The sequence below is a fragment of the Pocillopora verrucosa genome, chromosome 10 (assembly GCF_036669915.1).
Source record: "Pocillopora verrucosa isolate sample1 chromosome 10, ASM3666991v2, whole genome shotgun sequence".
NCBI lineage: Eukaryota > Metazoa > Cnidaria > Anthozoa > Scleractinia > Pocilloporidae > Pocillopora > Pocillopora verrucosa.
The window spans coordinates 19,859,069-19,931,157 of NC_089321.1; the positions used below are offsets into that span (position 1 = coordinate 19,859,069).

Consider the following 72,089-nt stretch of genomic DNA (forward strand, 5'->3'; position numbering starts at 1 on the left):
AGCGGTAATGCATGATATAAATCAGTACGGCTGACCAGGGGGTTTCGCCTCTCAGGTATTGAGGCGATGTTTAAATATACTTCTCAGGAATATAAAGAAAATTACTTGACTTCCCTGGTGACTTTCAGCTATAACTTCAATTTAAGACTTCAGAACTGAGTTTGGAAATCAACTCTCAGCCTACAGAGGTGTCGTGTCATAAGTGACTAATATGATTATAATATAGAGCAATAACTAAGGAGTTTGTTTATTGAGTGAGTTTAAAATGCGACAGAAAAGTTTACATTAAAAAGTTTTTTTCTGGTTTTCTGCCATAATACCCTACTTCACTATTTTAAATACGAGCTTCCTCATTTCGTTTTGTCTCCAGCAGTAGATCAGTGGATTAACAAACGAGTTTAGTATGCTGCAAATTTGCCAGATTGATTCATCGATTGGGCAAGTATCAAAAAGGCCTGTAGCTAAACCGATGAAACAGAAACCAGCTGGAAGAAGGCTCACAATAACAGCACTAACTACAAACACTGTTGTCTTAAGCGCCTTGTTCTCTTTGGTAGATCTTTCCACTTCTTCTTGAGGAAGTTGCTGTGTTTTAATCTTCCTTCGATGGCGGCGGGTTTCATGATACAAAATCACATATGCGAAGGCAACGAGCACGATACATGAAATTGAGATGAGGCTTTTGATATAATTCAAAGCTAGGTACATTTTTAACACACATAAAGTACCACATACGAAACTAGTGATCCAAATTGCTAACACCGCTATCTTCAGGTTGTTATGAGTTACAACGTTTGAATAGCGCATCACATATTTGATCGCTATGAGCCTCTCGAAAGTAACCAGCATTAGATGAAGGTATGAAGCAGACGAAAGTGTAGTCATAACACAGACACAAAAATTTTCAAGTATTTCACCGTTACTGAGGCCAAATAATAGGAATATCCTCCACAAGACATATAACGGTTGGCCAAAGAGACCAGTTAATGCGTCAGTCACCGCTAAACAGGCCAGTAAGATGTTGTTGTTAGTTCGGAGTCGTGGTCTTTTTTTGACGACTATAATTACCAGCACGTTAAGCAGAACTGTGAAAGGACAGGCGATGCTGTTAATGCTAATACTGATAATGTAATTAACATTCGGTGGGAATATTACTGTGTCGCCATCTATGCTGGTCATCGTTATAGCGTTCGCAAATGAAGCTTGAATAAGTTTGATGTGTTGAGTTGGATACGTTATTGATATCGGCCGCACAGTTTGTATCGTTTCGCTGGATTTTAAATGTTTTTCGGAGGCTTTGATCCACTAGCTCCATTTTAGTGTGCATGTGGTTTAACTTGATATTTTCTCACGTATTTCAATTTCTAATTGTATGATTAATTCAGTTTTAAGTTTCTTGTTTCAGACATGTATGCCCACAGCCGCTCGTTTATCGTGTTTTAAAGATTTATGACTTATTTTTATTTAAGTTTATAGACCAATTTCAGTTTCCCCATGGTTGAAATACAAAATGCATTCTGAAGGTCAGTTCCGAAGTCCGAATTCCAGTCTTCTAATTTCAAATTATTGAAAATTTAGCCGTTGTCGCACGAAGTATTTTGCTTTGCATCCCCATGCAATGTGTTACATTCCTAGCTGTTGGAACTCCAACATCTGTTGGGAATGGCTATAAAACTAACATTAATGAGAAAGTTTCATGACATATCAACCCAACCAAAATCGAATGTAGTTCAATTCGTCACAAAACCCGACGCACGGATCTCCCATGTCTGCATATCTGATAAACAATCATACACTTTCGAAAATGCTATCAGCAATATTTTAATTACTTTATCGTGGTAATATTGAAGGGGGAAATTATCTCGAGAGATTTTTTCAAATATTGATTCTGTTTAAGAAAATTATCAGAATGTTAGCGGATACATTTGTAAATATAAAATGGGGCATCAGAATTTTTTTTATCAGTCTGAAAGCGTTTCTAAAACTAGCCAAAGAAAAATTCACCATGTCGAGTTGGTAGATTATTGTAAGTCAACTAAGTCTTTGGGATGAACCCTTGACTTCTATTGTTGTTTTGTATCTGATCTATCGCTAAAATAAATATGCAAATGTTTCCAACAGATTATTATTCTTGCACTAAAAGGGAAAAGGCAGCGAAAAGCTAAGCTTTGAAAAATTCACCATGTCGAGTTGGTAGATTATTGTAAGTCTACTAAGTCTGTGAGATGAACTCTTGACTTCTATTACTGTTTTGTATCTGATCTATCGCTAAAATTAATGTTTTCAACAGATTATTATTATTATTATTATTCTTGTACGAGAAGGGAGAAGGCAGCGAAAAGCTAAGCTTTGAATAGTAAGTAGTTTAAGCACCTCCTAAGAATAACTTCTCAGTCCACATTTACAGGACAACACCACAAAAGAAGCTTACGTGGCAACTTTCTTCGCCGCCCTATCAAATGAATCTCCTTCAGGCTCGGCCCAGGCATTCTTATACCAAAATAATTAAAATCAGTGCCGACTTTTTATTAATCACTAGGTCGAAAATGGTTTCAGCCCATTGAAGTGGTCTCTGTAACTTATAGTAGCCCACTCGTTTCTTCATATACCTTGTTATTTAGGAAATTGATTCGCCCTACACAACCATATAGATATTTATAGTTACATGGCTTCTTATCCTAATTAAAAAACTATATTAGAAGAAAAGTATTAGCTATTGGTTTATTTGACATCTTACTTTGGTTTTATAGGCTTAATTTAAAGTCAGTTATTTGCATTTAGGTTTTTCGTTGTCAAGAATATTATTCCTTTTTAGGTTCGTCCACGAAGATTTTCATCAAAAAATACCAATTTATTCGACACCCGTCTCTTCTTCGGTGTCATAGTTTTATACTTTGTATAAAGTTCATGAGCCAAACGCTTGTTTCTTCCACAAAACAGGATAGGAGGTTAAAAAAAAAACCGAAAATTAGAAGATATGTAGAGCGCGGTTGAGGACGGTTAATATTGCATTAAAAAAATTGATACACTACCTTTTGCTGAGCCTGTTAGAGGTTTTTGTTTTTGTTTTTTATTATTATTATTTCAAAGATTGAAAACACATCAGGAAGTTCTCATCTGTCTCTTTAAACACATTATTATATATAGAGAAGAAATATAGTGTTAATCATGATCGCATAATTATCAGATCTGGTAACTCTTCATGTCGAGATAACTTTGTTATCACCTGCCCCTTGGCACAAGGTGCCATTTCAAGCATGCATGGCCAGAATTACTATGGCATTTTACATCACAGCGTTACTTTTTCTCAGCGATTGACTAAACTCAAAGCGTGCGCAAGATTTGAACGGAGCCGAAAAGTTCCCAGTGAATTTGGTTGATGACACTTTTAGCATCTACAACCAGTTATTCTTGTTCAGTCACGACTTCGCATAACAGCAACAAAGGAAGATAAAAGCACAGGAACCGATAAAAAAGAAGTGGAAAGATGAACCAAAGAAAACAGGGCGCTTAGGAAGTTTGTATCGAGAATGAGAACCAGGTCGTGCATCGACTAAAGGAGGGTAACTCCCAAGTCAATTTGAAATCGGATAAGTTTAGTTACAGCCCCGAATAACGTAATTGAACAACGTTAAATATTGACGGGAGTATGATGATGTCAATACAAGTCCTCCAGCATTGTCAATGCTTTATATGTTTGATGAAATCATAGGGAGATTTCAATTCAAATACCTAATTCCTATGTCGACCATGAGACAAAAACGAAACATTTCTACGTATCTAAAACAAATATAAGAAAAACTCAACTGCAATCATTACTACGTAGCTCTTTTTGCTAATGGAAAAATAGGCTGAGGCAAATTACCAAAGATGTACCCTTCTTGCAAAGATTTTTTTCCGTGGGTTCAAATAGTCCTTTTAAGAATCAGATTTTGCGCGCAATGTACGAATCAACACTCCTAACAAAAAATATGTTGTCACATAAACCAACGACAAGGACCTTTTTTTTCAGTCTTTCTGCCATATTCTCCTTCTTTGCTGGATGGCTGGATGCACGAGCTGGGTTCTTCCTGTACAAGGTGTAAGAACGTGCTTTCTCATTTCTTTTTGCCTCCAGCGGTAGATCAATGGATTTACATACGAGTTTAGCATGCTAATTTAGTAACTGAGTTGGCCACCGAAAATAGTTCAAAAGCTGACTTTTTGGGCGTTAGCCCTTTGTCAGAGCGATTGGAGGAATTCTGGGTTGTGTGTGGGTGGCATGGCACAGACTTGCCACATTGGTCCGTTGATGGGGCAAAAGCTACAATGGCCTGTAGCTAAGACACAAACAAACTTGAAGAAGGCAGACAATAACAGCACCAACTGCAAACACAGTTGTCATAATCGCCTCGTCTTCTTTGGTAAATCTTTCCACCTCCTCTTGGGGCAGTTGTTATACTTTTATCCTCCTTTGATGTCGACACGTTTAATGATATCAAATCACATATGCGATGGCAACGAAAACGATTCACAAAATAGCGACAAGGCTTGCTTTAGAATAAAATATTAGATACATCTCTAAGGCCTCAAACATTCTACACACGAAGGCAATGATCCAAACTGCAATCAGTGCTATCGTTATTTTCTTATCAGTGACACTGTTTGGGTAGTGCGACGTAATTTTGATGGCAATAAACCCCCAAAAGTAACCAACATTGGATGAAGGCATGAAGCGGCCAAAGTAGAGAAATGAAATTCATGAAATTGAAATGCAAATTTTCAGCTGTTTCACTGGTACTGAGACCTAACAGTTGCAATATCCCCAAAAGGATGTATGATGGCTGGCCACGAAGACCAGTTAATGTGTCAGTCACCACTAAACAGGCCAGCAAGATGTATTTGTTGGTCTTGTTTTCACGGCCATTATCACCAGCACCTTAAGAAGAACTGTGAATGGGAAAGTGTTGCTGTCAATGATAATAGTGATAATGTAACTAACCTCTTGTGGGACATTTACTCTGTCACCTCTCACCTTACTCTGTCGTTGCTTACCATCTTTAGAATTTTTAAAAGAAAAGCACAGAAACGTGATTTGCTGAGTTAGATTCCTTATAGAGATCAATTGAACCTTATGGATCAATATGTTTGGATTTAAGATTTTTTTTGAGTACTTTGATCAACTTGAGAATTTCTCCTGCATGAATTGTAGTAATTACCATTTCTTCAATTGATACGGTTGTTAATTTAATTGGTTAGGGTGAATTTAAAGCATAATGAGGATAACTCAATCTCATATATCGATTCTTCAAATTTTTGTCTTTTTTGAGCAACTCGATGACGGACTCTTCCATATGAACTCAGAGGTTCTCTATTGTGAGTTCGATGAAGGACTTAAACCACCCTCTTCATCCTCTTCTACCAACACGCCTAGACGATATCTGTCCCTACACCCTAAGGCGCAAATCAGGCCAGCTGTACTTTTACAAAAACGTTACTACTTGTAGAACGAAGCGCACCGAAGACCTTTTCACTTTCAATTATTTTTAGCAAATGTGATGCATGTCCTGGTGTGGTGCACATAATTGGTACTTAATATACACAGAAATGTACATAGTTGATTTTATTAACTTTTCATTGCATTATAACTCGTTAATTCATTAAGTTACTGCAAGAGAGTTTAATAAACTGTTATTATTACATAAAATATGGGCCAAGAGGTCATTCTAAGTTGATGCTGAAACTGCTTACTGTTTAATAACTAGATTTCCTCTGCCTTTTTCTCCCTTCGCTTTTAAATATAAGGACTTTTATTTTAGCGGTTGATCAAAGTCAAAATCAGTAGTAAGTATTGGATAAAAATCAATGGGATCTCATTGACTTGTAATAAGCTTCCCACTCGACACGGAAAACTTCTCTTAGGTGAGGTTAACAAACGCTTCAAACATAACCAGTACAGAGGGCAACATAGCAAATAATCCTGTTCTGGTGAATTATGTCATTGGTACCATAATCTACACTGTCAGTTGTCCCTTTACAGCTCCACTCAACGTGCTGATGATAATAGCCGTAAAGAGAAGACCACGACCCTCAACCAACAGCAACCTCTTGCTGGCCTGTTTCCTTGGCCAGTCATCGTACATACTGCAGAGACTGTTCGATTTGATCTCAGAAGCAGTGTCATAGTTCAAAATGTCCATTGTACTTTTATTGCAGTATTAATTATGGCTTCATCCCTTTATTTGATTTTGGTTGCTTTCGAGAGTCTCATGGCGATCAAATTGACTTTATGCCACTAGGACGTGTAACTAATAATAACATGAAGATAGCACTTTTGTAGTTGTAGCCCTCTTGTGCCGGGTTTACAGCGTGTTTTAGTGAATTTAGAACTGCTTCCATAGATGGCAGGCCTTGCCACTGTTTCATGTGTCGTTTTCGTTGTTTTCACTATTCTGATTTTGTATCATGAAACGCGTCGACACCAAAGGAAGATAACAGTGGAGCAACTTCCCTAAGAGGAAGTGGAAATATTAACCGAAGAGAACAAGTCGCTTAAGGCAACTGTGTTTGTAGTTGGTGTTTTTTTTTGTCTGCCTACTCCCACTTGGCTTCTTTATGGTCGTTTTAACTACAGGCCTTTCTAATATTTGTCGTATCAACGAAGTACTGACGCAAACATTTGCTATGTTCAACTGCTTTTTGATCCACTGTTTTAATGCTGGAGACAAAAAGAAACGAGGAAGCTTGTATTTAGAATAAGAACCCAAGTCGTGCATCCAGCCATCATGTGAAAGAGAGAAATAAGGAGGAGAGGTGGAAAGCCTCGATGATTATTCATGTACACTCTGCTGACCCATGTGTCCTTGCACTCAGTCAACGAAATTCTCTTTAACTACAATTGTATATATTTCGTGCTATGTTCAGGAAAGTTTGATTTGAAAGTTTGCATACACAATCTGATTTTTAAAGCGTAGTTGAAGAGAAGCTAATATTCACTCCAGGAGTGGAATTTATTTAGTTTACTCTCTGCAGTTCTGGGTTTGCATTGCATGAGGATTCTCCCTTTTTTATTCCGCTGTTTCGTTTGTTTGAATCACATCAAAGGGAATTTACTAGTTACCATTGATTAGCATTTTATGGCTTGAGGAAATTGCCTAATCCTCACTTTATGTGTGCAGAAGTTGGCAATTCTCGAAGCATAAGAGATGTCTATATCTTGGAGAGACTGAAAAACTGATTTTCAAAGTCTTATTTAACATATGTTTTCTCTCATTTCAATTTCTGATTTCATTTGCCCTTTTTTTCGGAAAAATTGTCAGAATAACTTAATATCTTTTTTAAGGGCTACTATCTTGTTCAAGGGCTGCTTTCGGGTTCATAAAAAGTATCATTAATAAATTGAAAAGAGAATCATTAACCCTTTGAACAATTGAACTCATCTCTTGAGATAACTTTTCCCTTAACTGATATATTGCCCTACTTCATTATTCTAAGTACGAACTTTCTCATTTCGTTTTGTCTCCAGCAGTAGATCAATGGATTAACAAACGAGTTTAACATGCTGCAAGTTTTCCAAATTGGTTCATCGATGGGGCAGGTATCAAAGAGGTCTGTAGCCGTACCGATGAGACAGAAACCAAGCGGAAGAAGGCTCACAATGATAGCACCAACTACAAACACTGTTGTCTGAAGTGCTTTGTTCTCTTTGATAGATCTTTCCACTTCTTCTTGGGGCAGTTGCTGTGCTTTTATCTTCCTTCGATGACGGCAGGTTTCATGATACAAAATCACATATGCGAAGGCAACGAGCACGATACATGAAATCGTGATGAGGCTTCCGATATAAAGCATAGCCAGGTACATTTTTAACGCAACTAAAGTACCACACACGAAACCAATGATCCAAATTGCTAACACCGCTATCTTCAGTTTGTTATTAGTTACAATGTTTGAATAGTGCATCGCATATTTGATCGCTATGAGCCTCTCGAAAGTAACCAACATCAGATGAAGGTTTGAAGCAGACGAAAGTGTAGACATAACACTGACGTTAAATTGTTTAAGTATTTCACTGCCACCGAGGCCAAATATTAGGAATATCCTCCAAAGGACATATGACGGTTGACCAAAGAGACCAGTTAATGCGTCAGTCACCGCTAAACAGGCCAGCAAGATGTTGCTGTTAGTTCGGAGTCGTCGTCTTTTTTTGACGGCTATAATTACGAGCAGGTTAAGCAGAACTGTGAAAGGACAGGTGATGCTGTTAATGATAACACTGATCATGAAGTTAACCTCCAGAGGCACAATTACTGTGTCGCCTTCTATGCTGGTCATAGTTATAGCGTTCGCAAATGAGGCTCGAAGAAGTTTGATGTGTTTAGTTTGATACGTTATTGATATCGACCGCTCAGTTTGTATCAGTTAGAATTTTAAATGTTTTTCGGAGGCTTTGATCCACTAGCCCCATTTTAGTGTGCATGTGGCTTAAATTGATATTTTCTCACGTATTTCAATTTCTAATTGTATGATTAATTCAGCTCTAAGTTTCTTGTTTCAGATGTGTATGCCTACACATCTACACAATAAGATTTAACAACTTATTTTTATTTAAGTTTACAGACGAATTTCAGTTTTTCCGTTGTTGAAATATAAAATACATTCTGAAAGTCAGTTTCGAAGTCTGAATTTCCATTCTGCTAATTTTAAGTTATTGAAAGTATTTTGCTTTGCATTTCATGCAATGAGTCATAATCATTTCGTTTGAAAATTCAAAATCTATTGGGAATGGCTATAAATCCAACAGTAATGAGTCAGTTTCATGGCATTAACCCAGCCAAAATCGAATGTAGTTGAATTCGCCGTCATAAAACCCGACGCACGGATCTCCCATGTCTGCTGTATTACAATTAATGGCATGCATACCTGATAAACAATCATACATTTTCGAAAATTTTATCAGCAATATTTCAATAATGAACTCTTGAATTCTATTGCTGTTTTGTATCTGATCTATCGCTAAAATTAATGTTTTCAACAGATTATTATTATTGCACGAAAAGGGAAAAGGCAGCGAAAAGCTAAGCTTTGAATAGTTAGTAGTTTAAGCACCTCCTAAGAATAACTTCTCAGTCCACATTTACAGGACAACACCACAAAAGAAGCTTACGTGGCAACTTTCTTCGCCGCCTTATCAAATGAGTCTCCCTAAAGCTCGGCGCAGTTATCATTCTTAATCCAAAATAATTTAAATCACTTTAGACTTTTCATTAATCACCGAGTCAAAAATGGTTTCAGCCCATTTAAGTGGTCTCTGTAACTTTCTCTTTAGGAAATACCTCTCACATACCTTGCTCTTTAGGAAATTGATTCGCCTTACACGACCATATCGATAGTTATGGTTACATGGCTTCTTGTTCTAATTAAAAACTATATTAGAAGAAAAATATTAGCTATTGGTTTATTTGACATCTTACTTTGGTTTTCTGGGCTTAATTTAAAGTCAGTTATTTGCATATCTGTCTTTCATTGTCAAAAATATCATTTGTGAGTTTAAGCTCTTTTCTTTTGGTTCGTTCACGAAGATTTTCATCAAAAATATCAATTTACTTGACACTCGTCCCATCTTCGATGCCATGGTTTTATTATTTGTATGACGTTCATGAGCCAAACTTCTGTTTCTTCCACGATACATTTCGTAAAACAGGACAAGAGATTGAAAAAACAAAAATAAGAATACATATTGAGCGCGCTTGAGGACGGTTGTTATTGCATCAAAAAACTGATATACTACCTTTTACAGAGCCTGTCAGAGGTTTTTGTTGTTGGTTTTTGTTTATCATTATTTCAAAGATTGAAAACACATCAGGAACTTCCAATCTGTCTCTTGAAACACATTATGAAGTATAGAAAAGAAATATAGTATCAATCATGATCGCATAATTATCAGATCTAATAACTCTTCATGTCGAGATAACTTCGTTATCACCTGCCCTTTCGCACAAGATGCCATTTCAAGCATGCATGGCCAGAATCATTGTGGCATTTTACATTACAGTTTTACTTTTTCTCAGCGATTGACTGAACACAAAGCGCGCGCAAGATTTGAACGGAGCTGAAAGGTTCCAAATGAATTTGGTTGATGACACTTTTAGCATCTACAACCAGTTATTCTTGTTCAATGGACGACTTCGCATAACAGTAACAAAGGAAGATAAAAGCACAGGAACCGACCAAAAAGAAGTGGAATTTAAACTCGCTTGTTAACCCATTGATTCACCTCTGGAGTAAACAACTGATGAGGAAGCTTGTATCGAGAATGAGAAACAGGCAGTGCATCGACTAAAAGAGGGGTAATTCTATAGAGCCAAAATCCCGAATACGACCACAGATCATATGCGTACTTCCCAAGTCAATCTGAACTCGGATAAGTTTAGTTACAAACCCCGAAGAGCGTAATTGAACAACGTTTAATATTAAAGGGGGTAAGTTTCTAAGGAAACTGTGGTGCTGCGTCGGTGGAAGAGTATAGCAGGTAATTTAGTGTTAACAACTGAGTTGAAAACGTAAATTGGCCACCGTAAAGGGTAAAAAAGCTGGCGTTTCGAGCGTTAGCCCTTCGTCAGAGCGATTGGAGGAATTGTGAGTTGTGGGTGAGTTTATATGCCGAAAGTGGAGCTACACTATTGGTAGGAATATGGTGAAGAGAAAACAGGAATAAATTAGTTGAATGAAAAGCGCTCGCTGATTCCGTGGGGATTTAGGGTGCCGATTTGGAAGATAAATTTTTGTTCTAGTGTTTTGCGGCTTTCCGAACTGCCTAGATGTAAGGAAAGGCCGCAAACTGCCATATGCTGTTTTGAATAGTTGGGGAGATTAAAGCGTCTAGCGACTGGTTTGGATGCGTCTTTGTCATTTCTTTTTACGTCGCGAAAGTGTTCTCGGAATCGGTCACCTAGTCGTCTTCCTGTTTCGCCAATGTATAACTTATAACAATAAGTGCATGTTATGCATTAAATAACATTGGCGGAGGTACACGTAAAGTGATCAGTGATCCTAATAGATCTCTTGGGTACCGATAATTTCTCTACGTTGTAAATGAAAGGACAAGTTTTGCAACGTGAGCGAGCGCATTTGAAAGTTCCAGATTGGTCATTGGTTTGGAATGAACTTCTGACCAAAAAGTTGCCTATGTTTTTGTCACGTTTGAATGAAATAAGTGGGAGTTGCGAAAAGATAGTGTCAATCTCTGAATAGTTTTGGAGTAATTTAAAGTTTTTAAAAATAATAGATTCAACCGCGTGGTTGTGGGGGTGAAATGTAAGAGTGAATGGAATGCGGTCAGTGTTTTCCTTAACAGCCGTTTCTAGTGCTGACTGTCGATTAATTTGTTGGGCACGGTGGTGGCCCGCTTGGACGACAGAAACATGATAGCCACGTTTATCGAAAAACTGGCACATTGCCTCTGATTTTTCGGAAAAATCAGAGTCGTCACTGCATAAACGACGAAGTCTGAGAAATTGCGAAATTTATATGTTTGATGAAATCATAGGGAGATTTCAATTCAATGTTGCAAATGCTTTTCGAATAGTTTTCTCGTGCCTGCTCTAAAACTACAGCTCGCAGGCATTAAAAATACCTAAAGTTCACCTCTTAAAACATAATACTGACTTTGTAATTTGCTCAAAATAAAATTATACGTGCGCATGCTGAATATGCTACGTAGCATGAACGATTACGTGCGATCTTTTAATAAAAGAAAGTGAACATTTTTTATTAAATTTTAAATTTTAAGCTTTAAGCTCCCCCTAACTACGGCTGGGACACAATGAAAGCATTATTTAACATAATCCGGCGATGCGAAATCAAACCAAAATTGCCACACCGAAGCACATTGAAGATTTCCAACTTTCAAGAAGCCTACTTACGGCCGCTTCAATAGGATTTGATTAAAATGACTTGAGGAAAGAAAAGAGTTTCGGCTCCACTACGCAGTACACATGAATTAGAGAAACCATCCTACGAAGGCTACACGGCTGGAAGGTCTTTGCCCTTATTTACTAAACATGTAATCCGACAAAGCACGGAAAACTGTAAATAATTTTAGGAAACGCAAACAAGCCAAGAAACCCTTGTGAAACTCGAACTTTCACTAGTAAATCAAATATATGCTAAAAAATAATGTGAGCAAGACGAGGTGTCGGCCTAAAATGCTCTCCCAAGTAATAAACATCCCTTTTGTAGCACTCCATTCTACCCATGCTGCACTTCAACTGCCCCAGTCCCTACTGCTCCTGTGCAGCAGAAATATTTCATTTCCGGCTAATTCGTATCCACTCAAACGCTGGAAATTCTATATAATTTTAATACGCGAAAGGTTTTAACGGTCACCCTGTCCAAAGTGTTTTCACATTATTCATCGCACTAAACAAAAATTGAATTTTCAGAAAAACATTTTGCTCTTTAAAAGAAGCGCTATAACTTTTGTGGAGGCTATGGTTTCATGAATATTTTTGTCCTTCTTTTATTCATTATGTGCCTAGAAAAACAAATAACGACAAAGAGAACTTCCATAACAATCCGATCTTTCTTATTAAGACTTGAATTTAATGTTTGGATTATAACAGTCAGGTCTTTGGTTCTATGGTAGCCACGCACATGATCCTACACTTTTGGCGATAATACTATTGGATGCAACCCCTAAGCATTAAAGAGGCCTAACCATTTTGGACCTGAAGAACACATTTATTGATATGTGTAAAATCTAAAATGATTTGAATCACTTTTGGATTAATTTTGAGTTATGGATTGTGCACGAGGGATACCCGTTTGATAAGGGCGCAATAGGCGTTTTCATGAAAGCTTCTTTTGTATTGTTGCTGTGTAAAAGTTGTTTGCGAAGTTATTCTCTCCAGATTGCGATTCGCTGCTAATACTACACGCTGCCTGAGCTATAAACATATATGTTCTATGTGCGTTTCATTTGAAAATGTCATTCTTCGGCAGTGAAGCGTGGTTTAGCATAGATTGCGACACCACCACCATGTGGAGCTTTAGATACAACGGTCGTTTCTCTGTCTTGGCGAACCAGGTTTCGCTTACAGCAAAAACATCTAGATTGTTTAGGAGAATCAAAGTACCTTCTTCATCCAGGTGTACAGGTAATGACCTCATATTCAAACGACAGCAACGCAATACTTTTGCTTTGAAAGGAAAACGAGGACACAACGGAATTCGAGCGGCAAGAAACCTCCGACCACGTGAGTGCATAGAGACATAAGAACCACGGATTCCACTATGCCACTTCTCTTGAGATAAGGCAGAGGTATCTTCTTGCTCGGAGAGAACTATTCCGGAAGTTAGATGACCAAAGAATACATTTTTGCGCCAAAAAATAAGAAGAAAACTGAGTAAAATGGCGGAGCTCAGGAAAAAACGTCCGACCTTTATGATCCGCTGACCGTAGAACGACAGGTATCGCAATGGAAAAGTTCCCACTGATTGGATGTCTTAAAGGATTCCTACTTGAGGTCAGTGATTAGATGTTTTGGCAAGACTCAGAGCCCAAATAGGAACAAGAATTTTTGATTAGCTGAAATTTATTTTCTATATTCGCTAAATTACGATTTACATCGTGGGACAAAAGATCAAACGTTCAGTACTGTATAAAACCACGATAAACAAATAATTTTCCATAATATCCTTACACGAGACCCAAAAAGAAATTTTCTCTTAAACAATTTCTGACAACACTATTAGCAATGAGTGAGGTTGTGAGTCACCAAAATTGTAAATTTTGTATAAAAAATGATCTTGAGAGGTCACTTTAATAGTGAAAATGCTCTGCGATATACCTCAATTCATAAAGTTCGCCTGTAAAATATTAATTCTTATTAGGTATTTTTGGTTCCTCAAAATATTGACTTATTTAAGATAATTTCCAGCGAAACCGCGTAATTGAAATTAGAGCATAGGTTTGTAAATTAAAATAGGACATTAAATATCGATTAATGAGTCTCTGACCAAAGAATATTCTTGCCGGTCTGTTTAGCGGTGACTGATACATTAACTTGTCTTCTTTGCCAGCACTTGTATATCCTGGATATTCCAATCCTTGGGTCGTATTATCTTGAGCCAAGTCAGAGCCAAATGTTTCCCTCGACATTAATTCTGAGGTCCAAAACAAAGCAAAAAAATGAGTATTTAACAAAAAAGACGCTGCTGATTGATCAGGAAGTTGATATTTTCTTTGAAGAGAAAACAAAACAAAGAAAAAACGCCAGGCCAAAATTCCTCCCCTTAAACTGGATAACTACCTTTGTCGTTTCATTAAAGAGATTCGTGTCATTCGAGGAAATAGAGGTGACTCGTAGGATATTCCATGACATATCACTCGAAAGAGTTGCATTACAATTGTGTTGGCCTGTCACGTTCCCAAGAAGAAATCAATCAGTTCCCCAAAACTTTTAATACTTTTCTGATGGCTCGCACTAGCCAGCTAGAAATTATGGCATGAATTGGTTTCTCTTTTAAGATTTGGGACCTTTTTCGGACTATAAGGAGAGAGAGGGGAAGAAATCTGACCAAAGATTTTAGAGAGCTCTTTCTGCTTCAAATCTGAATAAATCAAGTAAATAATCAGGCAGATTAGATTTCCATGTGGTTCTCCTGTTTGTAAAAGGAACAAAGCAAAAAGTAATGCTAATTTTTATATCATCGCCTCTGTTCCGGCCTGATTTGCTCATTGACACTCTAATGAAACGAAAGCGAATATGATTTAACCTGCTTCCTCAGATATATCTGTATATCTATCTATATATATCTGTATGAATCCTCTTTAGGAGCGAGGGAAGCATAGAAAAAGACAGAAAAAGACGCAAATACTTGTTTTTACAGGCTAAATTATCTTGCATGTAAACGCGGTATGAAATTCATTTCGTTCCGGAACGAAACTCATTTTGGAATTATGTAAAAGGTACCTCAGGGACGGCACATTAGATTTTTGAGGTGGGGGCGACTGGGGCAAATCAATTTTTTTTTCAATGGGGGTTTTTAAGGTTTTTAGGTGCTAACGGTGTCTCAAACTTAAGTGGACTACCTGAGACCAAGCTGGTACGTTTTAGGGTGTTTTTCGCTCGATAAAATACCTAAAATAAGCATTACTAGGACGATTTTAATGATCTGACTTGAGCCTATTGCTGGTTTTCAGTGTCACGCCATTCAAAATAGATCAAAATAAAAAATAAAAACCGTTCAATCGATTTAGTCTAGAATCTGGAAATAGAAAGAAGCTAGATATGTAAAGACTCTCGCCAAGATTCAGGTCACAGCAATTTTTCTTACGGAAGATATGAGGAGAAACGTTTTTCCCAAATTTATAGAGATTTGTATGGAGCCGCCATGCTGGTGCCCACCTAGATGGGCACCAACATGGCGGCCGGAAACCAGCAGAAACATCTGTCACTGAGTTTTGCTACAAAAGCGTGAATTTATCTCTCTAAGAACTCATAAACGTAACAATAATACTTTATTCTAATACAAGAACTGTTCAGATAGCTGAATTTCCCTAAATAAGTCACCTTTTAAACCAACATAACAGCTCTCTCGCTCGTCATCTAAAGGCCACGTCACGCAAAAGCTTAGAAATTCAAGAGTAGTCTATCACTAAACCAAGAACCCATTTGGAGTGAAAATTTGTCTGAATATTAGTTTTTAGCTGCTCTAATACATCATGAAAGTAAAATCTCAGGAGGATCAATAGTTCTGAAGTCTGAAATTTAGTGACGTCACGTGAAAACCAGCAATAGAGCACATCGATCAAGGAGTTTTTATTTTTGGCATTTTTCAATTTTTTGCGTTTGAATTGGTACTTTTTAGGGGTAGTCGTCAATTGTTGCCACTCCCAAACAGAGAAGACTCAGCTACCTTTTTATAATTTTATAGGGCTCGTTTTCGAAATTCCCGGCGCGCACCCCCGCCTTCTCATGTAAAGGTGTCCCCCGGGGGGTGATGATGCGTGCAGCACACTTGAAATTTAGCAAAGACAAATTTGATGTGAAGCACCCTTTACGTAACGAATTGACCAATTCCCAATCGAGACTTAAGTCTGGCGGGACGCGTAATTTTGCTCACGGTGGTAAGTAGCCTAATTACCGGAGCCAGGCTGTATGAATTTTCCAGACCTCTTGAGTACTACCTGTGATACACGCTTGCCAATTCCCTTATCGGCTTTTTGGATCGGCTTAACCCTACCATTGCAAAGGCCGGACACCTCTTTAGGCATTCTACATCTACTATTGGAACCACGACTCCAACCAACATCTATGTGTGGGGCAAATTGTAAAATCATCTTTTCGAAGATGCCGGCATGCGACAAAATAGAAAGAAGTGACTCGAAATGTCTTTTTTACAACTATGCAAAGGACCGACTTGCGATATGCAACTTCGGTCTTCTCGGTAACTAAACCCACATGTTCCACCATCGAACGACTTAAATGAAAAGCAAATCTCCAAGTTAGATTGTAAGATGAGACACTTAAACAACAGATCAATTAGCTAAATCAGTATGTTGCTTGTCAATCAAATTGACTTTTATAACCATTCTTTGACTTTCGCCGCCAAAGGGATCATTGACGGTCTGGACATTTCAGTTATTTGAATGCAGTAATTCCTGAAAGGTTTTTCTAGATATCATGCAAAGAGGAAAAAACCGTCTCTTGGTATTTCGAAGATTGATTCATCTTTGAATTTATTTGTCACGCTTGTCGTGAAACTGATTGAATAAGATGGAGAAGATATATAATCTGGAACTCAATTCTGAGTATAATGTGGTAGAGCATAACGTGATCATCGAAACAGCTCATTAAATCATAAATAAACAAGGTAAGAGTGTTATGTTAAATTTTATTTTACATATTGTAGTGATTTATGCCAGTAAACGGTGGCGACAAGGAGGCACATCATGTATATTTCATAGTCGCTATAAATTACATTTTGCCGGACTTTGAGTTCGTCTCAAGATAGAAAAACACAAATACACAAGGACATTTTTTACAGTAGCTTTTCATCCATCCTTTTGTAAAAGCTTGAAGCTCAGTAGATTCTGTCATATCGGTCATTGTTAAATCTGTCTTTGCTTTGATGTTACTTTTCAATATACAAACCAGTGATCAATGATGGAGAATTCTTAAAGTGCGCGAGACACTAACGCAACAATCCAATGAGAGAGAATTCTTAAGGTGCGCGATATACTGACGCAACAATCCAGTGAAAGAGAATTCTTAAGGTGCGCGAGATAATAACGCAACAATCCAGTGAGAGAGAATTCTCAAGGTACGCGAGATGCTAACGTAACAATCCGATGAAAGTGAATTATTAAGGTGCACGAGATACTAACTTAACAATCCAATAAAAGAGAATTCTTAAAGCGCACGAGATACTCACGTAACAATCCAATGAAAGAGAATTCTTAAGATGCACGAGATACTAACTTAACAATCCAATGAAAGAGAATTCTTAGGGTGCGCGAGATACTCACGTAACCATCCAATGATAGAGAATTCTTAAGATGCACGAGATACTAACGTAAGAATCCAATCAAAGAGAATTCTTAAAGCGCACGAGATGCTCATGTAACAATCCAATGAGAGAAAATTCTTAGGATGCACGACATACTGACTTAACAATCCAATGAAAGAGAATTCTTAACATGCACGAGATACTAACGTAACAATCCAATGAAAGAGAATTCTTAAGATGCACGAGATACTAACTTAACAATCCAATAAAAGAGAATTCTTAAGATGCACAAGATACTAACTTAACAATCCAATAAAAGAGAATTATTGTTTTTTTAGAGGGCACGGTAACGAATCTTGCAATCTGATTGGTTCTTTACCCGGTCAGTATTTTCCTATCTCTGCCCACGGGCCACGGTAACGCTTTCGTGAGTCGCCGAGTACATCCCAACTTTCGTTGTCATTTTTCATAAATATACCTCGTTTTCCGGCTGGGCAGTATTTTAAAGCAAACAAGTCGGTCACTACCTCAAGCCGATAAATAACTTATGAATCCTCTCTTTTCTTGCTATCAAATCACTTTGGTTGACAGAAAAATATTGGTTTCAGAATGAATTTGTATAAACAATAGTGTCATTACGTTGGTTGACAAGCGGCCTAAAAACCTTCTGCAATTAATTTTAATCGTTCACAAAAAGTACCCAGAAAGTTGGAACGTGAGGTATTTGGCTACAGTTAAACTGAACGATGGAACTTTCATTCATTTAATATCTGAATTTTCTCGAGCAATTTGTTCATAGTGGAAGAGCGAGCGAAGTTTTAATTTAAGTTCTACAACAAATATACGCTCCTGGTGAGTCTTTCCAATTCCGTTCAATTTGGACATTTGTACCTTAAATTGCACAACAGAAATTGAAGGAATTTTTTGAGAAAAGGCCGCATTACATTCCCTTGTGTCTCGTTGGAGTGTGCCGTTCGAATTTAGTTTTTGTGAAGGAAAGATCAGAGTTAAACACGCCATTACAGCAAACAAACGAGCAAACTCTCACAACTTCAAAATAAAAAGATTGAATTTACTCACAATTACTTTCCTCGCCGTTTACTTAATGAACAGAGGTAAATCTTCGTACATGAATGAATCGTCGATGAGAGTGAATAATACTTTCCGTTAGATCATTAACTGATTTTGAAGAAAACATTGTCGTGACAGTCCTTGCCAAACTAGTTCTGTTGGTTTTCAAATGTTCCTTCGCTTTTTTTTTTCTTGCGCGCTCTCTAATTGACAGGTGTCAGATTGTGACAGAAACTTGTAAAAATAATGTTTCAAAGTTTGTTTGAAAGCCTTTTAAATCACCTTTATCGTTACGGAAATGAAAATGTTTCGCTGAGGCATTTCTCTTAAATTTGCATCACCTCTATTTTAACTACCATTTACCCACTAAAAAATTTGTTCAGTTTATGGAAGATCTTGCCGTATTTACGGCCATAAATCATTCGGGTTCTTTCGGAAAGAATTTCGTCAAGTTTAAAAACAATAAATATGTTATTTACCGGCTAAGGGTCGGTCCGTATGGTGAAAAACTGTGACCTCGGTCTTGAAAATGCTGCCCTCGGCCTACGGCCTCGGGCAGTATTTTCAAGACCTCGGTCACAGTTTTTCACCATACGGACCTCCCAGCCGGCAAATAACATATATTTCTTAAGATGCACGAGATACTGACTTTACAATCCAATGAAAGAGGATTTTTAAGATGCACGAGATGCTAACTTAACAATCCAATGAAAGAGAATTCTTAAGATGCACGAGATACTGACTTAACAATCCAATAAAAGAGAATTCTTTAAGATGCACGCGATACTTACTTAACAATCCAATAACAGAATTCTTAAGATGCACGAGATACTAACTTAACAATCCAATGAAAGAGAATTCTTAAGGTGCACGAATTACTAACGTAACAATCCAACGAAGGAGAATTTTTAAAGTGCACGAAGTACGAAATAACGCAGTAATCTACAAAATGGAATTCTAAAAGCGCGTGTTGTACTAACGTAACATTCGGAAAAAAGGAGAATCCTAAAAGTGTCCAGGATACCTAGGTAGTAATCGATTGAAAGAAAAGTCTTTGGTGTGCGAGATACTAACCTGGCAATCGAAAGAAAGAGAAACTTAACGTGCCCATGATAAAAATATAACAATCGAAAACAAGAGCAGCCTAAAAGTGTGAAAGATACAAAAGTAGCAATCCAATCTAAGACAATGCTAAAAATGCGCAATACATTAAAGTGACTTTTGAATGAAAGAGAATCCTGAAAACAAATCAACTAAAAGATAGTCCAAAAGCAAGCGAGAAACTGGCGTCTTTGTCGAATGAAGTATAATAAAATTTTTTAAAGTGCACCAGGTTCTGGGGTAACAAACCAATAACAGACGATAGCAAAAGTATTCAAAAGGTTAAGCAAAAAGTGAGCGAAAAAGAATCCTTTAAGTGCACAAGAAACTGAGTTGAACGCAATAATTAGTTGATCGGCTAGCCGAATGAAGAAGAAAAACCAGAAGATAAGTCTCGGTCTCTCTTGTTTAAGCGAGTGTTCTAGAGCCAACCCTCAAAAGTTGGTCGTAATACATTGCACCTCCTTGCGGGCATCGGTATGTCGCAGTACTATCAGTGGTCCTAGAGGAAGCGTGACTTTCAGTTCTATCTGTTTTCATTTTTTCCCTTTCATGGAACTAGTCGTAATGGCAATAGATTTTGTTGATCTTTCACCCATCGAAGGGTTTGGAAATTTCGAAAAACGTTTTCAGTTTGAGTAAAGTTAAAGTTTAGCTAGAAGTGCTTTTAAGGATTGAATTTGGAAATATGAAAAGAGAGAGATGAAATCATTTTTTGATTTGGAATGTGTGACTTTTTTCCCCTTTGTTTTCTCTCAATGGAACTCTTCTTGCTGCCAAACTAGGTTTTTAGAGTTTCACGCGTTACAAACCAGAACTACACTCTCCTCTGGAACTAACTAAACCGTGGCCAAAAAATTTAAGCCGCCATGTCCACGCCTCAAAGCAATGATAAATATTCATGTGCACGCACAAAAAAGAAGCCAGCATTAATGACTTTTCTTTTAGAAACTCATTATGCGAGTTTTTTTTCCTTCGGCTACTGGCGCCAACGGAGGCGAAGCAACTTTGTCATCTGAATATCAAAGTGAGTGAGTGTAACAATCGAGAACCGAACGTCATCCAATTTTGACCCTATGTTACTAATTATTTTTTTTCGGAGTGTCTTCGTTGATCGACACACTAAAGATAGATGAATGTCTTTTTTTGTGTCCAAATATGATTTTTCTAGTGGTTGCCGTGACGTTACCTTCAAAATTAGCTATTTTTCCTCTGTTTTTTATTCGCGATCATCGAAAAAGAACAAAGCCAGCGAGAGGTCATACTATTAGCCTGCGCCCACGCAATATTTTAACATCATCAACACTGGATTCTATAGAACGAGTTTGTTTTTATTCTATGCAAAATGGTAGACATGGAAGAGATGAAAACAGAAACCTTTGTGCTGTCTTCCTTTCTTCGGCTCGTGCCTCTCTGCACTTCTCTCGTGTTCTTAAAAATTCCCGCGTGCTTATATAACTCGGCAATGCACTCGGCGCGTTTTTTATTTCTTTAGTAATAGCATGATCCCAAAGCCCAGCATTCGGCTCGTGCTTCTCAGCACTTCTCTCGTGTTCTTAAAAATTCCCATTTGCTTACATAACTCAACAATGCTCGAGGAACAAGTTTTTTTATTTCTTTTATAAAATGTATGGTGAAATGCGCGCGCTCGTACCGATGACGTAGCCTGCGTGCATTATATCTCAACAGTGCACTCGTGTGACGTAAGGCGCGGTCTTTTATGGAAATATAATGAACTCGTTCTGACCAATCACGGCGCGCGCATTTCTTTGAACATTTCATAATTGTTAATAATTTACAAGAAAAAAGCATTACAGAAAGTCAAGACAGACCAAATTTTCTTGACCATTTCACTTTGCCTCTTTTAGGTTATGGCCACATTACACCAGAGACTCCACTTGGATAAATCGTCACTGTTTTATACACCTTTCTTGGTGTTTCTCTGACGATGCTAACTCTGAAAACAATGGGAAAACGACCTCGAAACGTTAAGAAGAAGAGCGTTTTTGTGACATTTGCTCTCATGATTCTGACCGTTTGTCTCGGTGGATTAGAAGGGATGTACGTGGAAGGTTGGACTTTTGTAGAAGGCTATTACGCATGGTTCGCTACACTTTCCACTCTGGGCTACGGTGACTATGTTCCCGGATGGAGTGTGCTATTACAAGTTGAAGAATCTTTAAATCCAAAATCTCATTTAAGTCTTGTTTTGGTCATCTTTATTTCAGCTCTCCCAAGCATGACAGCTCTGTGTGTGGTTTCTGGTTTTCTAAACTAGGAACAAAATTAGAGAAAAAATTTATTTTGGAAAATAAAACACAACAACAACAACATTACAAATGTTACATCATTTTGCTTGATTTTTATGAACAGGAGTCTGGATATTTTCGTCGCAGATCACGTGGGCCTGGAATACGAATCAAGGAATGATCCTCATTGTGATATCAGAGTTGTTGGTGAACCTTTCGCCATGTCTGGAGCATCAATGCTGTTAAAAAGAACAATCCTTTGTTTATCCAAGTATCAGAAGCTCTTCAAAGGATTAAAGCTAAAGGACTGACGGACTTTATCCAAGAATTCTGAGTGTCAAAATATAAATGCCCGAGAGAAACTCCTCCAGCTCAACTTAAGATAGAAGACCTAAGTGGACTCTTTTTGCAACTCACCATTGCAATGATTGGGTGCATACTGGGTACGTTGTGTCACAGGATTTTTCTACAAATGAAAGAAAAGTGGACTAGAATAAATAATGAGGATGTAGATGAACAGGATGCGAGGCAGGAATTTGCACAGACAAAAACACTTGTGTGAGACAAGATTGTTTCCGGAGAATGTATTAGAGAAGTCTTAAAGAGCTTCAGGATAGACGGAAAAGTCCATTTGTGAGTTTGACGCAGCATACAGTCCAAAATGAACGCGACTAAGTGATAGGAATGTGAAGAACCACATGATAGCCAGTGTTCAGGAATTGCAGTGTGGTGTCTGTGTCAGTATTGTAGAGGCGTAGAAACGTTACAGAATAGTGTGAAAACAGGTTTTGCCTTCACAAATGAACGGACGGACGGGGACAACTCTTAAAAACTCTTCTGGGTAAAGGCTTTCCTTGGGGGCACTCGCTGGCAGCGGGAAGGTACCGGAATCTATAACGGCTGCTGACTATCCTTGAGAGAATGACTAACAACAACAGGGTTGGCTCCAACGTAGATTTATTGCAAGCTCTACTACAATTTTGACCAGAACGGACCTGGCCAGGGCTGGTTCAACCCCGTTCTTCTCTCTCTTCTCTTCTCCCTCTCTTCTTCCTCTCTTCTCCTCTTTTCTCCCTCTCTTCTCCTCTCTTCTCCTCTCTTCTCCTCTCTTCTCCCTCTCTTCTCCCTCTCTTCTCCCTCTCTTCTCCTCTCTTCTCCCTCTCTTCTCCTCTCTTCTCCTCTCTTCTCCCTCTCTTCTCCCTCTCTTCTCCTCTCTTCTCCTCTCTTCTCCCTTTCTTCTCCCTCTCTTCTCCCTCTCTTCTCCCTCTCTTCTCCCTCTCTTCTCCCTCTCTTCTCCCTCTCTTCTCCTCTCTTCTCCCTCTCTTCTGCCTCTCTTCTCCCTCTCTTCTCCTCTCTTCTCCCTCTCTTCTCCCTCTCTTCTCCTCTCTTCTCCCTCTCTTCTCCCTCTCTTCTCCTCTATTCTCCCTCTCTTCTCCCTCTCTTCTCCTCTCTTCTCCCTCTCTTCTCCTCTCTTCTCCTCTCTTCTCCCTCTCTTCTCCTCTCTTCTCCTCTCTTCTCCTCTCTTCTCCCTCTCTTCTCCTCTCTTCTGTCTCTCTTCTGCCTCTCTTCTCCTCTCTTTTCCCTCTCTTCTCCCTCTCTTCTCCCTCTATTCTCCTCTCTTCTCCCCTTCTTCTCCTCTCTTCTCCTCTCTTCTCCCTCTCTTCTCCCTCTCTTCTCCTCTCTTCTCCCTCTTAAGCTTTACAAAACAGTCCTATTTAAACCTAACGTATATGGATAACGTAATGCCATGAATAATCTAAAGGATCATGTAATCTACTACACTATTGGCTAAGCAGAAATTTCGCCTTTTACAACATTAATTACTTTTAAAGAGTTCCGGTGGATAACAGTTACACAAAAGGACATGACAGGTGGCTGTTACAGTTTAACACTAATAATAACTGTTTACGGGTGACTGAAGGAGAACTGGTGGCGTTTACGCTTTGCTGAACTAAGCTTTCTACGCTGAATATTGTATTTTTTTAAGGGCAAGCATGAAAGAACTCGATAACTAAAAATCCTATCGTTACAATAGTCTGCAAGTATATCATTATTGGTCTCTTAGCCGTTGATGGACCAAAAAAATCGATCTTGTTACGCTTTCCATGATCCAGGAACGAACCATTGTTCCATAATGGAGCTATAAGCTTCTGGCTTGCTCCATCTGCCCTTCATGCTACCCAGAGTTTTCAGTTTTAGAAATTGTTAAGCGCTATCGAGCATTTTTCCTTTACTTTATGCATACCATCCGTTAGGACGAGCGAGTCCGACGGACGGCAGGAAAAAACATCTGTAAACATCCTGGTCATGGCGTACGCACGCATTTTCTGTTTGAGTTGCTCGTCTCGGGTAAGCGAGACAAGGTGTTTACATGAGGAAAAGTTGTCCCGCCTCACCCCCCTAGTTGTCTCGCCTACTTGAGACGAGTTCATAACTTCATGTAAACGGTCAGCTGAATCATTGGCAGAAATATTGGACAAGATGGCGGCCGCGCTTGCGCATTTCGTCCATAATGGCGTCCAAATAATATAAGAAACTGTATGGGACTTTGTAAAATTCCTAAAGTATAACAATCAGGAGCTCATGGTCCCGTCTGCTCTCGATCGAGACATATTCAGTACTGATTCTGCTATTCATCAAACCTCACAGTGACTTGATAAATATAAACCACTTACTTCCCGAGCCAGTTCTTTTGTCAGTGTTCATTGACCTAAGTCGCCATACAGTTCTTCAAAATCCGTTGTTCTCCATCCCAAACACTCGCTTATTACGGGAAAGTGTATCAATGAAGTCAACTGCTCTCCATCGAATTGACTGTTGAGTTCGAAGCGTCCAAATATCCTGTAAAATTGCCATTTCCTTCCATCAAAAAACTTCCCAACGCGCCAGAATATCCCTAATTTTTTATGTTGAGTAAGTGACGAGACGCCATGTTGAAAACTATGACTGAAATGGTTAAACACGACTAACGCTGATCTTTGAATCGTCGGCCATATTTCTTTATGTTCTTGCTGGGAAATAAATTAATTCTCAGGTCCTTTTCGGAATAAAAAGATGCGAGGCGTTGAATGCAAAGTTAGTAGTCTTGGCGCGAAAATTTAATAAAAGCAAATCAAAATTCTGACATCATGTCATCGCTTTGCCTCGAAAAATCCCAAAGATTTACTTGCAGGTCTTTTTTTCTTTTTCTTTTCATCAAATAGAAGATCTGCGGTGCTCACATTGTGTAAGTCATGGTACGAAACACGCTTCTTTGCACATCGCCGCCATATTGAATTATCTTGATATTCTTTTGTTCTTGATTTCTGGCGATGTTTTTAAAAGAAATAAGTGAAAAGTTAGCTCGCCCTGGGTAACTCGGGGGTAAGGGTTGTCTGTGGTACCCGAGACCATGTAAATGGGGTCTTATTATGAAAAAGGCGGCTTGCATCTTCAAAGACACAATCATTCTAAGACATAATCCGTCCTTTAAATGAAAACTTCGTCACTGAGATCGTTAAGTTCGCTAGCTGCCAGGCTAAAACTAGAGTGTTAAAAGAAAGTTTATAACTTCCGAGCTTTGTGTCATGATCAGCAACAAATTCAAACCAAATTTCAATAAACGGAAATCTCACCAAAGAATAGACAAAAGCTAGTGGAATGGGACGTGGTATAAAACAGAACGGAACAATGTAAATCTGTTGGGTAAATTTTTTTGGTGAAACCCCTACCGGGTTAAATTTGTGTGAAACTTTTGTCGAATAAGTGCTTCCAAAGCTTAATGAATGTGGAAGTTCATTACCCACCCATTGATTGAGCGAGATTTTATTGGTAACTCTACGTCGCGCGGAACAAATTCATTGGTCATTTATCACGCAATGATCCCCATCTGCGTCAATATTAATTTTTTTAGCTACAAGCAGTAAACAAATCATAGACCAATGAATGTTTTGTGCCGTACGAAAGGCATATTTGCTGATTTTGGCAAATCTTCACAGTAATAAACGACAGAAGAAAGAAACATTACGATTTTCCTATCAACATTTCGCCTACACGCATCTCTCTCAACGTGAAATTTTCCATTCCTTACAAAAAAAAAATCTCGAAAGTTGTTCACATTTCTTAGCTTCCTTAATCAATCATCGTGTTTAACGAGCTATAACATATATAGGTTTATTTGCTCAATTGATCGCTTAGAGCCAGAATTGCGTGACAGGTGAAAGAAAACATTGAAACTAAACTTTCTGGAAAAAAAGAAACTTTGAAAACTCTTCTTCTATACTTTATAAGCTTTTCAGTGATGGATAGTTTTCCATGGTTTCTTTGAAAGTAGGGTGCGTAGAACGAGTTTTCCAATTGTTTTTCCAAACTTTTTCCTTGTTTCCTCACATTTCGATGTTTACTGCGCATTTTGTTGCATATTTGTCGTCTTTACTTGAACTCCCTTGAAGAGGGCGTACAGCTCATGATCATCAAGGTAGGCAAAGCGCTAGTTCCTCTTTTTCCTCCTTCTTGTTCCTCACTGGGAAGGGGTATGGTAGCCTAACCCCAGATAAAAACTTGGCAAACTTTTCTCCAATTCCGATATTTATTATTTGTACTTGAAATTACTTTGCGAGTATTGGGAAAACTTTGAGTTTGAAATGTTTTCAAATTGCGCCGGCAAACATTAAAAGTATGACGTCCAAACAAGCTGTGTTTACGTACTCTCATTTAAACTAACTAGTTGACCTATAAGAGCGTGCGAACTACCTCAATTATTTTGTAACCATCATTAGTTATAAAATTGTGACGTGTCAAACCGAAATACAGTCACTTGGTTTTTTTAAGTAGTTTTGTCTTCATTCATGCAAATCACACGCGCTAGAAAATGAAAAGTTCACGAAGGCAATGAGTCGATTATCACGCTAAGATAGTTTAGCGTTAAAAAAGAGAAACTTAGGTTGTACTGTAATCGATCTTGTGATGAAAATCAAACCTTTCAAAGGGGTAAACACTAAAGCCTGAAATTTCCTATGAAAAAAAGAATAACACTTTTTATTTTTTATGTTCAATTACATCATGAGTGACGAACAAAACCGAAATACTGTGCACTTGTTGATTGACGGAAAAAATATTTGGTTCGGGATCATGACCTACGGACCGAGTGCAGCGAGGTCTTTTCTTCATGACCCCGAGCCAAATATTTTCCGCACTAACCCCACCAAACTTGGTCAATAAGCATTTTCTCATATGACCACTAACTGATGAAAATTTCAACCTAAATAGGACGCGATAGACGGGCATACGGGCATACGGGCACACACAAAATATGCAATCGAAACTTTTCCTTTTTATTTCGATTAGCCCAGAGGGGAGAAGGGAATAACCTAAACACACGTGATCTTGATACCTAAAACACTGTGACAGCGGAAGTTTGAAAGGATAGAAAAGTAATTCATTATTTTTGTCGTTTCATTTTGAAAGTATCAGCCACATTGTCAACAACTTGGTAAGTGCGATTGAAAATCTTTTCTAGTCACTCGGTTTTTATCAGCTTTAGTTACTGTAGAGAGGTAAGGCTCTTATGGCAAAGCCTAGTAACTGCTTTTTTGATCTTTGTGTTTGCAATATGTCACGTTTCGAACGTTAGCCCTTCGTTAAATCGGTTGATGGCGCGATTGAATCGTCACCACAGTGAAATGAATTGGTTCTACGGCGACTTTTTCAAATCTGTGTGGCTTTCTGCCGTATTATTTATTCTCGTTGATTAAGGTTATTGAGTATCGTTCAATTGAGAAATTGATGATCATAAAATTAAATTCAGAGCTCTATTTATTGTGTGGACTGTCCCACGCTGATATCATAGGATGTGGTTTTCCAATGGCTATGATCTGAAATGTAGCTATTAACTTGACGTTGTTTTAGGAGGGTTTAACGATCGATTCAGAGATCACGGCAGATTATAATTGAATTTCCGTTTTCTACTTGTACGCAAGCGTTTCATGGTCGAGATACCATTCATTAAAACTTTTGGATACTAGCGGCGGGTTCTACGTTACATATTTTTCTAAAGGCCGTAAGCGCCCGAGTCTCCCAAAAGAAGATAAGTTATGACGCCGCGCGCTCACTAAGAGAGCTGTTTTAATTTTCCCAGAGAAACTGAAACTTTCTTAAATTCACTGTTATTGCATGCATAGTATCAGAGTACTTTTCCGTTGGTCGGATGCTTCATATCTCCACCGTCAAATGACTTTCTTCAAACCGTTAAGGTTTTCTACGATATATTTCAACCTCATTAGCTAAGATTGTTCTGAGCATTGTTTAATTTAAGAAACTGATGGTTTCCACAATCGCGTGACCAAAAACTAAAATCAATCCTATATTAAGACATATTTATAATGCAGAATGTCCTTTAATGATGTCAGCAGAGGCGGCCCAGGCTCACATCTCGAGAAAAAGCAAACGAGTAATTCATGTATCACACCCGCAAGAAAATTAAAAGTTAATGAGTGCAATGAGTCAATTTTCACGCACAGACAGCTTACTGTTTAAAGACAGCCAACGATTAATTCATGAATCACACCTATAAGAAAATGAAAAGTTGTTGAGCACAATGAGTCAACGTTCACGCACAGATAGCTTAGTGTTTAAGGACAGAAGCTTCACTTGTACTCTCGATCTCATCGATCTCGTCAAACAAATCCAATCGTTCCAAAAAAGGGATGAACACTGAAGCCTGACGTTTCGGTTAAACAGAGTAAGATGTTTCATTTTTGGACGCTAAAATCCATCATTAGTCCGAAAAGTGTGACGTTCTAAATCGAAATACAGTCACTCAGTTTTTTTAGCAATTCTAGCTTCTATCGTGTGAATCACACCCGCTAGAAAATGAAAAGTTTAGGAAGACAAGGAGTCTATTATCACGCATAGATAAGTTACCGTTTAAAGAAAGAAACTTAGGTTGTACTGTGATCAATCTTGTGATGTAAACCAAAATTTTCAAATAGTCAACACTTAAGCTTGACTTTCCTCATTTATAACATACATAGCACTTTTCATTTTTCATGTTCGATTACATCATTAGTGATAAAAGTGTGACGTAAAAACAGAAATACTGTGTACTTATTAATTGAGTGGTAGGAGCGCAGCGAGGTCCTTGCTTCATGACCGAGAGCCAAATATTTTCCCCGCCGGCCCCAACCAAACTCAGTCAATAAGCAATTTATCATATGACCACTAACTCTGAAAAAAAATTTCGACCCAAATGAGAAGCGACAGACGGGTATACGAGTACGAATCTTTTTTATGTCTGTTTAAGCGCCAGTGTCTCGCATAAGAAGATAAGTCATGACACTTCGCGCCCATGAAGCGAGATGTTTTAATTTTCTCAGAGGAACTGAAACTTTCTTAAATTTAATGCTATTGCATACATGTTATAAGCGTACTTTTCGGTTGATCGGATGCTTCATATCTTCACCGTTAAATGGCTTTCTTCAAACCGTTAAGATTTTATACAATATATTTCAACCTCAATAGCTAAGATTGTTAAACATTGTCAGGAGATGGGATCTTGACATTGTTTAATTTGAGAAACTGATAGTCTCCACAATCACGTGATCAAAAACTAAAGTCAATCCTCTATTAAAACACATTTATCATGCAGAATGTCCTTTACTGATGACAGCAGAGGCGGCCTAAGCTCACATCTCGAAAAAAAACAAACGATTTATTCATGAAAGCGTAACGATTTGTGTGACTCGGTGTTAAGTTACGAGAGTTGAACCTGTTATAAAGAATAATATGAAGTTATAAAAGTGTGACGTGCAAAACCGAAATAGACTCTCTGTAGAGTAAACTGTCGATCGGTTTTCCATATCAGTTCATGAAAAGTTGATTATCTCGCACAGATAGCTTACCGTTTAAAGAAGCTTTAGTTCTACTGGTGTGGATCTTGTAATAAAATTCCAATTTCCCGAAACGGATGGACACAGAAGCCTGACGTTTCCTGTTAAAAAAAAGAATGAATTAATTTATTTTTACATGTTCCATTCCATCATTGGTTATAAAAGTGTGACGTAGAAAACCGAAATTCATTCGGGTGAGTTGGAACACTTAAATCTTCTGAGTAAATGCTGATTCGCTCTCCATATCTCCCTATGATTAATTCTCCCTTAGTATTCAAATTTTGACAGTCGCATGGAAACCGGGGAGATTAACTCTCACTCTTGCAAGATTTTGTGAAATGAGAATCATTAGTTCACGTCTCGTACATAATGAATCGCTTTAGGAAAAAAAACACACCATTTTGATCTTTTTCTCAATCCTATTTGATAATTGATCAGTTCCTATTCTCAGAGATTTTATTAAATACTTTTGATCACAATTTTCATTTTTCGTAATCACGGATTGGCAGTAACAGTGTTTGATAGAGCGTCTTAATAAGGTTAACCGTGAGCCGCAAAACGGCCCACAAATTAGCCGTTAGGGGTAAAAGAAATTTCTGGTGACAACAATGGAAAGAGTTAACCGTTAGCCGTAAAAGCCATTCTAACACTCCTTTGCGACCCTCTTGATACTTAGAGGGGGCATCCAAGGGGTTTATTGGGAGATTTTACCCCCTATCCCGCAATTTACGATAATAATACATTCCGGCCGGTATGCTCTTAAATTCAAATTTGACGCAGCTACCCCCCCCCACCCCTCCCATTTGAAAAATGTTCCCAACGATTCAGATTTCAATAAATAGTACATAACCTGTGAAATATCTACGGTGTCAGCTGTATATGATAGCAAACAATTGCGGTAAGAACCTTTTTTATGTCAGTTATTTACCACTGATTTAAGACGTCCTCAGTACTTCTAGCAGTTCTCAATGGGCTTAGCAATAGCGATAGCAAAAAAGCGATTAAACCGTTACGCGAAAAAATTGTCAATTTGGAGAAATCAGGTAATGTTGACATCAATACTGAATTAAACGGGAGGCAATCATTCCTGTCCAAAAGACATATCTACACAATCTCAGGAAAAAAGGCTGCGCGCGCCCGAAAATTAATACACAGCGCTTTATGAACACATTTGTAAATAGGTTGATATTTAAGCTCCATTTATTGTAATGATATACTTTTTAATTCATAATATGTATGTAGATTTCTGTAGTTTTTTCAATTCATTGTAACATAAGATATGTAGTTTTATCTTATGATGGAATAAAGACTATTATTTATTATTATTATTATTATTATTATAATTATTTCAAGCTTACAATTGTTTGTTATTTTTCAAAGAAAAGGAGGAATTTAAGTATATATATAATTTTTATCATTTAAGTCATCGCTCGGTGTTAGTCCCCTCTAGTTGCAAGTTTCTTGCAACTATCTCAGGAAAAGACGAAACAAAAACGGTTAAAGCAGCGCGAATTGCGGTCGGGAGTTTTCAGGACAGTTCCGGATGCGCGGATCCTACAACGTAACTGTAGTCAGGTCCATTTTCCCCACCTCTCTCCCCTTCTCAAAAGAATTATGAAGGAATATTTAGTATAACTATTGATTATTACTGAAAGTCAAGCTACCTCCTCATTTACTTGTTGCCATATTTCAGTCACTGGATTAAAGCCTTTCAAGGTAAGACCAGTGATGTGGTTATGTTCGAGCAAATTACCGATCCACTCCGTCAGTTTTCTTTGTTTTCTATTAATCTATTATATCAGTTACTATTTTTGTCTTCGATCATGCAAATCACATCCGCAAGAAAATGAAACGTTCATGAGTAAAATGGGTCAATTTTCATGCACAGATAGCTTACTGTTTAAAGACCGAAGCTTTAGTAGTACGCTCGATCTGATCGATCTCGTGATGCAAATCCAACCGGCCCAAAAGGGATGAACACTGAAGCCTGGCGTTTTGGTTAAACAGAGTAAAATGTTTCATTTTTGGATGCTAAAATCCATCATTGGTCAGGAAAGTGTGATGTGCCAAATCAAAATACAGTCACTTGGTTTTTTTTAGTATTTTGACTTCGATTATGCAAATCACACCCGCTAGAAAATGAAAAGTTTACGAAGACAATGAGTCGATTATCACGCAAAGATAGCTTAGCGTTAAAAAAAAGAAACTTAGGTTGTACTGTAATCGATCTTGTGATGAAAATCAAACCTTTCAAAGGGGTAAACACTAAAGCCTGACATTTCCTAATAAAAAAAGAATAACACTTTTCATTTTTTATGTTCAATTACATCATGAGCGATAAAAGTGTGACGTACAAAACCGAAATACTGTGTTCTTATTGATTGAGTGGAAGGACCGGAAGGAAAATTATTTTGCTCAGGGTCATGATCTACGGACCGAGCGCAGCGAGGTCCCTGTTTCATGACCCAGAGCCAAATATTTTCCCCACTGACCTCACTAAATTCGGTCAATAAGTTTTTTATCACATGACCACTAACCGTTTTCAACGTTAATGCTAAGCGATAGACGGGCATAAGAGCACACAAAAAATATGCAATTTTATTTCGAGTAGCTTAGAGGGGGGAAGGGAATAACCTAAAACACACGTGATCTAGATACCTAAAACACTGTGACAGCGTAAGTTCGAAAGGTTGAGAAAAGTCCTGAGTGTAATTCATTATTTTTGTTGTTTCGTTTTCAAAGCATCAGCCACATTGTCAACATCTTGGTAAGTGCGATTGAAAATCCTTTCTAGTCACACGGTTTTTATTAGCTTTAGTCGTTTAGTAACTGTAGAGAGGTAAGGCTCTTATAGCAAAGCCCGGTAGTTGCGTTTTTGATCTTTATGTTTGCAGTACGTCACGTTTCGAGCGTTAGCCCTTCGTTCAAGTAGTTGATGGCGCGATTGAATCGTTACCACAGTGAAATAAATTAGTTCTACGGCGACTTTTTCAAATCTCTGCAGCTTTATTTACTCTCATTAACTAAGGTTATTGAGTATCGTTGAATTTGAGAAATTGATGATTTTAAACTAAATCAGACCTCTATTTATGGTGTAGACTGTCCCAAGCTGATATTGGAGGAAATCCGTAGTCATTACGTGGTTTTCCAGTTGCTATTTTCTGAAATGTAGCTATTAACTTGACTTTGTTTTAGGAGGATTTAACGATCGATTCAGAGATCGCGGTAGATTCGAGTTGAATTTCCGTTTTCTACTTGTACACAAGCGTTTCATGGTCGAGATACCATTCATTTCAATTTTCGGATACTGGCGGCGTGTTCTACGGTAAATATTTTTCTCAACGCCGTAATCTGTTTAGGCGCCAGAGTCTCCATTAAGAAGATAAGTTATGACGCTGCACGTTCACGAAGAGAGATGTTTTAATTTCCTCAGAGAAACTTTCTTAAATTCACTGTTATTGTATACACAGCGTACTTTCCTTTGAACGGATACCTCATGTCCTCACCGTAAAATTGCTTTCTTCAAACCGTAATGGTTTTATACAATATATTTCAAACTCATTCGCCAAGATTGTTCAGCACTGTTTAATTTGAGAAACTGATGGTTTTACAGTCACGTGATCAAAAATTAAAATCTATCCTATATCAAGACATATTTATAATGCAGAACGTCCTTTAATGAAGTTCACGCCTCGTGAAAAAACAAACGATTAATTCATGAATCACACCCACAAGAAAACGAAAAGTTCATGAGTACAATGAGTCAATGTTCACGCACAGTTAGCTTACTGTTTGAAGACAGAAGTTTTAGTTGTACTCTCGAACTCATTGATCTCGTCAAGCAAATCCAATGGTTCCAAAAGGGATGAACACTGAAGCCTGACGTTTTGATTAAACAGAGTAAGATGTTTCATTTTTGGACGCTAAGATCCATCATTAGTCAGAAAAGTGTAACGTGCAAAACCGAAATGCAGTCACTCGGTTCTTTTTGGCAATTCTGGCTTCGATCATGCAAATCACACCCGCTAGAAAATGAAAAGTGTACGAAGACGATGAGTCAATTATCATGCAAAAATAGGTAACCGTTTGAAGAAAGAAACTTACTTAGGTTGTACTGTGATCGATCTTGTGATGTAAATCAAACCTTTCAAAGAGTTAACAGTTAAGCTTGACGTGCCCCATAAAAAATAGAAGAACACTTTTTATTTTTCATGTTTAATAATGTTTCTGATGTCAGCAGAGGCGATTAATTCATGAAAGCGTCACGCGTTGTGTGACTCAGTGTTAAGTTACGAGGGTTGAAAAGAAAAATAGTATGGTGAACCAAATATGATCGATTTGAAGTTATAAAAGTGTGACGTGCAAAATCGAATTAGATCCACTGCGGAGTAAACTTTGTTTTTGCAATATGTAGTTATGTCTCGTTTCGAGCGTTAGCCCTTCATTAAAGCGGTTGATGGCGCGATTGAATCGCCACCACAGTGAAATCAATTCGTTCTTCAGCGGTTTTCTCAAATCTCTGTAGCTTTATACCATATAATTTATCCTCATTAGCTAATGTTTTTGAGTATTGTTCAATTTGAGAAATTGATGATCATAAAACTAAAATCAGACCTCTATTTATGTTGTGGACTGTCCCTCGCTGAAGGAAATCCGTGGTGCTTGATCACGTGGTTTTCCATCGGCTATGACTCTACATCAGCTATCAACTTGAATCTGTTTAGGAGGGTTGAACGAACGATTCAAAGATCGCGTTAAATTCGAATTGCCATATTTCTACTTATACACAAGCGTTTCATTGTCGAGATACCCTTCACTTAAACCTTTGGATACTAAAGGCGGGTTTTACGGTACATATTTTTGCTAAAGCCGTAATCTGTTTTTTTTTTGTTTTTTGGAACGTTGTCGTGAACAAAAAGACCTTCTATGGTACGTGTGAATTTTGCTGAACAATTTGGGTTATCCTTTTGGCCCCCAACAGGACCAATTACAGCATTTCTTAAACTTTATCTGACCGCGACTGGTTTATCTTCTCCTCCTGCCTTGTGCTCTAGCGGAAGGAACGAATTGGGCTTCTTGGGAGAGGTACCCGGTTTTCATCAGCTATAACAACTAAGTAACTTACTTGCTGAAGTATTCACAAAGATTCAGTACTGGGCTTATTAACTTCGTGGAGCGATAAAGATTTATATTTTACAAGGTTAGAGTTAAGTTTTAAAAAAGTAATTCATGTGTTCAAAGTGAGCTCGACTGGACCTTGTGAAACACTTCCTGAAGAGCCGCGATTTGCCGTGAATGTTTCCGTTTTCATAACAACTTTCGGATAGGACAGTAGATCTTCATTTTCGCTTATATTCGGTAAGTAATATACTCTACAAACACCGTTCTCACAATAATTTATTAAGAAGCTGACAAATACGAGCAACAAAGTAAGCTGGGTTTTACAAGATAAGCTAGCGTGTTAAGAAACAGGAACTTAGCGTGTTAAAAAAAAAACAACAACAACAAAAAAAAATACCGTGTTATAGAAACAAAGTTCTACCGTGTTAGCCAGATATGAACAATGGCCACAACATGCTTTCCAAAATCAATTGTTTTGATGCGCATATCTGCCCGATAAGTGTGTCATACCGTTAGCGTGCGAGCGTGTTATAACGTGCCGTGTGCGTGCGTTCACCTCATTCCCTGACACCCCGTGGAGGGTCACGTATACGTACCGGTAATAGGACTGAGAAGAGTCTGTAATTATACCATTGATGACAAAGTCGGACGACTGCGCAGCGGGAGTCCGATTTGTTTATCGCGAGTATGATTACAGACTGAACTGGACGACACAAAGTCTCATTACCAATCAATCATAAAAATGACAATTTCCGATAAAAGAAGAACATCCAGGTTATGAAAGAAAAGTAAACCATTTGCATTAAAAGACTGACAAAGGAGGCGTAAATTGTTTAACTGTTTGATAGTTTGATTGACTCATTGACCTGTCCGATAACAAACTTTTTGGATAAAAACTGCAAAAAATGATGGTTTTGACAATTGCAATATTAATTTTTTTAAAAAAGCAAATCGATTTACTCGGCTGCTGATATCATAGGATAAGATTTCGTGGTTTTCCAGTTGTCGTAATTTGCATCAATAATTAACTTGACCTCTTCTTGTTAAAGCGTCAAAGTCTTGCGTGAGAAGATAAGTTTGCGTATGACGCTGAAAGTTCACGAAGAGGGGGAATGTATTTTCTGTGAGGAACAGAACGTTACTTGACTGATTTCCAATAATCTTGTCTATAATCTTTTTTTTGTTTTTTTCAGTCATGTCATGTCCTGTGACTATTAAGTCATGTTATGTTGTGCAAAAATCGCCACCGAATGAAATGAATTCGCAACAAAGCCGGAGTTCGTCGAACCTCTGAGGCCTCACAATATTTTCAAATATTCCATGTAATATTGTGGAATGTCAAGAAATCTTCCAGAGAGTTGTAAAATGTTATTTCTCGTTAGCTTAACAATTGAAACGCTTAAAACTTGAATGCATGTAGCTTGATTCCAAGACGCTTTATTGTAAATACGTTCTGACGGCCGGTAAAAATGCAGATAGAAAACGAAGCATTACATTTATACGGCAGACCACCCTTTACTGGTTTATTTGCGGAGTACTAGCAACACAACATCATTGATTCCTCAAGGTTATCAAATGCTCTAATGAAAGGCTAACGCTCGAAACGTCAGCTTCAGAAACTCATTACGATGCCAATTTACATTGTCAACTCAATTGGTAAAGCCAAATAGTTTTGTAATACCCCACCAAAGTTTATTTCAAAACTTACCCCGTTGATTAATGTTGTTTATAAAAACTACGCATAAAAAAGTTCTCATTGCAAAAGTTAGATAAATGCTGTCAGTTTTGTTTATCTTTGTCCTGAGACTTTAAAGTCATGTAATGTTCTGCAAAAATCACAACTTGAGTAAAATGAAAGGTGACAAACTTATTTATCTTCACTTATTTTTTTGTTTTAAGGGCATATTGTGAATTCTAACACTTTCAGCTTGTTACAAATAGTTTCCGGGTGTAATCGACCCAACCTGTTTTTGTAACTCAACATGTGTGTTCCTGGTTGTAGAGACTCATTATTAATCCAGATTATCGACTCATTTAGTATTGTGTTACTAAAAATAATGTTTCTCTGATTACAGGAGAGGATGGCAATGGAAACCTAACAGTAGAAGCCATGACACCTTTCACATTAAGCATCGTCTTATTTGTTGCCCTGTTCTTGCTCAACTCAGATCGCATTCAGAAAGCCATTGAGATATGCAGCGAATGTTTGATTTTGCTAAGTAGCACCGATCAAAACAGCAAAGACCAATTTGATTCAGTACTGCTACAATTTTACAGCGACATCTATACCGTTCTTTTCAGAGCTTATCGTCATATCTCTGACGACATAAGTGCGGAAAGATACGGGAGGAAACTGTTTGACTTATACAGCGTGTCTGGAGTTATACTTTATAAACTTGGTGAAAACCTAAAAGCGAAGGAATATGTTGGGAGGGCCCTTGCCATAACAAAAGAAATTGGCGACAGAAGCGGAGAAGCATCCTGTTACGGAAACCTTGGTAATGTGTTTCATTCGCTTGGCCAATACGACAAGGCTAAAGAGTATCTCCAAAAAGCGCTTTTCATCACAACTGAAATTGGCGGCAAGAAAAGGGAAGCAAAATGTTATGGAAACCTAGGTACTGTGTTTATGTCGCTTTACCAGTACGACAAGGCTGAAGAGTATCTCCAAAAAGCGCTTGTCATCACAACTGAAATTGGCAACAAAGAAATGGGGGCAACTAACTACGTAAACCTAAGTAATATATTTCGGTCGCTTTACCAATTCGACAAGGCTAAAGAGTATCTCCAAAAAGCGCTTGTCATCAGAACTGAAATTGGTGACAGAGAAGGGGAAGCAGCATGTTATGGAAGCCTAGGTTATGTGTTTCATTCGCTTGGCCAATACGACAAGGCTAAAGAGTGCCTCCAAAAAGCGCTTGTCATCAGAACTGAAATTGGCGACAGGAAAGGGGAGGCAACTGATTACGGAAACCTAGGTACTGTGTTTCATTCGCTTGGCCAATACGACAAGTCTAAAGAGTATCACCAAAAAGCGCTTGTCATCAGAACTGAAATTGGCGACAGAGAAGGGGAGGCAACTGACTACGGAAACTTAGGTACTGTGTTTATGTCGCTTAACCAGTACGACAAGGCTGAAGAGTATCTCCAAAAAGCGCTTGTCATCAGAACTGAAATTGGTGACAGAGAAGGGGAGGCAACTGACTACGGAAACTTAGGTACTGTGTTTCTGTCGATTGGCCAATACGACAAGGCTAAAGAGTATCTCCAAAAAGCGCTTCTCATCACAACTGAAATTGGCGACAGAAAAGTGGAAGCATCATGTTATGAAAACCTAGGTACTGTGTTTTATTCGCTTTACCAATACGACAAGGCTAAAGAGTATCTCCAAAAAGCGCTTGTCAACACAACTGAAATTGGTGACAGAAAAGGGGAAGCATCGTGTTATGGAAACCTAGGTACTGTGTTTAAATCGCTTGGCCAATACGACAAGGCTAAAGAGTATCTCCAAAAAGCGCTTGTCACTGCAACTGAAATTGGTGACAGAAAAGGGGAGGCATCATGTTATGGAAAACTAGGTACTGTGTTTAAGTCGCTTGGCCAATACGACAAGGCTAAAGAGTATCACCAAAAAGCGTTTGTCATCACAACTGAAATTGGCGACAGAAAAGGGGAAGCATCATGTTATGGAAACCTAGGTACTGTGTTTGAGTCGCTTGGCCAGTACGACAAGTCTAAAGAGTATCACCAAAAAGCGCTTGTCATCAGAACTGAAATTGGCGACAGAGAAGGGGAGGCAACTGACTACGGAAACTTAGGTTCTGTGTTTATGTCGCTTAACCAGTATGACAAGGCTGAAGAGTATCTCCAAAAATCGCTTGTCATCAGAACTGAAATTGGCGACAGAAAAGGGGAGGCAACTGACTACGGAAACTTAGGTACTGTGTTTCTGTCGATTGGCCAATACGACAAGGCTAAAGAGTATCTCCAAAAAGCGCTTCTCATCACAACTGAAATTGGTGACAGAAAAGGGGAGGCATCATGTTATGGAAAACTAGGTACTGTGTTTAAGTCGCTTGGCCAATACGACAAGGCTAAAGAGTATCACCAAAAAGAGTTTGTCATCACAACTGAAATTGGCGACAGAAAAGGGGAAGCATCATGTTATGGAAACCTAGGTACTGTGTTTGAGTCGCTTGGCCAGTACGACAAGGCTAAAGAGTATCTCCAAAAAGCGCTTGTCAACACAACTGAAATTGGTGACAGAAAAGGGGAGGCATCATGTTATGGAAAACTAGGTACTGTGTTTAAGTCGCTTGGCCAATACGACAAGGCTAAAGAGTGTCACCAAAAAGCGTTTGTCATCACAACTGAAATTGGCGACAGAAAAGGGGAAGCATCATGTTATGGAAACCTAGGTACTGTGTTTGAGTTGCTTGGCCAGTACGACAAGGCTAAAGAGTATCTCCAAAAAGCGCTTCTCATCACAACTGAAATTGGCGACAGACAAGGGGAGGCAACTGGCTTCGGAAACTTAAGTACTGTGTTTCTGTCGCTTGGCCAATACGACAAGGCTAAAGAGTATCTCCAAAAAGCGCTTGTCACTGCAACTGAAATTGGTGACAGAAAAGGGGAGGCATCATGTTATGGAAAACTAGGTACTGTGTTTAAGTCGCTTGGCCAATACGACAAGGGTAAAAAGTATTTCCAAAAAGCGCTTGTCATAACAACTGAAATTGGTGACAGAAAAGGTGAAGCATCATGTTATGGAGACCTAGGTACTGTGTTTAAGTCGCTTGGCCAACACGATAAGGCTAAACAGTATCTTCAAAAAGCGCTTGTCATCACAACTGAGATTGGTGATAAGGTAGGGAAAGCAGTACATCTTACAAACCTTGGAGCAGTGTCTAGAACTGTTGGTGATTATGAAGCTTCGGAAGTATGTTTGGAGAAAGCTTTATTCATATCCAGAGATATTGGAGCTGGAAGAGAAGAGTTCGAAATCCTTAAACACTACGCCATTTTGTATTTATTTCAAAATAAAATCAAAGACTCTCTGTCGTGTCTTCATCTGTGCATTGAAAGGTATGAGGAGCTGAGATATTTTTTGGGCGCCAATGATGAGTTCAAAACATCATTGCTGGAGCACTCAGGAATATTTCCCTACAAGCTGCTTGGTACTTTGCTCTGTGACACCGGAAATGCTCGGGATGCTCTCTATGTTGAGGAGTTGGGTCGAGCTAGAGGCCTATCAGACTTAATGGCAGAGAAGTACTCGGTTGAAACGCACATCTTTGCTAATCCACAATCTTGGTTTGGCATTGAGAACATTTTAAGAAAGAAAAATAACTGTACTTGTCTGTACATTTCTTATTTTCAGGAGCTTCTGCATTTGTGGATCTTGAAAACAAGTGGAGTCCTTCACCATAGAAGAATATCAGTAGAAGAGAATCTAGTTCAGGCTGGTTTGCCCAAAGATTTGTTTTTGAGTGAATTTTTGGATGATAATTTCCGGAGTCTTGGTATTTTGCCTACTAAAGATTGTGAAGATCGGTCTTTAAATACCATTAAAGTGCAATCTCTCTCCCCCGCACAAAAGAGCTCAGCAAGACTGCGACTCGTGGAGGAGGAAGAGGAGAAGAAAGTCATTTCAAGTCTGTCTTTGTGTTACAAAATGTTTATTGCTCCCGTTTATGATTTGCTTGAGGGGCCTGAAGTCGTCATCGTTCCTGACCGCAGTTTGTACAAAGTTCCCTTTGCTGCACTTAGTGAAAAGGAGGGAGCCGGATACCTCTCGGAGACTCATAGGATCCGTGTCATTCCTTCTTTGACAACACTCAAGATTATTCAAGACAGTCCAGAGGGCTATCACAGCAACACTGGTGCCTTGATAATAGGCAATCCCAAGGTTGATTGGCTGCCGTCATTGCCGTGTGCAAGAAAGGAAGCGGAGATGGTTGGACGACTGATGCGTGTTCCGCCTCTGGTAGAAGAGAAAGCAACGAAGCAGGCGGTGCTTGAGCGGATAGGTTCAGTGAGCCTGATACATTTTGCTGCCCATGGCAACGCCCAAAGAGGAGAAATTGCCCTCTCCCCCATTCCTTTTCTCAAGAGTCAAAATGCTATCCCACCACGGGAAGCTTACATGTTGACGATGGCTGATGTCTCACGAGTGAAAGTTAGAGCTAAACTGGTGGTACTTAGCTGCTGTCACAGTGGAAGAGGTGAGATAACAGCCGAGGGAGTGATAGGAATTGCCCGTGCGTTCTTAGGATCTGGTGCTCGCTCGGTGTTAGTTGCACTGTGGGCCATTCCAGACTTAGCAACGGAGCAGCTGATGAATCGGTTCTACAAACACCTTGTTGAAGGAGAAAGTGCCAGTGAATCCCTTCATCAGGCCATGAAGTGGATGAGAAAAAACGGCTCGAGAAAAATGTCTGATTGGGCTTCGTTTACGCTGATTGGAGATGATGTGAGGCTCGAGTTTGACAAGCAGAGGTAAGACTCGGTCAGAACAGGTATTTCATAAATGAAAGTTAAATTAGATGTGAAGGTGGCTTTGACTTACTGGTCGCTGACTGTCAGCGGGAATCCTCTGTCACCATGAATACCAAAGCTATTTTTATACCATTTTTTTTTTTGGTTTCTTTCAAATAGTAACAATTGATTCTCCCAATTAGATGTAAAATATATAATCTCGAAAGCGCCTTTCTGCCAATCAGATACAAGTACACATTTGCCTACATATTGCGCCTGGTATAACTGTTTATTTATAATTGTTTTTCTTCTTTACGTTTGTTGTAGGAAAGAGAATGAGAATACCTCGAAGGAAACAGACCTTAGAGACTTTTAATGGATGAACAAATAGAACGAGTAAAGAAAATACTCTATCCGTTATTTTATTGTGTAATTAAAGAATGGGCAATCTTCAATTAAGCATATTAATTATATTTTTTTTTGCGTTTTCTTTTCCGATCTTCTCAGAAGGAGGTATTGGTAACATATTCGAGAGAGATTTTATTCTGCGCAAAAATGATCTTATCCGGCCGATTTAAGTAGCACGAAACGTTATTGACGAAGAACTCTTAAGTAAAGTGAAATCAGGAAAGTTGAAACAGTAGTCTAAGCATCAAAAATGAGCCAGTTGTCTTAAAGGATTTTCTCTCAAAACCTTTCATTTTTTTGTTATAGGTTCGTTCACAGAATCCTTTATTTTTGATAAAAAGTCTTAAAAGAAACCTTTCCTTATGGTCATTTCCAGTACCACTTCTTAGTGCTTAAAAGACTGAAAAATAAATGGATTTCTAAATAGGACCATGGAAAAAGCTATCAAAGTCAAGAATTGTATTACTATAAGGTGGAAAAGTTACGGCAGCAATATTTTGAAACTGGTTCAATAAGTCACTTACGCATCGTAATGTTTGATACGTTGTAATGTTTTCATGGTGATTTAATCGTTTTCAAGTCAGGTTATTGTCAGAAAGTTGGCTTGGGAATAAAAATATTCTTGTTTTTACCACACTTTTATACACTCCTCTTTTTTGGGAAACTTTCCTGAGGGATTATGCAGTAATTCCAAAGACGCTAAAATAAAAGACGGCTTAAGAGAAATCTTGGAAAATATCGTGAGCGTCTGTTTTAACCAGGTTACAGAGTAAAACAGAAAGCACTGTTGTTCATTGTTAAGGCATGCATTTCTGTGATCGTTTCTCCTCCACTCATGTGACTTGATTCTCGTCCTACAATCAAAAAAATTCTGGCGATGAAGTTCTGGTGATCAGCATTCCAGTGTCAAATAGTAATCCTAATACATGTATCACTAGATATAGCGTCAAATGATCGTATTATGGGAGCCAAACGAGTTTTTCATGCCTTCATTTGATGTAAATGACATTAATTTCATTCTTGAGGCATGAAAAAGTGATTGCATGCACGAAAAAAGATTTGATCATGTCACGTTTTCTTGATATGGTGTCCTTCTCGTCTCCTTCTTTAGCTATTTCTAAGAGCGTTTAACATCACACTAATTATTCCGAACGTTAATATACCTGAATTATGAGTATCAGTGCATGAGGAATTCTCATTCCTACCCCAACCTACTCGTCCCAAACCCCTTCCCTCCTCCACTTCGCTCTGCTTAAAAAAGGAAATTAAAGAGATGGATTCTGGCCGGTTTTGTTCGGAAACCTTTCTGTGAGTTATGTTTCTTATGAATCAAGAACATCGATTATTCGTACCCCAACGTACTTGCCCCAACCTCCCTCCCTCCCCCACTCCGGTCTGCTTCAAAGAGCGCATATAGTAGTAATCAGTTTGCTGGATAAATTTTTTATTCTTTTTGCTCTCGACCAATTAGCCCGCAAAAGTTCTCACAGTTATTTTAAAAGCTTTTAATAAGAAATTTCTGCGCAAAATTTTGAAGTCATTCAGAATATTCTGAAATTTTTGTCTAGCAGACAGCATGAACAGCGAAAAGTATTCGGGTCACGATGCACATGGTGATGCACATGTTAGTTTTGGCGGAGTTCTGCATTGAAGTGTTCGATGGCGGTAAGTGTCAACGACAACACTATTTTAGTTTTATCTCTGGAATAGTAGCACAGTTTTTTAACATAAAAGAGCTATTGGTATTTTCTCTCGAGCAAGTGGGCAGAATTTCGCGGCCGTAAAAGCCGAAGTTGTTGCACAGGGAACTTGTATGTCAACCAAAACTCCGCATGTGACTTAAAAATCTCCTGAAATGAGCGGTAACAAATCGTAGACTAATGAATGTTTTGTGCCGTACAGAAGCCATATTTGCTGATTTTAGTAAGTCTCCAAAGTAACAAACGACAAAAGAAACACTACGATTACCCATCAAGACACTACCCATCAACATTTCGCCTACAAGCATCTCTCTCGACGTGAAATTAATTTCCATTCCTTAAAAAAAAAATCTCGAAAACTGTTCACATTTCTTAGCTTCCTTAATCAACCATCATGGATAATCATGGTGTAATCAAATTCAATTGCGCGAGCGTGCTTCATATTCTTATTGTGCGCGCTCATGACGTCAGCAAACAAATCCCTCGAGAAAACAAATTTTCCATCGGGCCGAAAAATGTTATAAAACAAGTGGTTTGCGACTATGACTTGAAGCTTCTATCAACTACACTTGTCACGTAATTCTGGCTCTCAGCGGTCACTTGGGCCAATAATTAACAATTGCTTCATGCGTCAGCTGTGCGTTCTGCGATATTCACTTTGAGTTTGTTGTTTTTTTGGGTCTGTTTTGGTGATTTCACTCAGATATAACTAGACATATACATATACATATATAAGTGTCTCTTTTTCTATGTTTACGATAATAATGGACTATGTTATAAGCCACATGAATATGGTTGTCAATTGCAACATCAGTGACCACATATTTCTATTACTTTTGTACAGAATTTGTAACAAATATTAGTGAGATCACAAGACAAAGGTAATTTGCACCAATAAATTCAAAACTTTAAAATCCTTTCTTCACAATGGGGCAACTTAGAAGAAGAGGGAAAATTCTCTAATTACATCGCAACTTAACTTTCTAATGATTAAATGCTCTATGTAATATGCCACAAATATGGTTGTCCATTTTATTATTACTGACTGCATATTTCTCACATTTTGTTACAAAATATGTTGTAATTTATATGCAGGAAAATAACAATCTTGGTTTGTTGGAGAATTTTGTATTTGATCAACAAATTGTGCTGTAATTGATGTTTTATTTGATTTCCTTAATCATCTTTTTGATATTGAATTGATATCACTGACTATTACTTTTTTTCAGAATTTGCTGCAAATGCTGTAGCACAAATGAACACCAAACAACTAGCAGATAGGAACAGAGGTGATGCACCAATAAATTCAAACTTTTAAAATCCCCCTTTCAACCTGGGGCAACTCAGAAAAAGGTCTGCAAAGTTTAGCATAATGATTGAAACCTTAGTGAAGATGGAAAGTCATTTATGCCTAAAATATGAACCACAAGTGCTAAAACCCACTAACTACTGCTAGCACAAACAATTATTGTATTATTTTGTTCATACATTCACTTGTCATTCTCATGAACCCAAATCACCTGTGTTGTTGCATCAAACAATTAAAAATGTTAACTATAAATCACTGGTACAGCGAAACAGAAAAATAGCACTAACTGTCAATTGCCTTTTACAAAAATTAACTATTAAATCCAACACTTGGAGTAGGGAATTTGAACAACACTTTGGCCCCAGGAACAAACTAATCTTCAAAACTCCAAATGCCTGTGGAGATTGCTGTGATAGGGGGATGTTGAAGCTCTAAATTGACGGATACATATTTATGTACCATACCCAGCCTATGAAATTTGATCAAATCTTATCATTCGATCGTTCGATTTTTATCAGACAGAGTGTATGCTAAAAGCAACTGACTTGGAAGTATATGGAAAAAAATGTGTCGCCTAACGAGGCAATTGGTAGTGTTGGACCAATTTGTTGCTGGGGGAATATTGGTGAATATTAGTCTCCTAGTAACGAGGTTGTTGCGAAGGAAGATCTATCATAATGCGAAGCCGGTTTGTTGCAGCAATGATGGCCTCACAAGAAGATAAATATCAAAAGAATGTTGGCCCTTGACAGCCATTCACGTTCCAGTTCACTATGGATTAAGTGGTCTCTGTAACTTGTAATAGCCCACTCGTTTCTTCACATACCTTGCTCGTTAGGAAATTGATTCGCCTTACACGACCATATCGATAGTTATGGTTACATGGCTTCTTGTTCTAATTAAAAACTATATTAGAAGAAAAATATTAGCTATTGGTTTATTTGACATCTCACTTTGGTTTTATGGGCTTAATATAAAGTCAGTTATTTGCATATCTGTTTTTATTTGTCAAGATTATTTGCGAGTTTAAGCTCTCTTCTTTAAGTTTGTTCACAAAGATTTTCATTAAAAATATCAATTTAATTGACACCCATCTTATGTTGGATGCCATAGCTTTACACTTTGTATGACGTTCAAGAGCCAAACGCCTGTTTCTTCCACGACACATCTCGTAAAATAGGGCAAGAGATTGAAAAAAACAAAAATAAGAATACAAGTTGAGCGCGCTTGAGGACGGTTGTTAAATTTTTGCATCATAAAATTGAGAAACTACCTTACTAAGCCTATCAGAGGTTTTTGTTGTCGGTTTTTTTTCTATCATTATTTCAAAGATTGAAAATACATCAGGAAGTTCTTATCTGTCCCTTTAAACACATTATGATATATAGAAAAGAAATCTAGTGTCAATCATGATCGAATAAGATCTGGAAACTCTTCATGTCGAGATAACTTTGTTATCACCTGCCTCTTCGCACAAGATGCCATTTGAAGCATGCATGGCCAGAATTATTGTGGCCTTTTTACAACATAGCGTTACTTTATCTCAGCGATTGACTTAACACAAAGCGTGCGCAAGATTTGAACGGAGCCGAAAAGTTCCCAATGAATTTGGTTGAGGACACTTTTAGCATTTACAACCAGTTGTTCTTGTTCGGTGGACGACTTCGCATAACAGCAACAAAGGAAGATAAAAGCATAGGAACCGACCAAAAAGAAGTGGAAAGATGAAGGAAAGAAAACAGGGCGCTTAAGACATGATATTTTCCTAATCAGGGAACAAATGTGGAAAAAAAAGGGAAATTTTAAACGCGCTTGTTAACCCAGTGATTTACTTTTGGAGTAAGCAATTGATGACATTCTACACACGAAGGCAATGATCCAAACTGCAATCAGTGCTATCGTTATTTTCCTATGTGACACTGTTTGGGTAGTGCGACGTACATTTGATGGCGATAAATCTCTCAAAAGTAACCCACATTGGATGAAGGCATGAAGCGTCCAAGGTAGAGACATGAAATTGAAATGCAAATTTTCAGCTGTTTCACTGGTACGGAGAACTAACAATTGGAATATCCTCCACAGGATCTATGATGAGTGGTCAAGAAGACCAGTTAATGTGTCAGTCACTACTAAACAGGCCACCAAGATGTAGCTGTGGTCCTGTTTTCACAGCCATTATCATTAGCAAGTTAAGCAGAACTGTGAATGGGTAAGTGTCGCTGCCAATGATAATAGTGATAATGTAACTAACCTCTTGTGGGACATTTACTCTGTCACCTTCGTTGCTTGCCATCTTTAGAGTTTGTAAAAAAAGAGCACAGAAACGTGATTTGCTGAGTTGGATTCCTTATGGAGATCAATTGAAACGTATGGATCAGTATGTTTGGACTTAAGATTTTTTTTTGAGTACCTTGAGCAACCCGCTCCACTCTAAAGTGCATGTGGCTCCACTCTGGATTTTCTCCAGCTTGAATAGTAGTAATTACCATTTCTTGAATTAATACGTTTGTTAAATTGATCGGTTAAGGTCAATTTAAAGCCTAAAGAGGATAACTCAATCCCATAAATCGATTCTTTGAATATTTGTCCTTTTTTTGAGAACCTTGATGCAACACCACATTTGAGTGTAAATGCTTCCATTTTAGTTTTTGTCTCACATTTATTACAGTAATTGTTAAATTCAGTCGCCAATTTTGCCTGAAATCACAAAATGTAAGTGTTGCTAGACTAAGAACGAGGTTAAGTGGGACAAAAAAAAACCCAAAGCAAATAGAGGAGTTGGAATGAGCGGGCTCTCAAGGAGTATGGCGCTGATGGCGAACAATAATCTCCCACATTTAGTTAAATGTAGGTTAGAACAGTGAGCTGAAATTATCCCAACTGATATGAACTGCATGAATGTTTGAGAGAAATCGTACAATTTATTGTACCTATTTGAACTTTATTTTACCTCAAAGGCGATATTAAAAAGGCTAAGAAGAACAGACTCTTCTATATGAACTCAGAAGTTCTCTATTGTGAGTTCGAATTTCATCTATCGCCTGATTCCTTTCAAATGTCTTACACTGTTTTTAGCCTGGTAGGTATTGAGCTCACAATTCGATAATCTATGATTTAAATTATTTTGAAACTAAATCCAGTGATTAACCAAGTGACAACTGTTTTTTTCGTCATTCTGATCACTGACGAAAAGGCCAATCGATCAGAGAGGAAGCTTACGAGAGTATAAGAATATCATTCATGAATCTTCTATTTTTTTCATACTGGATTCAATTCAATAACTCGTTGCCATAAACAATGATTTTGCCAGCCAGAATCCCATTCTGAATTGATAATGTGTCCGCCCCAAAAGTTATCACATACTTTCTTTTACGATAACTGAACATATTCACGTGTGCACACTGGAAAAAAAAACTCTTATCCCTGATAACCCTAAGCTCCTTTCAATAATCTTCAATTCGTCAATAAACGCACGTTGCATTAGAAGCCTTCACATAATTGGTTTTATACAAGAGGAAATCAGTTGCAATCTTTGCATACTAAAATAGTGCGAGGGACTGGTAATATTTAAGGTAGCTCTGCAAAAAAATAGTAATAATAAAATAAGAAACAAAAAAAAGGAAAAAAAAGAAAATGAGGCTAATCACTAACAACATTTCCAACAAAGATTTTCCCATCATCTTTAGTAATGTTTTTGAGAATCAGATTTTGCATGCGGTGATCAAACTAACTTCAAATCAAACAATCTTCATATAAATCATTAACAATGGAGTTTCGTTTATCTGGTGATAGTATAATGCGAAGAAAAGTGTGCGTAAATAGTTATCAAACTTCTTAGTCTTTCTGCCATATTGTCTTTCATCACTGGCTGGCTGAATGTGCGACCTCTCATCTTATACCAGTTACTTTCTTTTAGTCTGCAGCAGTAGATCATTGGATTAACAAGTGGATTATAGATTATTCGACAATATTCACTGAGCCTAACACGAATTTGATGCTTTCGAATTGTGTTGTAAATATTCGTTTTCAGATGCTGAATTCATTCTGTTTCAATTTTTTCGATTACTCATAGCGAGATAAAGAGCCAGTTTCCACAAGAATTTAACAGATTCATCTAATTCAATCAGCAAAAACGTCATGTAATTATTTTGAAAGTGTTAGCCCAAATCTCTTGCACTCTTCGGAATTGAACTTTCTTTATCACGTTCATCAGTTACTCGGTAACACTGACAATACGCGAGGTAGCCATTTTGAAATTCTGCGCTCCTGCTAGAATCACCTCGCGCAATATGATATGACACGACCCTTGGTCAATCAGAGCCTGTGCATCTATATAATCACCGGAGCAATTACTCTGATTAAAATGAATCTACAGATTGATTTTTTTTCTTCAAAAGCAAATTTTAGTTGACTGACGACAAATAAAAAGCTCTACAACTACGGAATATTCATTTAGCGCTGTGAAGCTAGAACATCCTAGCTTTGTGTCGTGAAAAACAAGCTACTCCTTGCTAAAATTGGGCTCGCGAGGCGCGAAGGCCGTAATGAACACAAATTTGGCACCACCTAAAAATTCCAAGTGAATTTAATCACTGTTGGAGAAGAATTTATTTTGATTGATTTTTTAACAAATGTGATGCATATTCTGGTGTGGTGTATATAATTTGTACTTAATATATACATAGTTGACTTTATTATGTTTTCATTGTATTATAATCATTAATTCAGAAAGTTACTGCAAGAGAGTTTAATAAACTGTTATTATTATATAAAGTATCGGCCAAGAGGTCGCTCTTAGTTGAAGCTTAAACTGCTTACTGTTTAAATAACCAGATTCCCTCCGCCTTCCTCTCCCTTCGTTTTTGAATATAAGCACTTTTAGTCAAAATCAGTAGTAAATATTAGATAAAAATCAATTGAATTGCAGTACGCTTCCAGCTCGACACAGCAAACTTCTCTTGAGCGAGTTTAACAAACGCTTCAAATATAGCCAGTAGAGAGGGCAACACAGCAAATAATCCTGTTCTGGTTAGTTATGTCATTGGTACCATAATCTACACTGTCACTTGTCCCTTTACAGCTCTACTCAACGTGCTGATGGTAATGGCCGTGAAGAGAAGACCACGACTCTGAACCAACAGCAACCTCTTACTGGCCTGTTTCCTTGATCAACCATCGTACATACTGTGGAGACTGTTCCTATTATTTCATCTCAGAGGTAGTGTTACGGTTGAAAATGTCCATTATACTTTTATTGCAGAATTGATTATGGCTCCATCACTGTATTTGATTCTGGTTGCCTTCGAGAGTCTCATAGCGTTCAAATTTACGATACGCCACTAGGACGTATAACTAATAATACCTTGAAGGTAGCACTTTTTGTAGTTTGGATCATTGCCCTCTTGTGCCGGGTTTACAGTGTGTTTTAGTGGATTTAGTACTGCTTCCACAGATGGCAGGCCTTGCCTCTTTTTCATGTGTCGTTTTCGTTGTCTTCACTATTCTGATTTTGTATCATGAAACGCGTCGACACCAAAGGAAGATAACAGTGGAGCAACTTCCCTGAGAGGAATTAAATGGAAATATTAACCAAAAAGAACACGTCGCTTAAGACAACTGTGTTTGTGGTTGGTATTTTTTTTTTTAATTTTTTATCTCCCTTCTCCCACGTGGGCTCTGTCTGGTCGTTTTAGCTACAGGCCTTTCTAATATTTGTCCCATCAACGAAGTATTGACGCAAAAATTTGCCATGTTAAACCGCTTTTTGATCCAGTGGCATGGGGAAATTTCCTGATCCTCACTGTATATGTTCAGAAGTTGGCAATTCTCTAAGCATGAGAGATGTTTATTTCTTGCAGAGACTGATGAACTGATTTTCAATGTATTATTTAACATATGTTTCCTCTCATTCCAATTTCTGACTTACCTTTTTTCGGAAAAATAATCAGAATACGGATCTTAAAGGCGAACTTAATGTCTTTGAAGAGTTACTACCTTGTTCAAGGGTAGCTATCACGTTCATGAAAAGTGTCATTGGTAAATTGAAAAGAAGGCTCCTATCTTGTTCAAGGGCTGCTTTCGCGTTCATAAAAAGTGTCATTAGGAAACTGAAAAGAGCATCGTTCGCCCTTTGAATAATTGAAGTAATCTCTTGACATAACTTTACCCTACTATTGATAACAATAGCATTAATTGATATATTGCTAATGGTTTAGCGGTAATGCATGATATAAATCAGTACGGCTGACAAGGGGGTTTCGCCTCTCAGGTATTGAGGCGATGTTTAAATATACTTCTCAGGAATATAAAGAAAATTACTTGACTTCCCTGGTGACTTTCAGCTATAACTTCAATTTAAGACTTCAGAACTGAGTTTGGAAATCAACTCTCAGCCTACAGAGGTGTCGTGTCATAAGTGACTAATATGATTATAATATAGAGCAATAACTAGGGAGTTTGTTTATTGAGTGAGTTTAAAATGCGACAGAAAAGTTTACATTAACAAGTTTTTTTTCTGGTTTTCTGCCATAATACCCTACTTCACTATTTTAAATACGAGCTTTCTCATTTCGTTTTGGCTCCAGCAGTAGATCAGTGGATTAACAAACGAGTTTAGTATGCTGCAAGTTTGCCAGATTGATTCATCGATTGGGCAAGTATCAAAAAGGCCTGTAGCTAAACCGATGAAACAGAAACCAGCTGGAAGAAGGCTCACAATAACAGCACTAACTACAAACACTGTTGTCTTAAGCGCCTTGTTCTCTTTGGTAGATCTTTCCACTTCTTCTTGGGGCAGTTGCTGTGTTTTTATCTTCCTTCGATGGCGGCGCGTTTCATGATACAAAATCACATATGCGAAGGTAACGAGCACGATACATGAAATTGAGATGAGGCTTTTGATATAATTCAAAGCTAGGCACATTTTTAACACACATAAAGTACCACATACGAAACCAATGATCCAAATTGCTAACACCGCTATCTTCAGGTTGTTATGAGTTACAACGTTTGAATAGCGCATCGCATATTTGATCGCTATGAGCCTCTCGAAAGTAACCAACATCAGATGAAGGTATGAAGCAGACGAAAGTGTAGTCATAACACAGACACAAACATTTTCAAGTATTTCACTGCTAGTGAGGCCAAATATTAGGAATATCCTCCACAAGACATATAACGGTTGGCCAAAGAGACCAGTTAATGCGTCAGTCACCGCTAAACAGGCCAGTAAGATGTTGTTGTTAGTTCGGAGTCGTCGTCTTTTTTTTGACGACTATAATTACCAGCACGTTAAGCAGAACTGTGAAAGGACAGGCGATGTTGTTAATGCTAATACTGGTAATGTAATTAACATTCGGTGGGAATATTACTGTGTCGCCATCTATGCTGGCCATCGTTATAGCATTCGCAAATGAAACTCGAAGAAGTTTGATGTGTTGAGTTGGATATGTCATTGATATCGACCGCACAGTTTGTATCATTTCGCTGGATTTTAAATGTTTTTCGGAGGCTTTGATCCACTAGTTCAATTTCAGTGTGCATGTGGTTTAACTTGATATTTTCTCACGTATTTCAATTTCTAATTGTATGATTAATTCAGTTCTAAGTTTCTTGTTTCAGACATGTATGCCCACAGCCGCTTGTTTATCGTGTTTTAAAGATTTAATGACTTATTTTTATTTAAGTTTACAGACCGATTTCAGTTTCTCCATGGTTGAAATACAAAATTCATTCGGAAGGTCAGTTCCGAAGTCCGAATTCCAGTCTGCTAATTTCAAATTATTGAAAATTTAGCTGTTGTTACGCGAAGTATTTTGCTTTGCATCCCCATGCAATGTATAACATTCATGGCGTTTGGAACTCCAACATCTGTTGGGAATGGCTGTAAAACTAACATTAATGATAGATTTTCATGACATATCAACCCAACCAAAATCGAATGTAGTTCAATTCGTCACAAAACCCGACGCACGGATCTCCCATGTCTGCCGTATTACAATTGATGGTATGCATATCTGATAAACAATCATACACTTTCGAAAATGCTATCAGCAATATTTTAATTACGTTATCGTGGTAATATTGAAGTGGGAAATTATCTCGAGAGATTTGTTCAATAGCGCAAATGCTTTACGATGTACTTTCCCTATGACAAATGAAACTCTTTTAGAAGCTAACAGCACTACTGATTAGGCATTCAACAATTTATGAGGCTCTCCTATAAACTCCTAACTCTGATTTTTGTATTTTTGATTATTCAAAATATTGATTCCGTTTAAGAAAATTATCAGAATGTTAGCGGATACATTTGTAAATATAAAATGGGGCATAAGAAATTTTTTTATCAGTCTGAAAGCGTTTCTAAAACTAGCCAAAGAAAAATTCACCATGTCGAGTTGGTAGATTATTGTAAGTCAACTAAGTCTTTGGGAAGAACTCTTGACTTCTATTGCTGTTTTGTATCTGATCTATCGCTAAAATAAATGTGCAAATGTTTCCAACAGATTATTATTCTTGCACTAAAAGGGAAAAGGCAGCGAAAAGCTAAGCTTTGAAAAATTCACCATGTCGAGTTGGTAGATTATTGTAAGTCTACTAAGTCTGTGAGATGAACTCTTGATTTCTATTGCTGTTTTGTATCTGATCTATCGCTAAAATTAATGTTTTCAACAGATTATTATTATTGCACGAAAAGGGAAAAGGCAGCGAAGAGCTAAGCTTTGAATAGTAAGTAGTTTAAGCACCTCCTAAGAATAACTTCTCAGTCCACATTTACAGGACAACACCACAAAAGAAGCTTACGTGGGAACTTTCTTCGTCGCCTAATCAAATGAATCTCCTTCAAGCTCGGCCCAGATATCATTCTTAATCCAAAATAATTAAAATCACTGCCGACTTTTTATTAATCACTAAGTCAAAAATGGTTTCAGCCCATTGAAGTGGTCTCTGTAACTTGTAGTATCCTACTCGTTTCTTCATATACCTTGTTATTTAGGAAATTGATTCGCCCTACACAACCATATAGATATTTATAGTTACATGGCTTCTTATCCTAATTAAAAAAACTATATTAGAAGAAAAGTATTAGCTATTGGTTTATTTGACATCTTACTTTGGTTTTATGGGCTTAATTTAAAGTCAGTTATTTTGCATTTAGGTTTTCATTGTCAAGAATATTATTCCTCTTTAGGTTCGTCCACGAAGATTTTCATCAAAAAATACCAATTTATTCGACACCCGTCTCTTCTTCGATGTCATAGTTTTATACTTTGTATGAAGTTCATGAGCCAAACGCTTGTTTCTTCCACAATACGGGATAGGAGGTTAAAAAAAAACCAAAATTAGAAGATATGTAGAGCGCGGTTGAGGACGGTTAATATTGCATCAAAAAATTGATACACTACCTTTTGCTGAGCCTGCTAGAGGTTTTTGTTTTTGTTTTTTATTATTATTATTTCAAAGATTGAAAACACATCAGGAAGTTCTCATCTGTCTCTTTAAACACATTATTATATATAGATAAGAAATATAGTGTCGATCATGATCGCATACTTATCAGATCTGGTAACTGTTCATGTCGAGATAACTTTGTTATCACCTGCCCCTTGACACAAGGTGCCATTTCAAGCATGCATGGCCAGAATTATTATGGCATTTTACATCACAGCGTTACTTTTTCTCAGCGATTGACTATGACTCAAAGCGTGCGCAAGATTTGAACGGAGCCGAAAAGTTCCCAGTGAATTTGGTTGATGACACTTTTAGCATCTACAACCAGTTATTCTTGTTCAGTGGACGACTTCGCATAACAGCAACAAAGGAAGATAAAAGCACAGGAACCGATTAAAAAGAAGTGGAAAGATGAACCAAAGAAAACAGGGCGCCTAGGAAGTTTGTATCGAGAATGAGAACCAGGTCGTGCATCGACTAAAGGAGGGTAACTCCCCAAGTCAATTTGAAATCGGATAAGTTTAGTTATAGCCCTGAAGAACGTAATTGAACAACGTTAAATATTGACGGGAGTATGATGATGTCAATACAGGTCCTCCAGCATTGTCAATGCTTTATATGTTTGATGAAATCATAGGGAGATTTCAATTCAATTACCTAATTCCTTTGTCGACCATGAGACAAGAACCAAACATTTCTACGTATCTAAAACAAATATAAAAAAAACTCAATTGCAATCATTACTCCGTAGCTCTTTTTGCTAAAGAAAAAATAGGCTGAGGCTTATTACTTAAGATGAACCCTTCTTGCAAAGATTTTTTTCCGTGGGTTCAAATAGTCCTTTTAAGAATCAGATTTTGCATGCAATATACGAATCAACACTCCTAACAAAAAATATATTGTCACATAAACCAACGACAAGGACCTTTTTTGACTTTTTGGGCGTTAGCCCTTTGTCAGAGCTATTGGAGGAATTCGGGGTTGTGTGTGGGTGGCATGGCAAAGACTTGCCACATTGGTCCGTTGATGGGGCAAAAGCTACAATGGCCTGTAGCTAAAATGATGAGACACAAACAAACTTGAGGAAGGCAGACAATAACAGCACCAACTGCAAACACAGTTGTCATAATCACCTCGTCTTCTTTGGTAAATCTTTCCACCTCCTCTTGGGGCAGTTGTTGTACTTTTATCCTCCTTTGATGTCGACACGTTTAATGATATCAAATCACGTATGCGATGGCAACGAAAACGATTCACAAAATAGCGACAAGGCTTGCTTTAGAATAAAATATTAGATACATCTCTAAGGCCTCAAACATTCTACACACGAAGGCAATGATCCAAACTGCAATCAGTGCTATCGTTATTTTCTTATCAGTGACACTGTTTGGGTAGTGCGACGTAATTTTGATGGCGATAAACCTCTCATTGGATGAAGGCATGAAGCGGCCAAAGTAGAGAAATGAAATTCATGAAATTGAAATGCAAGTTTTCAGCTGTTTCACTGGTACTGAGACCTAACAGTTGGAATATCCCCAAAAGGATGTATGATGGCTGGCCACGAAGACCAGTTAATGTGTCAGGCACCACTAAACCGACCAGCAAGATGTATTTGTTGGTCTTGTTTTCACGGCCATTATCACCAGCACCTTAAGAAGAACTGTGAATGGGCAAGTGTTGCTGTCAATGATAATAGTGATAAAGTAACTAACCTCTTGTGGGACATTTACTCTGTAACCTTCGTTGCTTACCATCTTTAGAGTTTTTAAAAGAAAAGCACAGAAACGTAATTTGCTGAGTTGGATTCCTTATAGAGATCAATTGAACCTTATGGATCAATATGTTTGGATTTAAGATTTTTTTGAGTACTTTGATCAACTTGAGAATTTCTCCTGCATAAATTGTAGTAATTACCATTTCTTCAATTGATACGGTTGTTAATTTGATTGGTTAGGGTGAATTTAAAGCATAATGAGGATAACTCAATCTCATATATCGATTCTTCAAATTTTTTTCTTTTTTTAAGCAACTTGATGACGGACTCTTCTATATGAACTCAGAGGTTCTCTATTATGAGTTGGATGAAGGACTTAAACCACCCTCTTCATCCTCTTCTACCAACACGCCTGGACGATATCTTTCCCTACACCCTAAGGCACAAATCAGGCCAGCTGTACTTTCACAAAAACGTTACTACTTGTAGAACGAAGCGCACCGAAGACCTTTTCACTTTTAATTATTTTTATCAAATGTGATGCATGTTCTGGTGTGGTGCACATAATTGATACTTAATATACACAGAAATGTACATAGTTGATTTTATTAACTTTTCATTGCATTATAACTCGTTAATTCAGTAAGTTACTGCAAGAGAGTTTAATAAACTGTTATAATTATATAAAATATGGGCCAAGAGGTCATTCTAAGTTGATGTTGAAACCGCTTACTGTTTAATAACCAGATTTCCTCTGCCTTTTTCTCCCTTCGTTTTTAAATATAAGCACTTTTATTTATCGATCAAAGTCAAAATCAGTAGTAAATATTAGATAAAAATCAATGGGATCTCATTGACTTGTAATAAGCTTCCCACTCGACACGGCAAACTTCTCTTAGGCGAGGTTAACAAACGCTTCAAACATAACCAGTACAGAGGGCAACATAGCAAATAATCCTGTTCTGGTGAATTATGTCATTGTTACCATAATCTACACTGTCGGTTGTTCCTTTACAGCTCTACTCAACGTACTGATGATAATGGCCGTAAAGAGAAGACCACGACCCTCAACCAACAGCAACCTCTTGCTGGCCTGTTTCCTTGACCAGCCATCGTACATACTGTGGAGACTGTTCCTATTATTTGATCTCAGAAGCAGTGTCATAGTTGAAAATGTCCATTGTACTTTTATTGCAGTATTAATTATGGCTTCATCCCTTTATTTGATTTTGGTTGCTTTCGAGAGTCTCATGGCGATCAAATTGACTTTATGCCACTAGGACGTGTAACTAATAATAACATGAAGATAGCACTTTTTGTAGTTTGGATCATTGCCCTCTTGTGCCGGGTTTACAGCGTGTTTTAGTGCATTTAGTACTGCTTCCATAGATGGCAGGCCTTGCCACTGTTTCATGTGTCGTTTTCGTTGTCTTCACTATTCTGATTTTGTATCATGAAACGCGTCGACACCAAAGGAAGATAGCAGTGGAGCAACTTCCCTAAGAGGAAATGGAAATATTAACCGAAGAGAATAAGTCGCTTAAGGCAACTGTGTTTGTAGTTGGTGTTTTTTTTGTCTGCCTACTCCCACTTGGCTTCTTTCTGGTCGTTTTAACTACAGGCCTTTCTAATATTTGTCCTATCAACGAAGTACTGACGCAAACATTTGCTATGTTAAACTGCTTTTTGATCCACTGTTTTAATGCTGGAGACAAAAAGGAACGAGGAAGTTTGTATTTAGAATAAGAACCCAAGTCGTGCGTCCAGCCATCATGTGAAAGAGAGAAATAAGGAGGAGAGGTGGAAAGCCTCGATGATTATTCATGTACACTCTGCTGACCCGTGTCCTTGCACTCAGTCAACGAAATTCTCTTTAACTACAATTGTATATATTTCGTGCTATGTTCAGGAAAGTTTGATTTGAAAGTTTACATACACAATCTGATTTTTAAAGCTTAGTTGAAGAGAAGCTAATATTCACTCCAGGAGTGGAATTTATTTAGTTTACTCTCTGCAGTTCTGGGTTTGCATTGCATGGGGATTCTCCCTTTTTTATTCCGCTGTTTCGTTTGTTTGAATCACATCAAAGGGAATTTACTAGTTACCATTGATTAGCATTTTCTGGCTTGAGGAAATTGCCTAATCCTCACTTTATGTGTGCAGAAGTTGGCAATTCTCGAAGCATAAGAGATTTCTATATCTTGGAGAGACTGAAAAACTGATTTTCAAAGTCTTATTTAACATACATTTTCTCTCATTTCAATTTCTGATTTCATTTGCCCTTTTTTTCGGAAAAATTGTCAGAATAACTTAATATCTTTTTTAAGGGCTACTATCTTGTTCAAGGGCTGCTTTCGGGTTCATAAAAAGTATCATTAATAAATTGAAAAGAGAATCATTAACCCTTTGAACAATTGAACTCATTTCTTGAGATAACTTTCCCCTTAACTAATATATTTATTGATATATTGCTAATAATTTCGCGGTAATGCCTGATATAAACAAGTACGGCTGACATGGGGTTTCCGCCTCTCAGGTATTGAGGCGATGTTTAAATATACCTCTTAGGAATGCGAAGAAAATAACGTGACTTCCCTGGTAACTTTAAGCTATAACTTCAATTTAAGACTTCAGAACTGAGTTTGAAAATAAACTCTCAGCCTTCAGAGGTTTCGTGTCACAAGTTACTGATGCGATTATGATATAGAGCAATAACTGAGGAGTTTGTTTATCGAGTGAGTTTAAAGTTTACATAAACAGGTTTTTTTCTAGTTTTTCTGTCATATTGCCCTACTTCATTATTCTAAGTACGAACTTTCTCATTTCGTTTTGTCTCCAGCAGTAGATCAATGGATTAACAAACGAGTTTAACATGCTGCAAGTTTTCCAAATTGGTTCATCGATGGGGCAGGTATCAAAGAGGTCTGTAGCTGTACCGATGAGACAGAAACCAAGCGGAAGAAGGCTCACAATGATAGCACCAACTACAAACACTGTTGTCTTAAGCGCTTTGTTCTCTTTGATAGATCTTTCCACTTCTTCTTGGGGTAGTTGCTGTGCTTTTATCTTCCTTCGATGACGGCAGGTTTCATGATACAAAATCACGTATGCGAAGGCAACGAGCACGATACATGAAATCGTGATGAGGCTTCCGATATAAAGCATAGCCAGGTACATTTTTAACGCAACTAAAGTACCACACACGAAACCAATGATCCAAATTGCTAACACCGCTATCTTCAGTTTGTTATTAGTTACAACGTTTGAATAGTGCATCGCATATTTGATCGCTATGAGCCTCTCGAAAGTAACCAACATCAGATGAAGGTGTGAAGCAGACGCAAGTGTAGACATAACACTGATATTAAATTGTTTAAGTATTTCACTGCCACCAAGGCCAAATATTAGGAATATCCTCCAAAGGACATATGACGGTTGACCAAAGAGACCAGTTAATGCGTCAGTCACCGCTAAACAGGCCAGCAAGATGTTGCTGTTAGTTCGGAGTCGTCGTCTTTTTTTGACGGCTATAATTACGAGCACGTTAAGCAGAACTGTGAAAGGACAGGTGATGCTGTTAATGATAACACTGATCATGAAGTTAACCTCCAAAGGCACAATTACTGTGTCGCCTTCTATGCTGGTCATAGTTATAGCGTTCGCAAATGAAGCTCGAAGAAGTTTAGTTGTTTAGTTTGATACGTTGATGTGTTTAGTTTGATACGTTATTGATATCGACCGCTCAGTTTGTATCAGTTAGAATTTGAAATGTTTTCGGAGGCTTTGATCCATTGGCCCCATTTTAGTGTGCATGTGGTTTAACTTGATATTTTCTCACATATTTCAATTTCTAATTGTATGATTAATTCAGCTCTAAGTTTCTTGTTTCAGATGTGTATGCCTACACATCTACACAATAAGATTTAACAACTTATTTTTATTTAAGTTTACAGACGAATTTCAGTTTTTCCGTTGTTGAAATATAAAATACATTCTGAAGGTCAGTTTCGAAGTCTGAATTTCCATTCTGCTAATTTTAAATTATTGAAAGTATTTTGCTTTGCATCCCCATGCAATGTGTCATAATCATTTCGTTTGAAAATTCAAAATCTATTGGGAATGGCTATAAATCCAACAGTAATGAGTCAGTTTCATGGCATCAACCCAGCCAAAATCGAATGTAGTTGAATTCGCCGTCACAAAACCCGACGCACGGATCTCCCATGTCTGCTGTATTACAATTAATGGCATGCATACCTGATAAACAATCATACATTTTCGAAAATTTTATCAGCAATATTTCAATAATGAACTCTTGAATTCTATTTCTGTTTTGTATCTGATCTATCGCTAAAATTAATGTTTTCAACAGATTATTATTATTGCACGAAAAAGGAAAAGGCAGCGAAAAGCTAAGCTTTGAATAGTAAGTAGTTTAAGCACCTCCTAAGAATAACTTCTCAGTCCACATTTACAGGACAACACCACAAAAGAAGCTTACGTGGCAACTTTCTTCGCCGCCTTATCAAATGAGTCTCCCTAAAGCTCGGCCCAGTTATCATTCTTAATCCAAAATAATTTAAATCACTTTAGATTTTTCATTAATCACCGAGTCAAAAATGGTTTCAGCCCATTTAAGTGGTCTCTGTAACTTGTAACAGCCCACTCGTTTCTTCACATACCTTTCTCTTTAGGAAATTGATTCGCCTTACACGACCATATCGATAGTTATGGTTACATGGCTTCTTATTCTAATTTAAAACTATATTAAAAGAAAAATATTAGCAATTAATTTATTTGACATCTTACTTTGCTTTGATGGGCTTAATTTAAAGTCAGTTATCTGCATATCTGTCTTTCATTGTCAAAAATATCATTTGTGAGTTTAAGCTCTTTTCTTTAAGTTCGTTCACGAAGATTTTCATCAAAAATATCAATTTACTTGACACTCGTCCCATCTTCGATGCCATGGTTTTATTCTTTGTATGACGTTCATGAGCCAAACGCCTGTTTCTTCCACGATACAATTCGTAAAACAGGTCAAGAGATTGAAAAAACAAAAATAAGAATACATATTGAGCGCGCTTGAGGACGGTTGTTATTGCATCAAAAAACTGATATACTACCTTTTACAGAGCCTGTCAGAGGTTTTTGTCGTTGGTTTTTGTTTATCATTATTTCAAAGATTGAAAACACATCAGGAACTTCCAATCTGTCTCTTGAAACACATTATGAAGTATAGAAAAGAAATATAGTGTCAATCATGATCGCATAATTATCAGATCTGATAACTCTTCATGTCGAGATAACTTCGTTATCACCTGCCCTTTCGCACAAGATGCCATTTCAAGCATGCATGGCCAGAATCATTGTGGCATTTTACATTACAGTTTTACTTTTTCTCAGTGATTGACTGAACACAAAGCGCGCGCAAGATTTGAACGGAGCTGAAAAGTTCCAAATGAATTTGGTTGATGACACTTTTAGCATCTACAACCAGTTGTTCTTGTTCAATGGACGACTTCGCATAACAGCAACAAAGGAAGATAAAAGCACAGGAACAGACCAAAAAGAAGTGGAAAGATGAAACAAAGAAAACAGGGCGCTTAAGACATATGCTATTTTCCCAAACACGGAAGAAGTGTGGAAAAAAACCGCAATTTTAAACTCGCTTGTTAACCCATTGATTCACTTCTGGAGTAAACAACTAATGAGGAAGCTTGTATCGAGAACGAGAACCAGGCAGTGCATCGACTAAAAGAGGGGTAATTCTATAGAGTCAAAATCCCGAATACGACCACAGATCATATGCGTACTTCCCAAATCAATCTGAACTCGGATAAGTTTAGTTACAAACCCCGAAGAACGTAATTGAACAACGTTTAATATTAAAGGGGGTAAGTTTCTAAAGAAACTGTGGTGCTGCGTCGGTGGAAGAGTATAGCAGGTAATTTAGTGTTAACAACCGAGTTGAAAACGTAAATTGGCCACCGTAAAGGGTAAAAAAGCTGACGTTTCGAGCGTTAGCCCTTCGTCACAGCGATTGGAGGAATTGTGAGTTGTGGGTGAGTTTATATGCTGAAAGTGGAGCTACGCTATTGGTAGGAATATGGTGAAGAGAAAACAGGAATAAATTAGTTGAATGAAAAGCGCTCGCTGATTCCGTGGGGATTAAGGATGCCGATTTGGAAGATAAATTTTTGTTCTAGTGTTTTGCGGCTCTCCGAACTGCCTAGATGTAAGGAAAGGCCGCAAACTGCCATATGCTGTTTTGAATGGTTGAGGAGATTAAAGCGTCTAGCGACTGGTTTGGATGCGTCTTCGTCATTTCTTTTTACGTCGCGAAAGTGTTCTCGGAATCGGTCGTCTTCCTGTTTCGCCAATGTATAACTTATAACAATAAGTGCATGTTATGCATTAAATAACATTGGCGGAAGTACACGTAAAGTGATCAGTGATCCTAATAGATCTCTTGGGTACCGATAATTTCTCTGCGTTGTAAATGAAAGGACAAGTTTTGCAACGTGAGCGAGCGCATTTGAAAGTTCCAGATTGGTCATTGGTTTGGAATGAACTTCTGACCAAAAAGTTGCTTATGTTTTTATCACGTTTGAATGAAATAAGTGGGAGTTGCGAAAAGATAGTGCCAATCTCTGAATAGTTTTGGAGTAATTTAAAGTTTTAAAAATAATAGATTCAACTGCGTGGTTGTGGGGGTGAAATGTAAGAGTGAATGGAATGCGGTCAGTGTTTTCCTTAACAGCTGTTTCTAGTGCTGACTGTCGATTGATTTGTTGGGCACGGTGGTGGCCCGCTTGGACGACAGAAACAGGATAGCCACGTTTATCGAAAAACTGGCACATTGCCTCTGATTTTTCGGAAAAATCAGAGTCGTCACTGCATAAACGACGAAGTCTGAGAAATTGCGAAATTTATACGTTTGATGAAATCATAGGGAGATTTCAATTCAATGTTGCAAATGCTTTTCGAATAGTTTTCTCGTGCCTGCTTTAAAACTACAGCTCGCAGGCATTAAAAATACCTAAAGTTCGCCTCTTAAAACACAATCTAATCGCTCTGACGAAGGGCTAACGCTCGAAACGTCAGCTTTTTTACCCTTTACGGTGGCTAATTTACGTTTTCAACCCAGTTGTTAACACTAAATTACCTGCTATACTCTCCCACCGACGCAGCACCACAGTTTCTTTAGAAACTTACCCCTTTATTCTTAAAACACAATACTGACTTTGTAATTTGCTCAAAATAAAATTATACGTGCGCATGCTGAATATGCTACGTAGCATGAACGATTACGTGCGATCTTTTAATAAAAGAAAGTGAACATTCTTGATTGAATTTTAAATTTTAAGCTTTAAGTTCCCCCTAACTACGGCTGGGACACAATGAAAGTATTATTTAACATAATCCGGCGATGCGAAATCAAACCAAAATTGCCACGCCGAAGCACATTGAAGATTTCCAACTTTCAAAAAGCCTACTTACGGCCGCTTCAATAGGATTTGATTAAAATGACTTGAGGAAAGAAAGGATTTCGGCTCCACTACGCAGTACACATGAATTAGAGAAACCATCAGGTTCATTAAGGCTGTTTCGGACGAGCACCGCACATGTAACAATACGTTATACAACAACCTCTATTACATTCAAACATGTGGTGGAAAAACTAGAACAGAGCTGAGCGACAGTTAACACAGTATACTGTCAGAACAGAGGCGAGAAAAAAACCCCGACAGGGAAAAAAACAATTCGGCAGGACATCTGGGTAGGATCATGGCTCATGATCTGAAAAGCCCATCCTACGAAGGCTACACGGCTGGAAGGTCTTTGCCCCTATTTACTAAACATGTAATCCGACAAAGCACGGAAAACTCTAAATAATTTTGAGAAACACGCAAACAAGCCAAGAAACCCTTGTGAAACTCGAACTGTCACTAGTAAATCAAATATATACTAAAAAATAACGTGAGCAAGACGAGATGTCGGCCTAAAATGCTTTCCCACGTATTAAACATCCCCTTTGTAGCACTCCATTCTACCCATGCTGCACTTCAACTGCTCCAGTCCCTACTGCTCCTGTGCCGCAGAAATATTTCATTTCCGGCTAATTCGTATCTACTCAAACGCCGGAAATTCTATATAATTTTACTACACGAAAGGTTTCAACGGTCACCCTGTCCAAAGTGTTTTCACATTATTCATCGCACTAAACAAAAATTGAATTTTCAGAAAAACATTTTGCTCTCCAAAAGAAGCGCTATAACTTTTGTGGAGGCTATGGTTTCATGAATATTTTTGTCCTTCTTTTATTCATTATGTGCCTAGAAAAATAAATAACGACAAAGAGAACTTCCATAACAGTCTTTCTTATTAAGACTTGAATTTAATGTTTGTATTATAACAGTCAGGTCTTTGGTTCTATGGTAGCCACGTACATGATCCTACTCTCATGGCGATAATACTATTGAATGCAACCCCTAAGCATTAAGAGGCCTAACCATTTTGGACCTGAAGAACACATTTCTTGATATGTGTAAAATCTAAAATAATTTGAATCACTTTTGGATTAACTTTGAGTTATGGGTTGTGCACGAGGGATACCCGTTTGATTAGGGCGCAATAAGCGTTTTCATAGAAGCTTCTTTTGTATTGTTGCTGTGTAAAAGTTGTTTGCGAAGTTATTCTCTCCAGATTACGATTCACTGCTAATACTACATGCTGCCTGAGCTGTAAACATATGAGTTCTATGTGCGTTTCATTTGAAAATGTCATTCTTCGGCAGTGAAGCGTGGCTTAGCATAGATTGCGACACCACCACCATTTGGAGCTTTAGATGCAACGGTCGTTTCTCTGTCTTGTCGAAATAACTGATAACCTTGAATATTTAACTCATGGTCGTTCCAGGTAGAATTCAACCAGGTTTCGCTTACAGCAAAAACATCTAGATTGTTTAGGAGAATCAAAGTACCTACTTCATCCAGGTGTACAGGTAATGACCTCACATTCAAACGACAGCAACGCAATCCTTTTGCTTTGAAAGGAAAACGAGGATTCGAGCGGCAAGAAACCTCCGACCACGTGAGTGCATAGAGACATAAGAACCACGCATTCCACTATGCCACTTCTCTTGAGATAAGGCAGAGGTATCTTCTTGCTCGGAGAGAACTATTCCGGAAGTTATATGACCAAAGAATACATTTTTGCGCCAAATAATAAGAAGAAAACTGAGTAAAATGGCGGAGCTCAGGAAAACACGTCCGACCTTTATGATCCGCTGACCGTAGAACGACAGGTATCGCAATGGAAAAGTTCCCACTGATTGGATGTCTTAAAGGATTCCTACTTGAGGTCAGTGATTAGATGTTTTGGCAAGACTCAGAGCCCAAATAGGAACAAGAATTTTTGATTAGCTGAAATTTATTTTCTATATTCGCTAAATTACGATTTACATCGTGAGACAAAAGATCAAACGTTCAGTACTGTATAAAACCACGATAAACAAATAATTTTCCATAATATCCTTACACGAGACCCAAAAAGAAATTTTCTCTTAAACAATTTCTGACAACACTATTAGCAATGAGTGAGGTTGTGAGTCACCAAAATTGTAAATTTTGTATAAAAAATGATCTTGAGAGGTCACTTTAATAGTGAAAATGCTCTACGATATACTACAATTCATAAAGTTCGCCTGTAAGATATTAATTCTTATTAGGTATTTTTGGTTCCTCAAAATATTTACTTATTTAAGATAATCTCCAGCGAAACCGCGTAATTGAAATTAGAGCATAGATTTGTAAATTAAAATAGGACATTAAATATCGATTAACGAGTCTCTGACCAAAGAAATATTCTTGCCGATCTGTTTAGCGGTGACTGATACATTAACTTGTCTTCTTTGCCAGCACTTGTATATCCTGGATATTCCAATCCTTGGGTCGGATTATCTTTAACCATGTCAGAGCCAAATGTTTCCCTCGACATTAATTCTGAGGTCCAAAACAAAGCAAAAAATGAGTATTTAACAAAAAATACGCTGCTGATTGATCAGGAAGTTGATATTTTCTTTGAAGAGAAAACAAACCAAAGAAAAAACGCCAGGCCAAAATTCCTCCCCTTAAACTGGATAACTACCTTTGTCGTTTCATTATAGAGATTCGTGTTATTCGAGGAAATAGAGGTGACTCGTAGGATATTCCATGACATATCACTCGAAAGAGTTGCATTACAATTGTGTTGGCCTGTCACGTTCCCAAGAAGAAATCAATCAGTTCCCCAAAACTTTTAATACTTTTCTGATGGCTCGCACTAGCCAGCTTGAAATTATGGCATGAATTGGTTTCTCTTTTAAGATTTGGGACCTTTTCGGACTATAAGGAGAGAGAGGGGAAGAAATCTAACCAAAGATTTTAGAGAGCCCTTTCTGCTTCAAATCTGAATAAATCAAGTAAATAATCAGGCAGATTAGATTTCCATGTGGTTCTCCTATTTGTCAAAGGAACAAAGCAAAAAGTAATGCTAATTTTTATATCATCGCCTCTGTTCCGGCCTGATTTTCTCATTGACACTCTAATGAAACGAAAGCGAATATGATTTAACTTGCTTCCTCAGATATATCTGTATATCTATCTATATATGTATCTGTATGAATCCTCTTTAGGAGCGAGGGAAGCATAGAAAAAGACAGAAAAAGACACAAATACGTGTTTTTACAGGCTAAATTATCTTGCATGTAAACGAAAACTAAAAAACGAAACTCGTTTTGGAATTATGTAATAGGTACCTCAGGGACGGAACATTAGATTTTTGAGGTGGGGGCGACTGGGGCAAATCACATTTTTTTTCAATGGGGGTTTTTAAGGTTTTTAGATGCTAACGGTGTCTCAAACTTAAGTGGACTACCTGAGACCAAGCTGGTACGTTTTAGGGTGTTTTTCGCTCGATAAAATACCTAAAATAAGCATTACTAGGACGATTTTAATGATCTGACTTGAGCCTATAGAGCACATCGATCAAGGAGTTTTTATTTTTGGCATTTTTCAATTTTTTGCTTTTGAATTGGTACTTTTTAGGGGTAGTCATCAATTGTTGCCACTCCCAAACAGAGAAGACTCAGGTACCTTTTTATAATTTTATAGTGCTCGTTTTCGAAATTCCCGGCGCGCGCCCCCGCCTTCTTATGTGAAGGTGTCCCCCGGGGGGTGATGATGCGTGCAGCACACTTGAAATTTAGCAAGGACAAATTTTGATGTGAGGCACCCTTTACCACCGTGGGCATAATTACGAGTACCGCCAGCGGGCAGGAAGCCAGCAAAGTGTTCAGGCATTAGTATAGGGAAAATTCCAGCTCTGTCTGGACTTCTGGTAGCGTATTGACCAATTCCCAATCAAGAGTTAAGTCTGGCGGAACGCGTAATTTTGCTCACGGTGGTAAGTAGCCTAATTACCGGAGCCAGGCTCTATGAATTTTCCAGACATCTTGAGTACTACCTGTGATACACGCTTGCCAAATTCCCTTATCGGCTTTTGGAATCGGCCTAACCCTACCATTGCAAAGGCCGGACACCTCTTTAGGCATTCTACATCTACCATTGGAACCACGACTCCAACCAACATCAATGTGTGGGGCAAATTGTAAAATCATCGTTTCGAAGATGTCGGCATGCGAAAAAATAGAATGAAGTGACTCGAAATGTCTTTTTTACAACTATGCAAAGGACCGACTTGAGATATGCAACTTCGGTCTTCTCGGTAACTTAACCCACATGTTCCACCAGCGAACGATTTAAATGAAAAGTAAATCTCCAAGTTAGATTGTAAGATGAGACGCTTAAACAACAGATCAATTAGCTAAATCAGTATGTTGCTTGTCAATCAAATTGACTTTTGTAACCATTCTTTAACTTCCGCCGCCAAAGGGATCATTGACGGTCTGGACATTTTAGTTTTTTGAATGCAGTATTTCCTGAAAGGTTTTTCTAGATATCACGCAAAGAGGAAAAAAAACCGTCTCTTGGTATTTCGAAGGTTGATTCATCTTTGAATTTATTTGTCACACTTGTCGTGCAACTGATTGAATAAGATGGAGAAGATATATAGTCTGGAACTCAATTCTGGGTAGAATGTGATAGAGCATAACATAATCATCGAAACAGCTCATTAAATCATAAATAAACAAGGTAAGAGCGTTATGTTAAATTTTATTTTACTAATTGTAGTGATTTATGCCAGTAAACGGTGGCGACAAGGAGGCACACCATGTATATTTCATAGTCGCTAGAAATTAAATTTTGCCGGACTTTGAGTTCGTCTCAAGATAGAACAACACAAATACACAAGGACATTTTTTACAGTAACTTTTTATCCATCCTTTTGTAAAAGCGTGAAGCTCAGTAGATTCTGTCATATCGGTCATTGTTAAATGTGTCTTTGCTTTGATGTTACTTTTCGATATACAAACCAATGATGGAGAATTCTTAAGGTGCGCGAGACACTAACGTAACAATCCAATGAAAGAGAATTCTTAAGGTGCGCGAGACACTAACACAACAATCCAATGAAAGAGAATTCTTAAGGTGCGCGAGATACTGACGCAACAATCCAATGAAAGAGAATTCTTAAGGTGCGCGAGATACTGAGGCAACCATCCAGCGAAAGAGAATTCTCAAGGTGCGCGAGATGCTAACGTAACAATCTGATGAAAGTGAATTATTAAGGTGCACTAGATAGTAACTTAACAATCCAATAAAAGAGAATTCTTAAAGCGCACGAGATACTCACGTAACAATCCAATGAAAGAGAATTCTTAAGATGCACGAGATAGTATAACTTAACAATCCAATAAAAGAGAATTCTTAAAGTGCACGAGATACTCACGTAACAATCCAATGAAAGAGAATTCTTAAGATGCACGAGATACTAACTTAACAATCCAATGAAAGAGAATTCTTAAAGCGCACGAGATACTCACGTAACAATCCAATGAAAGAGAATTCTGAAGATGCACGAGATAGTAACTTAACAATCCAATAAAAGAGAATTCTTAAAGCGCACGAGATACTCACGTAACAATCCAATGAAAGAGAATTCTGAAGATGCACGAAATAGTAACTTAACAATCCAATAAAAGAGAATTCTTAAGATGTACGAGAAACTAACTTAACAATCCAATAAAAGAGAATTCTTAAAGCGCACGAGATACTCACGTAACAATCCAATGAAAGTGAATTATTAAGATGCACGAGATAGTAACTTAACAATCCAATGAAAGAGAATTCTTAAGATGCACGAGATAGTAACTTAACAATCCAATAAAAGAGAATTCTTAAAGTGCACGAGATACTCACGTAACAATCCAATGAAAGAGAATTCTTAAGATGCACGAGATAGTAACTTAACAATCCAATAAAAGAGAATTCTTAAAGTGCACGAGATACTCACGTAACAATCCAATGAAAGAGAATTCTTAAGATGCACGAGATAGTAACTTAACAATCCAATAAAAGAGAATTCTTAAAGTGCACGAGATACTCACGTAACAATCCAATGAAAGAGAATTCTTAAGATGCACGAGATAGTAACTTAACAATCCAATAAAAGAGAATTCTTAAAGTGCACGAGATACTCACGTAACAATCCAATGAAAGAGAATTCTTAAGATGCACGAGATAGTAACTTAACAATCCAATAAAAGAGAATTCTTAAAGTGCACGAGATACTCACGTAACAATCCAATGAAAGAGAATTCTTAAGATGCACGAGATAGTAACTTAACAATCCAATAAAAGAGAATTCTTAAAGTGCACGAGATACTCACGTAACAATCCAATGAAAGAGAATTCTTAAGATGCACGAGATAGTAACTTAACAATCCAATAAAAGAGAATTCTTAAAGTGCACGAGATACTCACGTAACAATCCAATGAAAGAGAATTCTTAAGATGCACGAGATAGTAACTTAACAATCCAATAAAAGAGAATTCTTAAAGTGCACGAGATACTCACGTAACAATCCCATGAAAGAGAATTCTTAAGATGCACGAGATACTCACGTAACAATCCAATAAAAGAGAATTCTTAAGATGCACGAGATAGTAACTTAACAATCCAATAAAAGAGAATTCTTAAAGTGCACGAGATACTCACGTAACAATCCAATGAAAGAGAATTCTTAAGATGCACGAGATAGTAACTTAACAATCCAATGAAAGAGAATTCTTAAAGCGCACGAGATACTAACTTAACAATCCAATGAAAGAGAATTCTTAAAGTGCACGAGATACTAACTTAACAATCCAATGAAAGAGAATTCTTAAAGCGCACGAGATACTGACTTTACAATCCAGTGAAAGAGAATTCTTAAGATGCACGAGATAGTAACTTAACAATCCAATGAAAGAGAATTCTTAGGGTGCACGAGATACTGACCTTACAACCCAATGTAAGAGAATTCTTAAAGTGAGCTAGCTACTAACATAACAGTCAAATGGAGGTGGTTTATTTATTAAATGTCTTAGGATAGAGGGAAAGGAGAGCCTATTAGTCATTAGCGTTTCTGTTGTCTGGTCAATTTTTGAGTGTATTTATCTTATTTTCTCTAGTTCTTTTAATTATGTTGTTTGTTTCATTTTTTCTCTGCGTGTATTATTTTTGTCAATATCTTGTGCTTAATCACTACTTTACGTTTCATATTTGTCAGAGAAAAGTGATGTTAAAAAAGCAATGAATTAAAATTGAAAAAGTGAAGGGATGACAGATATTTTAAACAATGCATTTCACTCTCTTATTTTCTCTTACTATCAAATCTTACTATCATGAAGCACCTTCCCTCATCAGATCAAGTCCTCGCGGTAATAAATCTTGCAAATGTTTCCCGCCAGATAACCTAAATAAAGCTATCTTAATTTTTTTTTTTGCACCGCGGTAATCATTTCTGTCGTAATTGGAGAGACATTTTCCTCATATTTTTCACCGAGCCATTCAAAAAGTAACCTAATTATTAACGTCGGCCGTTCAGTCGCTATCACCACGGCAAGGTATCACCATTTCCCGTAATGGTGTCACTCACGGTTAGATGTTACTTTGGAAAATAACACGCCTTTTTTTTCTGTCTTGACTTAATTGATGTACATAAGCTGCCCAACGCGAATGAAGGAGGTAGACAAGTGTTTTTTGCGATAAACTGAATTACCTTTAGACTCTTTATGACACTCTAAGTGGTGAAGGAGAGAAATTTACAGTGACCTAAGAAGACAAAACTTCTGAAAAACCAGAAAGAAAGCGAAAAGGGTTGCTTACGATTTTCTTATTGCCTTTTTTTAACGTTTGTTTATTTTAATATTTTGGTCTTATTCTGGTCTCATTTTTCTCTACAAAAATATGCTAAAACAAGTCTTTATAAGAGCAGGATTTGTTTTGATTTCCTGATCGGAATTAAGCCAAAAAACAATGCGTCTTCATGCATCCTTGAAAATGGCACGAATCAAGGAGTGATAACTGCCTCAGCCTTTATTCCAATAATTTGTTCTCTATTTTATTCCACAGCGCTAAGGAGAAAAGTCGAAAAAAAATGAAGAAACTGCTAATGAAAAGTCTGTTTAGAGCCTCACTGCTTTTTGCGTATGCCTTATTTGGAGGAGGCCTGTTCTACTGTATTGAGAAAAAGCCCGAAGACAATAAGGATGTTTATTTAAGACTCTCTCGAGAGCTGCTAACAAACTTTACAAACAAGTTCAATGTTTCCAACGATTTTTAAAAGTTTCATCCATAGAGCTTTCGAAGTGATCCATTTATTTAAAAGTTAATATTTCAACATATTCGGTATCGAGTGACAACGAATGGTAAAACTTCCGCACAGCCCCATACTATTGTAAAACGAATCTGTTTTCTCAATGGCAATGTATTTTTTTGTCATTGTTTTCTCTATCCAAGAACTGAATGCATAATGTAGTATAGGGCTGTGCGGAAATTTTACCCAGCAGAGTTATCTTAATGCGCATTTTTAGAGCTAATAATATTATTTCAAGTGCAACTTAGATGTTTAATTGCTACATAACAAATTTAGAAAATTTAAAAGTTAATGTTTCAAAATAGTCGCTATCAAGTGATAACGAA

General features: G+C 37.7%; 5 protein-coding genes across 5 annotated transcripts; 2 read left to right on the plus strand and 3 right to left on the minus strand.

Annotated features, from left to right (window-relative positions):
• Window positions 1-321: 321 nt before the first annotated feature.
• On the minus strand, window positions 322-1,179 carry LOC136283756 (adenosine receptor A2a-like). Its single transcript, XM_066172951.1, has one exon. The coding sequence runs from the start codon at window positions 1,177-1,179 to the stop codon at window positions 322-324; it is 858 nt and encodes a 285-aa protein (XP_066029048.1).
• A 6,276-nt stretch (window positions 1,180-7,455) lies between these two features.
• On the minus strand, window positions 7,456-8,313 carry LOC131783866 (melanocyte-stimulating hormone receptor-like). Its single transcript, XM_059100641.2, has one exon. It carries the CDS (start codon window positions 8,311-8,313, stop codon window positions 7,456-7,458), a length of 858 nt encoding a protein of 285 aa, XP_058956624.2.
• Window positions 8,314-21,631: 13,318 nt separating this feature from the next.
• LOC136283757 (potassium channel subfamily K member 3-like) lies at window positions 21,632-22,225 on the plus strand. The gene is made up of 2 exons (XM_066172952.1): window positions 21,632-21,915; window positions 22,039-22,225. Exons 1-2 carry the CDS (start codon window positions 21,632-21,634, stop codon window positions 22,223-22,225), a joined length of 471 nt encoding a protein of 156 aa, XP_066029049.1.
• A 14,303-nt stretch (window positions 22,226-36,528) lies between these two features.
• On the plus strand, window positions 36,529-41,753 carry LOC131798154 (tetratricopeptide repeat protein 28-like). Its single transcript, XM_066172953.1, has 4 exons — window positions 36,529-36,556; window positions 36,976-37,280; window positions 37,563-41,398; window positions 41,705-41,753. The coding sequence occupies exons 1-4, from the start codon at window positions 36,529-36,531 to the stop codon at window positions 41,751-41,753; spliced, it is 4,218 nt and encodes a 1,405-aa protein (XP_066029050.1).
• Window positions 41,754-58,748: 16,995 nt separating this feature from the next.
• LOC131774812 (melanocyte-stimulating hormone receptor-like) lies at window positions 58,749-59,606 on the minus strand. Its single transcript, XM_059090895.2, has one exon. It carries the CDS (start codon window positions 59,604-59,606, stop codon window positions 58,749-58,751), a length of 858 nt encoding a protein of 285 aa, XP_058946878.2.
• Window positions 59,607-72,089: the final 12,483 nt, after the last annotated feature.

What these genes read in the sequence shown, in the direction of transcription:
- LOC136283756 (XM_066172951.1), bottom strand. Translation starts at nt 1,179, where the DNA reads ATGACCAGCATAGATGGCGACACAGTAATATTCCCACCGAATGTTAAT.
- LOC131798154 (XM_066172953.1), top strand. Translation starts at nt 36,529, where the DNA reads ATGCCAATTTACATTGTCAACTCAATTG. An exon ending in TTACATTGTCAACTCAATTG is followed by an intron (nt 36,557 to 36,975) that starts GTAAAGCCAAAT and finishes CTCTGATTACAG; the next exon opens with GAGAGGATGGCAATGGAAAC. An exon ending in CTCGAGTTTGACAAGCAGAG is followed by an intron (nt 41,399 to 41,704) that starts GTAAGACTCGGT and finishes CGTTTGTTGTAG; the next exon opens with GAAAGAGAATGAGAATACCT.
- LOC131774812 (XM_059090895.2), bottom strand. Translation starts at nt 59,606, where the DNA reads ATGACCAGCATAGAAGGCGACACAGTAATTGTGCCTTTGGAGGTTAAC.
- LOC131783866 (XM_059100641.2), bottom strand. Translation starts at nt 8,313, where the DNA reads ATGACCAGCATAGAAGGCGACACAGTAATTGTGCCTCTGGAGGTTAAC.
- LOC136283757 (XM_066172952.1), top strand. Translation starts at nt 21,632, where the DNA reads ATGGGAAAACGACCTCGAAACGTTAAGAAGAAGAGCGTTTTTGTGACA. An exon ending in CTCCCAAGCATGACAGCTCT is followed by an intron (nt 21,916 to 22,038) that starts GTGTGTGGTTTC and finishes TTTTATGAACAG; the next exon opens with GAGTCTGGATATTTTCGTCG.